This window comes from Triticum urartu, chromosome 1A (genome assembly GCF_056163025.1).
Source record: "Triticum urartu cultivar PI428250 chromosome 1A, HENAU_Tu73, whole genome shotgun sequence".
NCBI lineage: Eukaryota > Viridiplantae > Streptophyta > Magnoliopsida > Poales > Poaceae > Triticum > Triticum urartu.
Genome location: NC_141873.1, coordinates 463,680,517 through 463,752,605, shown reverse-complemented (window position 1 = coordinate 463,752,605; position 72,089 = coordinate 463,680,517). Strand labels below are relative to the sequence as shown.

The window sequence follows — 72,089 nt, the reverse complement described above, 5'->3', positions numbered from 1 at the left end:
CAACAGCGCGCTCGGATTCCACCAACCCCACTTTGTAGGGTTGGTCTTTAAGCTAGTGCCAGCAGTGGGCGTCCCACTAGATGGTGGTCCTAGATCAGTTGACGACTCAAGCCTCCACGAGCTTGGAGTCCACAAGCACTCAAGCGGGCGCAACTTGGCTCTTCATGAACGCGGCATAATAATGACGCTCCCCGCCCGTAATGACCCACAAGTATAGAGATCAATCGTAGTCCTTTCGATAAGTAAGAGTATCGAATCCAACGAGGAGCAGAAGAAAATAACAAGTAGTTTTCAGTAATGTATTTTCTGCAGACACTGAAATTGTCGGTAATAGATAGTTTGGTAGTAAGATAATTCGTAATGGATAACAAGTAACAAATGTAACAAAGGTGCAGCAAGGTGGCCCAATCCTTTTATAGCAAAGGATAAGTCTGGGCGAACTCTTATATAAAGCAGAGCGCTCCCGAGGACACATGGGAATTATTGTCAAGTTAGTTTTCATCATGCTCATATGATTCGCATTCGTTACTTTGATAATTTGATATATGAGTAGACCAGTGCTTGGGTGCTGTCCTTACTTGGACAAGCCTCTCACTTATGATTAACCCCTCTCGCAAGCATCCACAGCTGCTAAAGAAGAATTAAGATAAATCTAACCATAGTATAAAACATATGGATCCAAATCAGCCCCTTACGAAGCAACATATAAACTAGGGTTTAAGTTTATGTCACTCTAGCAACCCATCTACTTATTACTTCCCAATGCCTTCCCCTAGGCCCAAATAATGGTGAAGTGTCATGTAGTCAACGTTCACATAACACCACTAGAGGAAAGGCAACATATATCTCATCAAAATATCAAACGAATACCAAATTCACATGATTACTTATAATAAGACTTCTCCCATGTCCTCAGGAACAAACGTAACTACTCAAAAAGCATTGTGCATGTACAGGATCAGATGGGTAATAAATATCATTAAGGATCTGAACATATGATCTTACACCAAATAAACCAATTAGCATCAACTATAAGGAGTCATCAACACTACTAGCAACCCACAGGTACCAATCTAAGGTTTGAGAGGAGATGGTGTTGGTGAAGATGTTGATGAAGATTGCCCCTCATTTGATGAAAGGATCGTTGGTGATGATGATTGTAGCGACCAGACCTCACACAGTCTGATCTCTGTGCATCAGTGTCATCCCTGGAATGGTAATGCTAACACGCACAGTACTTGAGGATTTATAACAGAGTAGCAATCACACACTTATTACATCGAATGTCTCAAAAGATAACTTATTACAATAATATATGGCTTAAGGCCATCTAACACGATAACAGCAGAAGGCTTGGAAGATAAAGTGAGTCCATCAACTCCAACGGCATCACTGAGTGAAAGACCACGACCTAAGGCTCCTTACTCTTCGTCTGAAAAGTCTGCAACATGATACGTTGCAGCCCGAAACGGGTCAGCACATGGAATATGCTGGCAAGGCAACACAAAAGAGTAATGAACAGAATAATGCTATCACTACATGCATATATGGCTGGTGGAGGCTGTATGGTTAGTATGTTTTGCGGAAAGCCAATTTTTCCCTACAACAAAGGAATAAATTTTATTTAACTATCATGGTGGTTGTTAAACATTGAGAAGGTTCACCCAACTCAATCACAATTAAGCATCATCATTAAACCCAATCAAATTATATTAAGAGTGATGACATCCACATGATAATCCAAGAACTAGATACTCAAGATGTCCATAACCGAGGACACGGCTAACCATGATTAGTTTGTACACTCTGCAGAGGTTTGTGCACTTTTTCCCACAAGACTCGATCTCCTCCGTTGGATTTCTCGCACTATATAATGTTTGAGAAACGGATGACCGAGACACAGTCTTTCCGAAGAGGTCCCTTAATCGATAGATAGGCCGGTACACCTACAATCCCCTACATCTGCTAGCCCATCATGGAAAGGTTTTCCACAACTTACTCAACTATGCCAGAGCCCATAATGGCATGTGGCTGCACACGAAAGTTTCTAGCATGAATAATCTTATGATCCCTTTGAGCATGGGTGGCAGTCCATAGGAGAATCACACAGTACCCCAGGATTTCCAAAAAAATACAAGCAACACTGGCTTCCACAGGTGCCTCAATCCACCCAGATGTGTATTAAAGTTGCCACCTTAAGTTAACCATTAAGTAAAAACTCACATCTGTCATGGATACACTCACCCAATCCACGTCTACAAGCAAAGCATAGCAATATAAGCAACGTGGAAGTAACTCCCATAGGTTTGATAATAAACAGGTGAATAGGTACTACCTCATCTACTTTCCAACCCACAATTTAATCAGATCTGAATCATGCAATTGTTTGAGGATTGATCTAATGCAATAAAACTGGGTAGTAAAGGCGTATGATCAGAGTGTTACTTGTCTTGCTGATGATCCGTGAAACCTAGAGACTCGTAGTAGCACGCTTCGCACTCCGGTTACTCTATCGCAAACAAACAAGCATACAATAAGCAATCAAGCATAGATGCACGGATAAAACTCAAATAAGAAGATCTAACCAGAAAGTTCAACTTGAGAATTCCGATTTGCAAAAAGAATCAAATCAAACAAAACAACGAAACTCAAACTGCGAAAGAAACAAGCTTTGATTACTAATCTGGACTAAAGTCAAATTTTACAGTATCAAAAACTTGTTTAAGTTGATTAAACAGAAAGAGGGCTTCGAGACGAAACTCCAGGCGCTTGAATCACCTGATTCCGATAAACGAGCGAAAAGTTAAACTAAAACGAAAATTAGATCAGAAATCGCGATCAAAAATAATCACGAAAAAATCCGAGAAAAAGAAAAGTGACGAACAGATTAACGAACGAACGTTCGCTGTCTGCGGTTAAACGGTGAAAACCGTTCGTTAAAACGAACGTATGGACGAACGTCCGCTATATAACTAAACCAGAAAAAAATAAAACGATCTAATAAAAAACGCATCTAGGTTTTTACCGAAAAACCGAACCGGTCAAAGGAAACCGGCGGCGGCGGCGAACTCCGGCAGCTCCGGCAAACTCCGGCGACGGCGGCGAGGTGGCGAGGCGGCGACGCGGCAGCGGGCGGCGTCGGCGGGCTGGCGCGGCTAGGGTTTCAGCGGGGCGGGCTGGTGGGTTGCGGGGCTGCGGCCTCGGCGGCTTATAAAGCTCCCCCCCCCCCGGGTGGAGTCCCGGGCGGGTACGGCCTAAAGTCGGTTTCCTCTCTCTCTCTCTCTCTCTCTTAAAAAAAAATATTCTGCGCAGAAAAATGAATAAAAGAAATACTAAACAGACTTCAAAAATCCTGAAATAAAATTTCCCCATCCTCTAAAAATCTACCGGACAAGGTGAACATTTATTTGGGACTCTAATGCAATTTTGAAAAATGCATATTTTTCCTAATTCAAATAAAATAGCAATAAAAATCCGAATAAAACTCTTATTTGATTTTAACATTAAATCTTCAATATTTCTTTATTTGGAGGAAGTCATTTTATCCCTTCTCTTTTATTTTCATAAAAGAAATATTCAAAGAGAAAATAATTAAAATCAAATGATCCTATTTTCAAAATTCGAGAAAACTCAAATATGAAAATAATGAAATCCCCAACTCTCTCTGTGGGTCCTTGAGTTGCGTAAAATTTATAGGATCAAGCCAAAATGCAATAAAATATGATATGCAATGATGACCTAATGTATAACATTCCAAATTGAAAATTTGGGATGTTACAAACCTACCCCCCTTAAGATGAATCTCGCCCTCGAGATTCGGGTTGGCTAGAAAATAGGTGAGGGTGATCTTTTCGTAGGTCTTCCTCTCGTTCCCAGGTGGCTTCATCTTTAGTATGGTGGCTCCACTGAACTTTACAGAACTTGATAACTTTGCTGCGTGTAACTCGGCTGGCAAACTCGAGAATCTTGACTGGCTTCTCCTCGTAGGTCAAGTCGCTGTCCAACTGTATCGCTTCCAGTGGCACTGTATCTCTCAGAGGTATATCAGCCATCTCTGCGTGGCACTTCTTCAACTGAGAAACATGGAACACATCGTGAACTCCTGACAATCCTTCGGACAATTCCAACTTGTAAGCAACTTCTCCCATATGTTCTAAAACTTTGTATGGTCCCACAAAACGTGGTGCTAACTTTCCCTTAACTCCAAAGCGCTTCACTCCTCGAAGGGGTGATACACGAAGATACACTATGTCTTTGACTTCGTAAACTGTCTCCTTGCGTTTAGAATCCGCATAGCTCTTTTGCCTGGACTGGGCTACCTTGAGTCTATCGTGAATCAGCTTAACCTTCTCTTCAGACTTTTTAATCAAATCTGGTCCAAACAACTGTCGGTCTCCAACTTCATCCTACAACAACGGTGTCCTGCACCTCCTTCCGTACAATGCTTCAAAAGGGGCCATCTTCAAGTTGGCTTGATAGCTTTTGTTGTAAGAGAACTCTGCGTAAGGCAAATTGTCGTCCCAACTAGATCCATAGTATAGCACATAAGCTCTCAACATGTCCTCCAAAATCTGATTGACTCTCTCAGTCTGTCCATCTGTCTGCGGGTGAAAAGTTGTACTGAACTCTAGCCTGGTTCCTAAAATTTCATGCAACTGATTCCAAAACTTTGAGGTAAACGGGGTTTCTCTATCTGATGCAATGGTCTTCGGAACTCCATACAAACATACGATCCTGATCATGTATATATTTGCTAACTTAGCACTGGTGTAAGTGGTCTTCACTGGGATGAAATGAGCTACTTTCGTCAAACGATCGACTGCAGCCCATATCGAGTCATAGCCTGAACGAGTCCTGGGCAATCCCGTGATAAAATCCATAGCTAGCTTGTCCCACTTCCATTCAGGTATCGGCAATGGTTGTAGCAATCATGTTGGCTTCTGATGCTCTGCCTTCACTCCCTGACATACATCACAAATTGCTACATACTCCGCAATATCCTTCTTCATTCTGGTCCACCAGAAACTATCCTTCAAATCCAGGTACATTTTAGTATTTCCTGGGTGAATCGAATATGGCGAATCATGGGTGTGGGAGTCCTGGATTAGGGGGTCTCCGGACAGCCGGACTATCTCCATTGGCCGGACTGTTAGACTATGAAGCTACAGGATTGAAGACTTCGTCTCGTGTCCAGATGGGACTCTACTTGGCGTGGAAGGCAAGCTAGGCAATACGGATATGTGTATCTCCTCCTTTGTAACCGACCTTGTGTAACCCTAACCTCTCCGGTGTCTATATAAACCGGAGGGTTTTAGTCCGTAGGACAACATACAATCATACCATAGGCTAGCTTCTAGGGTTTAGCCTCTCTGATCTCGTGGTAGATCTACTCTTGTACTACCCATATCATCAATATTAATCAAGCAGGACGTAGGGTTTTACCTCCATCAAGAGGGCCCGAACCTGGGTAAAACATTGTGTCCCCTGCCTCCTGTTATCATCCGCCTTAGACGCACAGTTCGGGACCCCCTACCCGAGATCCGCCGGTTTTGACACCGACATTGGTGCTTTCATTGAGAGTTCCTCTGTGTCGTCGCCGTTAGGCTTGATGGCTCCTACTATCATCGATAGCGATGCAGTCCAGGGTGAGACTTTTCTCCCCGGACAGATCTTCGTGTTCGGCGGCTTTGCACTGCGGGCCAATTCGCTTGGCCATCTGGAGCAGATTGAAAGTTACGCCCCTGGCCACCAGGTCAGGTTTGGAAGCTTAAACTACACGGCCGATATCCGTGGAGACTTGATCTTCGACGGATTCGAGCCTCTGCCTTGTGCGTCACGCGGTCACGATGAGTACGATTTAGCTCTACCATCGGACAGTGTTCAGGAGATCGCACAGGCAGCCACTCCGACCCTCAATTTGGAGCCAGTTGCCTCGTCCATGGACGGGTGGATGGACCCCGCCACGGAGGCTTTACCCTCAGCGGTGATCGAGCCAAACATCGACCTTACCTTGCACGAGAGCCGTGTTGTTAAACTATCGGATCCTTCTCCGGCCAAGGACTCCGAGCCGCCTGCGCCCGTTCCTATCGAATCCGATTGGGCGCCGATCATGGAGTTTACCTCCGCGGATATTTTTCAGCACTCGCCCATTGGCGACATACTGAACTCATTAAGGTCTCTCTCCTTGTCAGGAGGATCCTGGCCGAACTATGTCCGGCAGGACTGGGATGCGGACAACGAAAAAATTCGCGGCCCACCCACCACCCACTTAGTAGCCACTGTCGATGACTTAACCGACATGCTTGACTTCGACTCCGAAGACATCGACGGTATGGACGACGATGCGGGAGACGAAGAGGAACCACTGCCCACAGGGCACTGGACAGCCACCTCATCATACGATATATACATGGCGGATACACCCAAAGAAGGCAATGGCGACGAGATAGCGGAGGATGACCCCTCCAAGAAGCAACCCAAGCGCCGACGTCAACGGCGCCGCTCTAAGTCCCGCCAAAGCAAAAGTGGTGATACCGGCACAGGAGATAATAACACTCCGGATAATGCCGAAGACAACAACAATCCCCTCCAGCAAGATTTAGAGCAGGAGGATGGAAGAGCCAGCCCTCCTGAGAGAGCGGTAGATGGAGAGGCGGAGGATGATAATTACATGCCCCCCTCCGAAGACGAGGCAAGCCTCGGCGATGACGAATTCGCCGTGCCAGAGGATCCCGTCGAACAAGAGCGCTTCAAACGTCGGCTTATAGCCATGGCAAATAGCCTTAAGAAAAAGCAGCAGCAGCTTCAAGCTGGTCAAGATCTGCTAGCTGACAAATGGACTGAAGTCCTCGCGGTCGAAGAATATAAACTCGAGCGCCCCTCCAAGAGTTATCCAAAATGCAGGTTGCTACCCCGACTGGAGGAAGAAGCATATGACGCGGCTGATCGGCCACCTCGTGGCCGCGATAGAGAGGCATTCCAGCCAAAAACTTAGCCTGCACCCCGACGCCATTCAAATAAAAAGGCATGGGAGGATACGCCAGACCTGCGAGACATATTGGAGGACAAAGCAAAGTATGCAAGATCGATCTACGGATCACGAGGGCGCGCCACTATGCGAGACGATAAACGTCACGCTGGATACAGTAAAAGTAAATTCGGCCGGGCCGGACACAGCGGGCAAGACCCATTCGAGCTGCGTCGCAATATAGCCCAATACAGAGGCGCCGCACACCCCTTATGCTTCACAGACGAAGTAATGGATCATCAAATCCCAGAAGGTTTCAAACCTGTGAATATTGAATCATACGACGGCACAACAGATCCCACGGTATGGATCGAGGATTTCCTCCTCCACATCCACATGGCCCGCGGTGATGACTTACACGCCATCAAATACCTCCCACTAAAGCTCAAGGGACCAGCGCGGCATTGGCTTAACAGCTTGCCAGCAGAGTCCATTAGCTGTTGGGAAGATCTGGAAGCCGTATTCCTCGACAACTTTCAGGGCACTTATGTGCGGCCACAAGATGCCGATGACTTGAGCCACATAATTTAGCAGCCAGAAGAATCGGCCAGGCAATTCTCGACTCGGTTCCTAACAAAGAAAAATCAAATCGTCGACTGTCCGTATGCAGAGGCCCTAGCGGCTTTCAAACACAACATCCGCGACGAATGGCTAGCCCGGCACCTTGGTCAGGAAAAGCCGAAATCTATGGCAGCCCTCACGACACTCATGACCCGCTTTTGTGCAGGAGAAGACAGCTAGCTGGCTCACAGTAATAACATACCAAAGAACCATGTTACTTCGGATACCAAAGACGGCAATAGCAGGTCACGTCGCAACAAACATAAGCGCTACATTAACAGCGATAATATCGAGGATATGGCAGTCAATGCCAGATTCAAAGGCTCTAAACCCGGTCAGCAGAAAAAGCCATTCAAACAAAGTACGCCGGGTCCGTCCAGCTTGGACCGTATACTCAATCGCTCGTGTCAAATACACGGCACCCCAGAAAAGCCAGGCAATCACACCAACAGGGATTGTTGGGTGTTCAAGCAGGCCGGCAAGTTAATTGCCGAAAACAAGGACAAGGGGCCACATAGCGATGACGAGGAGGAGCCCCGGCAGCCACACACCGGAGGACAGAAGAGGTTTCCCCCACAAGTGCGGACGGTGAACATGATATACACAACCCACATCCCCAAGAGGGAGCGGAAGCGTGCGCTCAGGGACGTATATGCGTTGGAGCCAGACGCCCCAAAGTTCAACCCATGGTCCTCCTATCCGATCACTTTCGATCGCACGGACCATCCCACTAGTATCCGTCATGGCGGATTCGCCGCACTGGTTCTGGACCCAATCATTGACGGATTTCACCTCACTCGAGTCCTTATGGATGGCGGCAGCAGTCTAAACCTGCTTTATCAGGAAACAGTGCACAAAATGGGTATAGACCCCTCAAGGATCAAACCCACAAAAACGACCTTTAAGGGCGTCATTCCAGGCGTAGAGGCCCATTTCACATGCTCAATTACACTGGAAGTGGTCTTCGGATCCCCGGATAACTTCCGAAGCAAAGAGTTAATCTTCGATATAGTCCCGTTCCGTAGTGGTTATCATGCACTGCTCGGGCGAACCGCATTTGCGAGATTCAATGCGGTACCGCATTATGCATACCTCAAGCTCAAGATGCTAGGATCTCGTGGGGTTATTACAGTCAATGGAAACACAGAGCGCTCCCTCCGAACGGAGGAGCACACCGCGGCCCTCGCAGCAGAAGCGCAAAGCAGCCTCTCAAGGCAATCCACCAGTTCGGTGTTTCAAGACCCGGACACCTTCAAGCGCGCTCGGAGCAATCGGCAACTAGACCGCCTGGCGCGATTTGAGCTCGCGTAGCAATGCAGCCCCACCCCAGTCCCAGCCAAACGGCGAAACTCGTGCCACACGTACATAATTACACATTAAAAATACCATGGGCATAGGTGGGGAGGGGGCACAACTGTGGCATGCCCCAATGGCGCGGCTTAAACCGCACTAGGGGCTTCTTGTTTGGTTATTTTTCTCTTTTTCAGGACCTTAATCTCTGGAAACCCTGTCCGGCAGCACTACTGCCGAACACATGATGCAACAACCAAGGAGGCAGAAAGCTACGTCACACCACGGAATTCCCAGGTGGATTACAATAATGAGCGAAATATTTGATTTAATACTATTCCTCAGCTTGCCCTTGGAAGGGACATAGTCCTACTCTTTGCTAATCGCACCATCTGTATCATTTTGCTTTAACGCCCCTTTTTGAATAAACAATGCATAACATTACGACTATTATTGCATTCTTGTTATATATGTGTGTGTTCATTAATGACGCCTTGCAACCGTACACTTTGGTACGGCCAATACACCAGGGGCTTACGTACCCCACAATATGGTGTGAAAAGTCCGAACACTTTCACAAGTGCGGCACCCCGAACTTATAGCATTATATGCATCAGCTCTGAATCATGTCTTTGGTCAAATGTTGGGTTTGCCCGGCTCCTATGTTTTGGTACCTTACGTTCTGCTCTATTGGCTAAGGTAGCGCTAGGAGAACTACTGCGATTGTGCCCCGGTTCTGCTGGGCTAAAGCACCTCAGTAGAGAAAGCTAAAACTGACTGTCATGATAAGGCGAGAGACTGGTCGCTGTTCGGCGAGGTTTTCGAGTCCCTAAAGACTTATGCCGCTTAGAGCGAGGGGTCGGCCCTGTCCGGCTAAAAGGCGTGTATCACACCCCGAATTCGGCCTTCCGAATACCATGGGCTTCGCCGAAATTTAAAATTATAGAATTCTATGGCTAAGTGAGAGTGATAAAGCATTATTAGTCTGGTTGCCTTGTTCGTTGTGCCGAGCACCTCCCTCGAAGGACCCAAACATGGGAACAAGAGTGCTCAGGTTTATCCCAAACACCCCAGCACTCGTGGCATGGGGGCAGAAGCCGAGGACTAGCCATCTCTCAGATTGGATAAACAGCCAAATAGAAGGTAATATTTTAAATTCACACAAGCGTTGCATAGCGCATATGAAACAAGTTTTCATCATACAGGATCACACGAGCAAGTTTACTCAAATATTACATCCTTTGAACATTCGTCCGCTATAAGACGGGCACCCTTCAGGACACCCTCATAATAAATTTTGGGGGTGCGATGCTCCTTGCCCTGCGGCGGCCCTTCCTTGATCAGCTTCACGGCGTCTAGCTTGGCCCACTGCACCTTCACACGGGCGAAAGCCCGACGTGCACCTTCGATGCAGACGGGCCGCTTGACGACCTCCAGCCGTGGGCAGGCATCCACAAGCCGCCCCACCAGGCCGAAGTAGCTGTTCGGAAGGGCGTCGCCAGGCCACAGCCGGACTATAAGGCCCTTCATGGCCTGTTCGGCCGCCTTGTGCAGCTCGAACAACTGCTTTAGCTGGTCGCTCAGAGGCATCGGGTGTTCGGTCCTAGTATACTGAGACCGGAACAGCTTCTCCGTTGAGCTTCCCTCCTCGGCCTGGTAAAATTGAGCGGCATCCGACACGCTGCGGGGCAGATCTGCGAATGCTCCTGGAGAGCTCCGAATTCGGGTAAGTAACCGGTAATTTACTTTTACATGCTTGCTCTGCATTTAGAATGCCTTACCCGCCGCTATCTTCTTCATTGCGTCGATCTCCTGGAGGGCCTTTTGGGCTTCGGCCTTGGCACTTTTTGCGCTCATGAGGGCCGCGGCAAGCTCAGACTCTCGCGTCTTCGAGTCAAGCTCCAACGCCTCGTGCTTCGTCACGAGAGCCTAGAGCTCTTGCTGCACCTCGCCCACACGAGCCTCTTGCTTTTACCGCTCGGTGCGCTCCTTGGCCGCTTTATCTTCGGCCTTGATTAGTGCTTGCTTTAGGGTTGCCACCTCGGTCGTGGCCCCTGGCAAATATATGATGATCCTATCATTTTGCAATCGCGTCTTCTTTTATATATACATATCTATAGACAGGGTATTACTTACCCTTGTTCTCCTCGAGCTGCCTCTTGGCAAGGACGAGCTCTTTCTTGGACCCCTCGAGGTCCTGCTTCAGTACGGCGACCTCTGCAGTCAGTGCGGCGGACGCTAGCAACGAAGCCTGCATACACATATTGACATACTCATATTAGACTCCTGCGATATTGTTTGATCCTCTGTTCGGCTTTTCTTTGTGAACACGAACAGAGCATCAGGGGCTACTGTCTATGCGGTAATTTTTTCCTATATTTCAAACACTTACCTCAAATCCTGTTAGAAGGCTGGCATAGGCTTCAGTCAATCCGCTCTTGGCGGACTGAACCTTCTGGATCACCGCACTCATGATAGTGCGGTGCTCCTCGTCGATGGAAGCGCTGTGAAGCGCTTCCAACAGATTATCCGGCACCTCTGGATGGACAGAGGTCACCGGTACAGGCGTCTCGCCCCTCTTAGAAGGAGGCCGCCTGCCCGAGCCCAGAACCGCTGGAGGTTCCGGCGCGGTGTTCGGCTGAGGGTCGAACTCGGAGCTCTCAGGGGCCTTGTCCCCTCGGCTCCCGGAGTCCGGGAGGCCGCCTTGAGGCGCCTCCGGGACTGTCTCCCCTCGACCCGGTGCCTCGTGAGACAGCACCTCGGCATCGTCAGCAGGATGAGGGGAGGTGGCGGTCGGGACCGGATCGCTATCCATGTCCGACGAGCCCAGGGAGCCGTCCGATGATACATCGATACTGGCTCGTGGCGGCCTGCATAATCATGTTCGGCGTTAGGGAAAGCAGTGCGACAAAGGAATGCTATGAGTTACTCTGGTATCCGAATACTTACGATCTCCCCAGGGGCTTGGCCCTGGGCAGCCACTCGTCTTCGCCTTCATCGGCAGCGGTGAAACTGTCCGGAAGGAGAGTCCTTCCCTTCTTGGACCCTTCGGCCCCCCAGTTGGGGCGGCCTTTCTTTTCTTGTCTCCCCCAACTGAAGGGGGAGCATCTTTTTCTTCCTCATCGTTCTCAGGGGAGGAGTGTGCCGCAGAGTCATCGGACAATGAGTCCGATAGCACCTAGCGTCAGGAACTCTTTCGGGTTCCCTTGGCCTTCTTGGTCTTCTCTGGCACCTTGTAAGGAGACGGAGTCAACATCTCCGTCAGGAGAGCGTTTGCTGGGCCTTCGAGCAAGGGAGCCGGACAGTTCAACTGTCCGGCCATTCCCTGCCAGTCCTGTCAAAGGAACGGGAGCTTAGATCCCGCATAGAGTCGAACTATGAAAAACAAGTATCCTGTAAGAGGTAAAACAGCTTACCGCGTTGGCTTGGCGCTTCGCGCAGAATCCGCGATCCTCGGTAGTAGGAGGAGGAACCTCGGCTCCCTTTAATAGCACCTTCCAGGCATCCTCGTGTGTTGTATCGAAGAGCCTGTTCAGAGTTTGGTGATGGGCCGGGTCGAACTCCCACAAGTTGAAGGCCCGTTGTTGACACGGGAGGATCTAGCGGATGAGCATGACCTGAACTACGTCGACGAGCTTGAGATTCTTATTCACCATGTTTTGAATAGATGTTTGGAGTCCGGTCAGCTCTTCCGAACTACCCCAGGATAGGCCCTTCTCTTTCCAGGAGGTGAGCCGCGTGGGGATGCCAGATCGGAACTCGGGGGCTGCTGCCCATGCAGGGTCACGCGGCTCGGTGATGTAGAACCACCCCGATTGCCACCCCTTTATGGTCTCCACGAAGGAGCCCTCGAGCCATGTAGTGTTGGGCATCTTGCCCACCATGGCGCCTCCGCACTCCGCCTGGCGGCCGCCCACTACCTTCGGCTTGACATTGAAGGTCTTCAGCCATAAGACGAAGTGGGGCTTCATGCGGAGGAAGGCCTCGCACACGACGATAAACGCCGAGATGTTGAGGATGAAGTACGGGGCCAGATCATGGAAATCCAGGCCGTAGTAGAACATGAGCCCCCAGACGAATGAGTGGAGTGGGAATCCCAGTCCGCGGAGGAAATGGGTAAGGAACACTACCCTCTCATGGGGCCCGGGGGTGGGGATGAGCTGCCCCTCATCTGGGAGCCGGTGCACGATGTCGTCGGGCAGGTATCCGGCTCTCCTCAGCTTCTTGATGTGTCCCTCCGTGACGGAGGAGACCATCCACCTGCCTCCCGCTCCGGACATGGTTCGAGAAGGTTGAGGTGGGAAGTGCGAAATTGGGCGCTGGAGCTCGAGTGCGTGGAAATGGATGAGCAAAGGAGGAAGAAGGCATGGATGAAAAGGTGAATCCTTATCCCTTTATATGGGCGGACGAAACTAAGCGTCCCCACTAGCCTGGTAAAACTTGCTTATCCCCCAAGCGCTGTAATCGATGGCGCGGTTGGGTTACCCACACCCGTATTGATGAGAATCCCGTGATAAGGGGACACGAACTCTGCTTTGACAAGACCTGTCAAAAAAACTGCCTCGCGTCATGTGCGGGGCTAGTTAAAGGAAACGGTTCGATTAATCGCCGGTCCGTGACATAATGTCGTGTTGCCAAAACAAGTCAGCAAATTGGATTTGTGGAAATATTATTCTCTCTATGGTGGTATGTGGAACTTATTTTGCAGGGTCGGACACTATCCTTATATTCAAATTCTTCCATGGTATATTCGGAGGAGGAACCCGCCTTGCAATGCCGAAGACAATACTGCGCGCCGGACTCGTCGTCATTGAAAGCCTAGTTCAGGGGCTACTGTGGGAGTCCTGGATTAGGGGGTCTCCGGACAGCCGGACTATCTCCATTGGTCGGAGTGTTAGACTATGAAGCTACAGGATTGAAGACTTCGTCTCGTGTCCAGATGGGACTCTACTTGGCGTGGAAGGCAAGCTAGGCAATACGGATATGTGTATCTCCTCCTATGTAACCGACCTTGTGTAACCCTAACCTCTTCGGTGTCTATATAAACCGGAGGGTTTTAGTCCATAGGACAACATACAATCATACCATAGGCTAGCTTCTAGGGTTTAGCCTCTCTGATCTTGTGGTAGATCTACTCTTGTACTACCCATATCATCAATATTAATCAAGCAGGACGTAGGGTTTTACCTCCATCAAGAGGGCCCGAACCTGGGTAAAACATTGTGTCCCCTGCCTCCTGTTACCATCCGCCTTAGACGCACAGTTCGGGACCGCCTACCCGAGATCCGCCGGTTTTGACACCGACAATGGGCCTCCTACAAAATCAGCTTCCTGATCTCCTGATCATTTGGCACATATACGCGGTCCTCGAACCATAAGGTATCGTGCTCATCCTCATGAAATCCTTTAGCCTTTCCTTTGCTCATCCTTTCCTTTATCTCGGCAATCTCCTTGTCCGTCTTCTGAGCTTCTCTGATCTTATCCATCAAAGTAGACTGAATCTCCAATGCTGCTACATAACCTCTCGGAACTATCTCCAAATATGGCTCACGAAGATTCTCTGCTAACTCCTTGGGTAACTCTCCGGTCATGAGTGTATTGACATGACTCTTGCGGCTCAACGCATCGGCTACTATGTTAGCCTTTCCAGGATGATAGTGCAACTTCATGTCATAATCCTTAATGAGTTCCAACCATCTCCTCTGCCTGAGATTAATTCAACTCCTTCTGCGTGAAGATGTATTTCAAACTCTTGTGATCCGTGTATACCTCACAATGGTTTCCGATGAGAAAATGTCTCCAAGTCTTCAACGCGTGCACTACGGCTGCTAACTCCAAATCATGCGTAGCATAATTTAACTCATGGGGTTTAAGTTGTGTGAGGCATATGAAACAACTCTTCCTTCCTACATAAGCACTGCTCCAAGTCCTCGACGAGAAGCGTCGCAATACACTTCATAATCCTTGCGTTGATCTGGCAGAATCAACACTGGTGATGCAACCAAGTGTTTCTTCAACTCCTGAAAACTGGCCTCACATTACTTAGTCCATTTGAACTTGGTGTCCTTTTTAACAACTCCATCATAGGCTTTGCAATCTTCGAGAAATTCTCAATGAACCTCCGATAGTATCCTGCGAGTCCAAGAAAACTCCGGATCTCTCCAACTGATGTGGGTGCCTTCCAATTTTTCACAGTGACAACTTTGGCGGGGTCTACCGCTATTCCTTCTCCGGATATAACATGTCCAAGGAATCCAACTTCCTTCCACCAAAACTCACACTTGCTGAACTTGGCGTATAGCTGATGTTCTCTAAGCTTCCCAAGTACTAATCGCAAATGCTCTTTATGCTCCTCTTCATTCTTCGAGTAGACCAGAATATCATCAATGAAGACCACTACGAACTTATCCAAAAACTCCATAAACACCTTGTTCATCATGTTCATAAAATAGGCAGGTGCGTTAGTCAGGCCAAATGACATAACGGTATACTCATATAGCTCGTACCTCGTGGTAAAAGCTGCCTTAGGTATGTCATGCTCTCGAATCTTCAGCTGGTGGTACCCTGATCGCAGATCGATCTTGGAAAACACCTTAGCTCCTTGCAGCTGATCAAACAAATCATTGATCATTGGTAGTGGGTACTTGTTCTTGATCGTCACCTAATTCGATCCTCGATAATCAACAACCATCCTCAACGGTCCATCCTTCTTCTCCACTAGAAGTACTGGTGATCCCCAAGGTGACGAGCTTGGGCGAATATATCATTTATCCAGTAACTCCTTAATCTGCTTCTTGATTTCCTCTAAATCCTGTGCGGGCATCCTGTACGGTCTCTTAGATATTGGCCTTGTACCTGGCAAAAGCTCAATCAAAAACTCGATGTCTCTATCTGGTGGCATGCCTGGCAACTCTTCCGGAAATACATCCGGGAAATCCCTCACCACTGCTACTTCCTCATGTACAACTCCTGATAAGGAATTTACTTGAGTCCTAATCGGCACATGCCGGGATACATACTTGATCCTTCTTCCTTCTGGGGTGGTGAGCAAGATCGACTTACTGGCGCAATTGATGTTTCCTCCATACATCGATAGCCAATCCATACCCAGAATCACATCCAAACCTTGTGACTCCAAAATTATCAGATCTGAGGGGAAAACATGCCTACCTATGGTCAATGGTATCTGAAAACATCCTTGGCTTGCCATATACTCTGCTCCTGGCGAGCTCACTAACATAGGTGTACTAAGAACTTTGGTGGGCAGCTTATACTTATCCACAAATCCCCTTGATATGTATGAATGCGATGCACTAGTATCAAAAAGAATGACTGCAGTAAATGACTTAACCAAAAACTTACCTATTACTGCATCTGGCTGGGCTTCAATCTCCTCCACGTTAACGTGGTTCACTTGTTCCCTGTTGAAAGGGTTGGGCTTCTTCCCAGAACTTCCATTCCCGTTTCCATTCTTAGCTTCAGGACATTCATTGGCATAATGTCCGGTCTTCTGGCACTTGTAGCAAGTAATGTGGCTTAGATCTTTCTTGGCGGGGGTTGATGGGTTGGAACGGTTCTGTCCGTTGCTTCCTTCATTACCATTTCCGTTCTTGGAGCCACTATGGTTGTGCGAACTTCCTCCAGTGTGATTGTGACCTCCATAGTTATGTTGTAGGGGTCCTCCCGAGTTTCGGGTGAAACGGGGTCTCTGCCGAGCTCCAGAATTATACTTCCCTTGTCCATACTTCCTCTTGCGGTTGTCAATCTACTGTTGCTTCCCTTCAAGCATGAGAGCTCTATCTACCAACTGTTGGTAGTTATTAAAGGTTGCTACCATCAACTGCATGCTCAGCTCATCATTCAGTCCTTCCAAAAACTTCTCCTGCTTAGCTGCATCCGTAGCAACGTCATCTGGGGCACAACATGCTAGCTTGCTAAATTCATCAACATACTGGCCAACTGTGCGTCCTCCTTGGCGTAAGTTGCGGAACTCATGCTTCTTCATGGCCATAGCTCCTGCTGATACATGGGCAGTGCGAAAAGCCTGCTAGAACTGGTCCCATGTAACATTGGCTATAGGATAGGTGACAGTGTAATTCTCCCACCATGAGGCTGCTGGTCCATCCAATTGGTGCACGGAAAAACGCACCTTCTCAGCATCTGTGCATCCTGCAGTGGTTAAATCCCTTCCAATCCTACGGAGCCAATCATCTGCCACTATCGGCTCGGTGCTACTGGAAAACACCGGCGGCTGCAACCTCAGAAAATGGGCTAAGTTGTCAACTGGGGGTGGTGGTGGGTTGTTGATGATGATGATGATGATGATGTTGTTGCCTTGGTTCTGAACTAACAACTGCATCAATGTATTCTGCTGCTGGATCAACCGAGTGAGCTCCGGTGGAAAAGTAAATCCGGGGTCACGTCTCGGAGGCATCTGAGGGTTTAGAGGGAATAGAATATAATAGAATGAGGTCTAGTGAGAAAACACTACCCATATGCACATGAGACAAACATAATCATATCACTCACTCAATCAAGCAAGGGCATACAATCGGTCTAGAACTATCGTTACAAAAGTGCTTGGACTATACTATATACATGGTGGAATACTACTACTGATATGGTGGTCGACTAGAAAAATTGATCGGTGGAAGACTCCATAATATCCGCTCCAGCTTCATCAACATAGTCATCATCGCTATCGTCGGGGTCTGAGTCGGTGTCGTCGATGATGATGTAGTTCTCCGGGCAAGTAGAATCGTCGTCTTCTCCTCCTGGCGCGGGGTCTCCCATGAATACTCCTAGCTTCCTTGTCAGATCATCATTCATCTCCACTAGTATCGTCATTTCCTCCTCGTATCTATCGCGTGTAGACTTGAGTTCTTCCTCCAGCTCCGTGATCCTGGTCATCGCCTTCTTCAGATCTATCATGCATGCGCACATCTGGGTCTCCTGGCGACGAATGTGCTGGTTTAACTCCTGGATGAAAGCTGCAATGGATCTACCCTTCCTGGTGCTAATCATCTCCCATTGCTCATCTCGGTGCCCACAAATCTGGTAGATAGTATCCTTGAGATCCTTGTGGTAAACTTCTCCAATGCGTCCCATGGTGATGTGGGCTGCCATACTCTTTCCTAGACTCCAGGTTGGTGCATCAAAGGAAAACTCTATGGGCTCAGTGACTGGCGTGATTGTCCTTCCTAGAAATTGAACTTGAATCATCCAGCGCTCCTCTTCTGGTAAAGTGGCGTTGTAAGTCCCGGTGAAGTTTAATATTCCAATGTTCAGGTACCTAGTGACTTCCTTCAAGTAGCATCCAAAAGGTGTGTCTTCATCTGGTTGTGCAAACTTGTTCCTTGCGTCTGCCATCCTAAAGAGTAGAAAATGGAGAGGATTCAGAAATGAGAAGAGAGTAGTGATCTAGGGCTTTAGCTTAGTGGTCGTGTCCTACAGTCAGTGTGTGCTCTGATACCATCTTGTAGCGACCAGACCTCAGACAGTCTAATCTCTATGCATCAGTGTCATCCCTGGATCGGTAATGCTGACACACACAGTACTTGAGGATTTATAACAGAGTAGCAATCACACACTTATTACATCGAATGTCTCAAAAGATAACTTATTACAATAAATATGGCTTAAGGCCATCTAACACGATAACAGCGGAAGGCTTGAAAGATAAAGTGAGTCCATCAACTCCAACGGCATCACTGAGTGAAAGACCATGACCTAAGGCTCCTTACTCGTCGTCTGAAAAGTCTGCAACATGATACGTTGCAGGCCGAAACGGGTCAGCACATGGAATATGCTGGCAAGGCAACACAAAAGAGTAATGAACAGAATAATGCTATCACTACATGCATATATGGCTGGTGGAGGCTGTATGGTTAATATGTTTTGCGGAAAGCCAATTTTTTCCTACAACAAAGGAATAAATTTTATTTAACTATCATGTGGTTGTTAAACATTGAGAAGGTTCACCCAACTCAATCACAATTAAGGATCATCATTAAACCCAATCAAATTATATTAAGAGTGATGAGATCCACATGATAATCCAAGAACTAGATACTCAAGATGTCCATAACCGAGGACACGGGCTAACCATGATTAGTTTGTACACTTTGCAGAGGTTTGTGCACTTTTCCCCACAAGACTCGATCTCCTCCGTTGGATTTCTCGCACTACATAATGTTTGAGAAATGGATGACCGAGACACAGTCTTTCCGAAGAGGTCCCCTTAACCGATAGATAGGCCAGTACACCTACAATCCCCTACATCTGCTAGCCCATCATGGAAAGGTTTCCCACAACTTACTCAACTATGCCAGAGCCCATAATGGCATGTGGCTGCACACAGAAATTTCTAGCATGAATAATATTATGATCCCTTTGAGCCTGGGTGGCAGTCCATAGGAGAATCACACAGTACCCCAGGATTTCCAAAAAAATACAGGCAACACTAGGTTCCCCAGGTGCCTCAATCCACCCAGATGTGTATTAAAGTTGCCACCTTAAGTTAACCATTAATTAATAACTCACATCTGTCATGGATACACTCACCCAATCCACGTCTACAAGCATAGCATAGCACTATAAGCAACGTGGAAGTAACTCCCATAGGTTTGATAATAAACGTGTGAATAGGTACTACCTCATCTACTTCCCAACCCATAATTTAATCAGATCTGAATCATGCAATTGTTTGAGAATTGATCTAATGCAATAAAACTGGGTAGTAAAGGGGTACGATCAAAGTGTTACTTGCCTTGTTGATGATCCGTGAAACCTAGAGACTCGTAGTAGCACGCTTCACACTCCGGGTACTCAATCACAAACAAACAAGCATACAATAAGCAATCAAGCAAAGATGCACGGATAAAACTCAAATAAGAAGATCTAACCAGAAAATTCAACTTAAGAACTCCGGTTTGCAAAAAGAATCAAATCAAACGGAACAACGAAACTAAAACTGCGAAAGAAACAAGCTTCGATTACTAATATGGACTAAAGTCAAATTTTACAGTAGCAAAAACTTGTTTAAGTTGATTAAACAGAAAAAGGGCTTCGAGACGAAACTCTAGGCGCTTGAATCGCCTGATTCCGATAAACGAGTGAAAAGTAAAACTAAAACAAAAATCGGATCAGAAATCACGATCGAAAATAATCGCGAAAAAATCCGAGAAAAAGAAAACTGATGAACAGACTAACGAACGAGCGTTCGCTGTCTGCGGTTAAACGGTGAAAGCCGTTTGTTAAAACGAACGTACGGACGAACGTCCGCTATATAACTAAACCAGAAAAAACCGATCTAATAAAAAACGCATCTAGGTTTTTACCAAAAACCGAACCGGTCAAAGGAAACCGGCGGCAGCGGCTCCGGCGAACTCCGACGACGGTGGTGAGGTGGCGAGGCGGCGGCGGCGGCGGGCTGGCCCGGCTAGGGTTTCAGCGGGGCGGGCTGCGGGGCTGCGGCCTCGGCGGCTTATAAAGCCCCCCCCCCCCGGACGGAGTCCCGGGCGGGTACGGCCCAAAGTCGGTTTCCTCTCTTTAAAAAAAAAATTCCGCGCAGAAAAATGAATGAAAGAAATACTAAATGGACTCCAAAAATCCTAAAATAAATTTTCCATGTCCTCTAAAAATCTACCGGACAAGGTGAACATTTATTTGGGACTCTAATGCAATTTTCAAAAACGCATATTTTTCCTAATTCAAATAAAATAGCAATAAAAATCCGAATAAAACTCTTATTTGATTTTAACATTAAATCTCCAATATTTCTTTATTTTGAGAAAGTAATTTTATCCCCTCTCTTTTATTTTCATAAAAGCAATATTCGAAGAGAAAAAAATTAAAATCAAACGATCCTTTTTTCAAAATTCGAGAAAACTCAAATATGAAAATAACGAAATCCCCAACTCTCTCCGTGGGTCCTTGAGTTGCGTAGAATTTATAGGATCAAGCCAAAATGCATTAAAATATGATATGCAATGATGACCTAATGTATGACATTCCAAATTGAAAATTTGGGATGTTACAATGATGGCTTCGATTTTCCCCTCCCGGACGAAAGTTTCCCTGGTAGAATCGCTCCGCCGGAGCCCTAAATTGCTTCTGCCCAGGTTCCGTCTCGAGACGGCGGCGCTTCGTCCCAAAAGCTTCCTTTTGATTTTTTTTCTCGGTCAAAACCTCTCATGTAGCAGAAGATGGACACCGGGGGCTGTCCAGGGGGGCCACAAGCTCAAGGGGCGCGCCCTGGGGGTAGGGCGAGCCCCCCAGGCTTGTGGCAACCTGGTGGGTCCCCTTTTATTGTTTCTTCGTCCAATATTTTTTATATATTCCAAAATAATTCATTGTAAAGTTTCAAGACATTTGGAGTTGTGCAGAATAGGTATCTCAGATTTGCTCCTTCCCGGTTCTGAATTCCAGCTGCCAGCATTCTCCCTCTTCATATAAATCATGTAAAATAAGAGAGAAAAGACATGAGTATTGTACCATAATGTGAAATAACAGTCCATAATGCAATAAATATGAACATAAAAACATTATGCAAAATGAATGTATCAGCGCGCCACCTCCGCCACGGACTTTCTCTTGGACGACGAGGCGCTAACGCCTTTGAGGTAGTAGTGGACGCACGGCTGGTGATGGGGCGCGGACATGGGCTCCTCCTTCCTGGTGGCTGGGAGGACCGGGCGCAACTTGGCTCTTCACGAACGCGACATTATGACGCTCCCGACGCGCCACCTCCGCCACGGTCGTTCTCTTGGACGACGAGGCGCTGACGCCTTTGAGGTAGTAGTGGACGTGCGGCTAGTGATGGGGCACGGACGTGGGCTCCTCCTTCCTGGTGGCTGGGAGGACCGGGCGCCACTTGCGACGCATCGAGGATGGAAGCTCCTCCTTCACGTGGGGTCTGGTCTGGATGCCATGGGTGCGCAGCGGCAAGGACGGCTCGACCTTCACGCGACGTCCAGTTTGGATGTCACTGTAGCGGGAAGAGGACGGCGGCACCAGACCATGGTCGATCATAGACCACTGCAGCATTATCTCCATCTGTCGTGCGAACTCCTCGTCTGTCGTGGCCGCCTCCGCCAGGAAGGGCAGCTTCTGCTCCTCCTCGTCGATTGAGATCGGCTACACCTTGACGTCGGACAGAACCGTGGAGGACGATGACCCCGGTGACTGTGGGAGGCGGCGCCAGCATGACCTAGAGGCCCCCACCCCCAGATACAAAGCCACGGGCCGACCACCAGTTGGAGGCATCAGACTTCTTGTCCATCACGCCGGCTGGTCCTGGAGGTGTACTAGTGTGCGGTGACGGTGGGATAGGAAAGAAGAAAGAGGAGGAGGAGGAAGATAGGGTTTGCGTCCACGCCTGACCGGCTTTAATAGTCGGGGCAGGCCTAGCGAATCTTCAATTCGGTAGAGTAGGCTTCTCAGTCGCTGTGCCGGTGTGAATGTCGGGAGGTCAGCCGGCGGCCTAGCGAAGCTTCAATTCGGTAGAGTGGGCTTCTCGGTCGCCATGCCGGTGTGAACGTCGGGAGGTCAGCCGGCATGCGGGTAGGTGGTCGTCCGGTCTATCCGCTCTAACCGGCATGAATGTGGCGAGGGTTCCTTAGCAAGCGGGCGTGGGCGAGGGTTTTTGGTTGGGTCCAAGGCGTCGGAACCGACATCGCGAACTTCCAGACTTCCCCAACCACCCCCTCTAGTTTGGTGTAGTTTGTAGGATTTTGGACATCCGAACCGGTCTGGACAATTTAAATGACCGACATTGGATGGTTAAAAGTGTCTAGACCGTCCAGTCTGAACATTTCCGACCGATTTGGTGATCCATGTTAGAGTTGCCCTTGAGATGTCGTTAGGGAGAGACACCTCAAATCATGTCCGCGGATGCTTAGACGTTTTTGTGGAAGAACGAGCGGGCGTCGGCCATTCCAACCTATGCCTTAAATTTTCCATTTCAAAATTCGAAGCTCCATTAGACTAGCTTGATATACTACATACAATTTTGGCAAAATTTAACTAGTTTGATGACTATATCCGTATTGCGGAAGATTCAATCCTATATACACAGAACCATGATTGAGATCTATGGACCGGAGTACTTGAGGGCACCCAATGATGAAGGCATCGATACTCTTGGGTTTGAGTTAAAAACGAGGATGACCATGGATGCTCGGATCAATTGAATGCATCACCTGACATGAAAGAATTGTCCCGTGGGATGGAAAGGTCGGTATAAAGGCCATACCAAAAATCAAAACATCATGGTATCTACGGATTTGACATTCATTTTTAAGATTGACTGGCTCTTATAATGACCTGAATGTGCTTTTGAGATCACCATTGTTTGCAAGGCTTTTTGTCGGAGATGCTTCTCCTTGCAACCAAGTTGTCAATGGTCGTGAGTACGAGATGGGCTATTACCTTGCAAATGGCATCTATCCTCCATGTGCCATATTTGTGAATGACAATCTCGTGTCCTTAAGGTAATAAGAGATTCCACTTTGCAATATGTTAAGAGTCGACAAGAAATGATGTTGAGAGAGCTTTTAATGTGCTTCAAAAGTGCTTTGCTATTATTCGTGGCCCTGTCGTGTATCGAAACTATTGAAACTCACACGTCTTATGGCAAATAATGATATGGTGCATCACCTTACACAACATGATTATTGGGGATGAGAGAGGCTTGCCAATGACCTTCCGGTACATCAACAATGGGGATCCCGTCGAGCAAAACACGACGAAAACATGATACAGAGTTTCCTCGTTGCGCATCGAAATATCAAGAACTAAGAAGTTCATACCCAACTTCGAGATGATCTACCTGTGGGCACTTCATAGCACATGATTATTGTGCTTCTATCATGCCTTCTATTTACTTCATTTGGATATTTCGTGTGTTTGAATTTGAATAATAATTTTTGTAATGTTTGCGAACTGTGTGAACCTTAATTATTAAGTTTATTAAATTTGTAACTTTCTATTTACTTCACCTTTTTGCCCACTGTTCCCGCACGGTACAGGTTTGGCTTCTTGCCCTTTCATCAAAAGACAAATGGGCATTGCAACTTGAAAGTCTATTCTACTCCAGAACTCAAATGAGCTCGGGATGAACAGTAAATCCGAAAAAAATGAAAACATGTTCAGAAAATTCTGAAATTTTTTGGTGGCAAACATTGACAAATTTTCTGAATGCTTGCAAACTACCAATACCCAGAATCAACCGACAGATCCTTGTTGAAATCCACCAGATATATAGCATTGCAACTTCTTGCCAGTTTCAAGAATGGCAATGGGGGAGCATCACAGAGTCCTCATGATACAATAGTCCTACTACAACATTACATTTCCAGGTTAAGAGTTTATATACACGTCTTCCTCCAGGCCGGGACCAAACCTCCACCCCCACGAGGCACACGGCGTTCGCCGGAATCAAGAGCACGCGCATCCTCAGTACGCATGGCTGGTGGCCTGCAGGGCGCTTCCGGCACGGTGGCGCTGGAGGCCGCAGGCACAGTGGACGTTAGTCAGGCTGAGGCAGCCACTGATGATGAGGGAGTGCCTCTCCGGGCAGGTGTGGAGCGACGGGAAGGAGTCGCACACCGCCTGAACCGCGGGGGGCGTCAGGGCCGTGCACTGGCTGATGTTCAGGTTTGCCAGCCCATCGACGCCCTTCGAGCTGCTGCTGCTGCTCCGCGGGGTGCCCCACCTCCCTCGTTTGCTCTTCACGCAGCTGTTTGCGAGGGAGTACATGGCACGGTCGGTGATGTTCTGGCAGTAGTACAGGCCCAAAGATCGCAGGTACGGGCACCCGCTTGCTAGAGCAATAACACTCTCGTCTGCAGTGAAAGATCGGGTACAATTAGTGCTTGTCTAAGTTCTGAAAGAGTGACACAAAACATCATCATCTTAGCTCCTATTGGTTTTACAGTGGCTTTCGAAAAGCAAATATTAACAGTTGGTTGAAAGCATCTCAAAATCATGTTGGTTGAAAAGCAAATATCTAGCACTAAAATGAGTCTAGATACATCCATATCTAGACAAATCCAAGACAAGTAATTCAGAACGGAGGGAGTACATCATAGCAACCCAGGTGCCTCTGGGTGCTATTTTCATATCCAGAAGTACTCCCTCCGTCCTTAAAAGCTTGTCCCTCAAATGGGTGTATCTAGCACCAAGTTAGTGCTAGATATACATCCATTTGAGGCATCCATTTGAGGGACAAGTTTGGGACAAGCTTTTTCAGACGGAGGGAGTACAACCTAGAAGATTACCAATAATAGAAACAAACGTACCAGCAGCTTTGCTTCTCACCAATCAATGAAAAGCAATAGGTTATCCAAAGAACTAGTCAATGGAGAGCAATAGGTTATCGAAAGAACAAATCGTATATGTGGTAATTACCTGTTATAAGAACACATCCACACAAATCCAGGGCCCTGAGATCAGGGCAACCTGATGCCAAGCTGGTAACCCCTTCATCTGTGACATTGTCACACCAACCTAGGTTTAAAGTTTGCAGGTGCCCACAGTTTTGGGCTATGGCCTGCATCAAGATTTTCAGAGATTATTAAACAGAAGTTCATGAATACATGCTAAGAAAATCCTGGGCTAAGCGAAATACCTGCAAGGATTCATCAGTGGCTGCCTTTCCACATCCACAAAGATTCAAGCTCTTCAGGTTTTTACAGTGGCAACTAAGGTAGATTAAGGCACTGTCACTGAAACTGGAACACCCACTGATGTTCAGTTTTGTAAGCCGAGGACATCCGTTGGCCAGTGCATACAATGAACGGTCACTAAGCCGGAAACTTCGGCTGAGGTCTAACTCACGTAGATCATAACAGTAGTTGGCAACAGCCTCTACTGCACTGTCTTCAAGCTGAGGTTTGATTTGGCGAAGAGTGAGAACCTGAAGCTTTGTGAACTTGTGAGCAAATGATATTGTTAAGTTATTCATGTTCTGCTGGCACCTGCAGATGGTACAGATTTAGGTTCGACCAACAAATTCCAAAAGTACAGACCATCAACACCAATTATAAGACCATTAAAAGAACATGAATATACACTGGTAATGCTTGGTTGTGTACATGTGAGTTTAAAATGAAGAGAGAGAATACCAGAAGAGTTGTTATATTTGAAACGATATCACTTAAACCAATAGACAAGGAAGGATGGACGCAAATAACATAGGAGTGGTATTTCTTCACAGGAAACATCAAAGTGACGCATTAATTAATTAATTAGGAATTAAAATGAGAAAAAAAGGTCACATTGTTGGTGCCCCTCAGGGAAAATATGACATCCTTCTAAATTTACTGACCGGTTTGTCATGAGCATCATCCAACTGATAGAGCACCAACAAATGTGACCTTTTTCCATACTCTATTAATGAGAAGTTTCAAGAATCAAGGTAGTGGGTGGAAGGTTTCTCAGATTGTGACGCATACGCATGAACCCATGTTAGAAAGTGATAACTTCCATAAACATTAATTTTAGTTGTTGACTCATACTACAACATAATCGGCGTCTTGTTTTCAGAACCGAAAAAAGGGGTAAGGTGAAGACTGCAGCACCATTTAGGGCGGGTGGAGAACGAGTTGATGCCCATGGGTTTGGTTACTTTTCCTATGAAGGAGCATATGAATGGGTAATAGGAGACCGGATTTAAGAGCATGTCAGAGGACTAGAGAAAACAATCTAGTAAGAGCGACATGGTGTCATATCCGAATTTCTCAGTTCACGAGCTACCCCACCACCGTTTAATAATTAAAGCCAGGTTGAAGTATTCCAACAAATCTACATAATAAGGGCTCCCTTTACCTAAAGTGTGCAAATGCAATGTTGAGCAAAATTCTGCCCTCTTCACACGAACAGAACAAAACACCTGCTGCTCTGAAGAACTAGACTGAGAGATACGAAGTTACTCACCATGAGAGGGAAAGATTAGTGACCCCCCATCCTAACGCGTCGCGCCAGCCAGTGCAAACACCGGATGCCACAACGACAATTCGATCATCTCCAGCAACTGATATGATCCGCATAAGCAGCTCCATTGGAAGGTCCTTCCATCCTGACAACATAGGCATAGCGCCACCAGTTTCAGCCTGCCCCCTTCCACCACCGCTAGACACCATGAGGTTGCTGAAGCACGCATCCAACTGCCTGTCTACTGACCTCGCACTGACCATTTTCAATATTACTGCTTCAAGTATCAATGTACCCCTGCAATTACAATTACAGGCAATCCAATCAATAAAAGCAATCCAAGATAAAATGGCATAATATAGCAAACTATTCGACCTCTGCTTCCTGAAAACTAAGATAGGTGATAACAGCTGCATTCAGAGACGGCATAGCAATCAAGAAAAAAGTGCAAGGACACTGCTAACAATACAGATTTATTGAAAATGCATATAACAGCATAAGATTAAACACAGGTAGGCAGGACGGCACCAAGGTGGGTTAAACAGAAATAATTTATACAAAAATTGTTTAAGCACACCAAGTTCTTTATACTTGTCGAACTGAAATAGCCAATTAGGGGTAACGAACAGTCAGATGGGCAAGAATAAATTTGAGAATGTGAGGCTAATTATGTACCTATGAATAATTGGAAAAGAAATAACAGATGAGGACCTGAATGGGGATCCAGAACAAAGGTACAGCGCGACCACGGATACTGTGGATCAATGCTGTTTTCGTCGCATGGCAGGGAAATCTACGAGATGGAGAAGCTGGAAAGAATGTATCAAGAATCCACAGATGGAGAAGTGCGTACTTATAGAACTCTACCAACATGGCACCTTTCCGGCTTGGATTGGGCGAGGGACTTGCCAGTCACAATCAGACAGCAAGTCACATCCTTAAAATAAGGCGAGGGAAACATTGCGGAGGCTTCTAGGGATCAAGGTCTCGATTTCCTCTGACTTTTGATCAGCAAAGCAATAAAGCCGTCGAGCTCGCTAATCTAGGCTTACAGTACATCGGAAAAGCCGATTAATCGGGGTACAATCGAGACGAAGCCCGAAACTTGAGGAATAAATCGGGCAAAGAGGTCTGCTGAGAAATGCAAACAGACCCGGTGGTGCTAGCAAGGGACGAATGATCCTCCGGAGCACTCAATCCCGAGGAAAAAATAATCCGACAATCTGCAAGAAAAGATGAAGGAAAGATTGCGACTCACCTCGAGGACCTCGACCGGCCCGGAGCCAGAGACGGGACGCGGGTAGGGCGGTTGAACAGGGACGCCTGTGGCGACCTTGCACAGGGCCGAGACGGAGGAGGCCTTGAGGTGGCGAGGAGGAAGAAGCCAGGGGAGGGGAGGGGGGCGGACGCTGAGGAAGCTGGCGTGGCGCGCGCGTGCAGGGAAAGGGTGGCTATATCCGGCCGGCCGACTTTAGTAGGCGGCGCCGATGGCTGTGGCTTGCCGACACGCGAGGTGCCCGGCGGATGCGGGAGATTTTTCTTCCCTCCTCGCGCTCGGGGCGCGGGCGGGGGTGCGCGTTGGCCGGAGGGACGGACACGAAAGGGCCGCCTGGGGCGGCACGGAGGGGCCGGCGCTTTTTTTAACGTCGACAAAAAGAGGTTCCTTTCTTCCTTCCTCGGCCCGAGGGGCGCGGAAGGAATCGTTCGCAACGGAATAGGCCACGAGTTTCGTCGCCGTCGTTTTCGCTTCCGTGTTCCGGCGGAGTACTCCTCCGTTCCTCCCTTCCGCGTGTGCGTGCGTGCGTCACGACCTTGATCATCGGTTCCGGTGTCTCCGGCCGAGGAGATATGTATGCGTCCGCGAGTCCAGTAGGCTGCATCGTGTCTTTGTCGTCGGATCGCATCGCATGGCTCCGTGGCCAGCGGTGTGCCCATCCTATATAATTTGACGTGTACATGCCTACAAGGCACGGCGCTGCACCGAGCTTTCAAGTCCCACAACTGGCTTATCTCCGTGCAAGTGCAATGCAGCCGTAACGATCCGATCACGTTTGAATGGACTGCAGGTGGCCATGAGCAGCCTCTCAGCTTGCACACACACATTTTCGCGAGGACCTGCAGTGCTCTTCCATGACTTTTACTTAGAGCCCACCTCCGTGCTTGCTTAATGTTACTACTTAGGTAGTAAAACAATCCGGTGCTAAGCTCGATAGCGGCAACCCAAAGTGTGCGTGTGTGCGTTCATAAAGATGAGTATATGCACGTATATATATGAGCGTTTGCGTCTGTACTGTGTTAAAAAAAACTTCAAAATTTTCCCGTCAAGAAAAGGAACTTGGGAATTTTATCTGAACTCGTTGTCTAGTTTTGGCGCTACGTGGAGCAAATATACCGCCTTCTTCCATTATTTCACCATCGCGATGAGCCGATGAGCCGCTGGTCGCTTTTCACTTGCCGGTGTCTGCCGTCATCCGGATGATGACAAGTGATAATTCTGTGTGTGCATCTGTTAGCTGTGGCGTGTGGGCCGTAATACTCCACATCCGCATGCAAAAACAATCACACACTGCCCCGTCCTACCATGTCAGCTCGTGCGTGGCTGTTCGATCCGAACGCATCCATCAGAATTCATTTCGCACATCGCCTTTGTTACGGTTTTCTTAGCTCTTGTACGTCGACGTGCGGAAGAAGTCTATAGAAATGGAGCACCTTCCCTCGGAAGCTAGCTCGGATACAGCGAGCGAACCGGGTGTAATTCAGATGGTTAGGTTTCATGTGATGGAATCATTTGTTAGAGTTCAAGTTCTAGAATTGATGTTGGTGCTTGTAATTTTTTAGATTTATTTCAGGCTCTTCGATGATGTTTATTCAGTGGGAGGAAATGTTTATGTGGACGCCCGTGATGACTTCATCAATCTTAAGATGTGATGCTAGCTCGGTATCTCGGATGTGCCCATAAAGGTAGGGTGTGCGTGCATGCATTCCTATGAATGAGTGTATGCGTGTATGTGAACATCAGAAAAAACTTGTATAGAATCTTGGAAATTTATGGCAAATCTGGATTTAGGAAATTGTACAGCATCGCTACTCTTATTAAAAAAGATGTCACAGGCTTAATCTATTAACTAAAAGAAGAAATTGTTTCATTCAACCAATGAAAAACCAGACAAAGATGGCACATCATGCCTATGAGAGAGGGCATCCGGCCGAAACTGTTACCCACACAAACCTGCATACACAGCCTAAGAGAGGAACATTGTCGAAGCTATTGCTCGAGTCGATTCCGACACATCTTGACGTAGGGCTCATCATCTAGTCGTTTTGAAACGATGACAATATGGGTAATCGGTCAAGAAATATATTTTTAAACCAATTGGAAAAACATGGACCCACAGATTTTATACAAAGATATTACCCTAGGTTCTAATTTTGATTGTATTGGTATGAGGTGTAGTACAAACTACAGAGTATATGTATCTAACATGAGATTGTTGTGTAAGATTATAATCATCTATCGACTAGTCTGACCTCGATTTATATAATGTACCGAAGACCTGGCCTAGGATTTATTAGAGTCCTCTTCTTGCGCTTCAAATCTTGTGGAATCTTCCTTGTATACGTCATGGCCATCCGAAGAGGTCCGGTAATTAACCGCCACGGGGTCATCGGCCCGACCCTCCTGGCCGGGAGACGACATGGTAAGTACCCCTAGTCCAGAACAGGTGTCAGCAAACTTCATTGTCATCACTTCTTCGCGAGCAAGCCATTTCCAACTTCATCGGGACGACCAACCAAAAATCCGCACTGCATGCAATGCATGAGAACCCTGTTAGCCTATGTCAAACAATCAACCATAGACATTGTGGACTAGGCAACTCCGACTTATGTGAAGAGTATCATGGGACAAAGAAGCGTGCCTTGCACAAGCATATCCTAACCTGCCCCATCGCATGGCACCATTATTGTCGCGTCGCCCGCCGCCGCTACAACTCCAACTTCACGCTCAAGGACACGTCGAACTGTCAATGATGAAGGACATGTCATGCCCCTACTCCTCTTGCCATCACCATAGTGGTCACACGAATCACAACACCACCTTAACCTCTAACATAGTCGGTCAGGCACAAGCCGGCCACGATGTCGTGCACGCGCAACTTTAGGAAAGCACGAACGAGACCATGGTCTTGAAGACAGCACCCTGAAGAGGGAAAACTATGGTGAACCGACACTATCACCCTAAGAGCATGACCCAGGGGTGGGGCGCAATGATCCTCGACGACACCTCCAAGGAGGAAAGCGACGCCCACGGACGTCATCACCCGCCGGTCCTCAAGTGCCAGCAAAGCCTTCGCCCGAAGCCTCTGCACCATCTGATGCCCCCATGTAGCCGTCAACAATCTTTGTCGTGCCAATCCGCTAAGCCATCCACCATCCATGTAGCCACCACGCCATGTCGCACCGAAGCCACTGCATCCCTCGTCTCCAACAACCACCGAAGGGTCAAATCTGGATGAGCCAACTCAGATCGGGTGACCACCCTGCCTGCACCGCACGAGGCAATGCCCATTGCACTAAACCTTGTGGTGGAACCAATCCACCCGGGATCAAGCTCCATACTTGACGTAGGAGCTCGCATATTTTTCTGAGTTTATTTGGATGATATTCTTTCAGATGACGGGGAGACGATTTGTGGCACACAGGGGTGGGGCACGCATGCGTGTAGTCACATGATAATGCCAAGATTTGAAAAGTGGTTTTGTGACAATAGCTTAATTGTTGCATGCATACATGCATCTTTTGGTACAACATTTGGGAGGGAGTCCACCATACCACCTGTCCTTTTCCTTTTGACTTATAAATTTGAATCTATTATATCTTTTAAATCGAAAGACCAATTTATATTTTGTTTGCATATTCGTGTTCCTTGTAACAAGAGCTTTGAAACACGCCCACTTTTGAATACATTTTGACGAGTTTTAAAACCTTTAACAAGTTTCAGTTAGTAAAACATAATAGAATGGATGAATTTAGCAAGTTCAAAAACCAAACTTACCTAAGCCCTAACCCTAAACCGTAAAACCCTAAAAACAAATGAAATTTGGTGAAGCTTTGTAAAACTTAATATTATGACTATCAAGTTTTTATATTTGAAACTTGATAAATTTTTAAAAAGGTGTCTAAATGTATTCAAAACTAGTCATGTTCGAAAGTACTTGTGGCAACGAACACGGATATGCAAAACGAAACCTGATCTGAACTTTGGGTTCAAAAGATACAATAGATTAAAAATTTGAGATAAAATGAGAAGGCATGGAAGGTGGGTTGGATGATGACGGTGTCCCGGCAAAGGGGCCTCTCATCACATCGACTCCAGGCCTGGTGGGCGGGGCTGAGGAGCCCTTGTCTATTTCGTTCCGGGCCACTTTGGACAGCCCATGGAGTATTACATGAAGTTTCCAGAAGACTTGACGTGCTAAAACAAGAAGATGGGGTTATGGAGGATTCTACCTCCCCATACGTAGCCGCTCCATGTACCCTGGGTTCCCCGGTATGCTATATAAACTGGGATCCGGGCTCGTAGATAGAAAACTTATAATTTTTTCATAATTTATAATCTTGATACACCCTGGCGCAATAAAAGAAGAGTAGGACGTAGGATATTATCTCTTCTAAAGAGCCCGAACCTGGATAAAATCACATATCCTCTCTCAAAACTAGGAATTATTAAATCTGAAAATGAGGTCAGTTTTTGAATATCTCCGGTCACAAGTAGAGTGTGGTCAGACTTTTCGCTGACCATAGTAGAAACTTTAGTCAGTGGATAGTCTTCCTCCCAATCCACACAACATAGCACTCTATCCAATTTTCCATAAGTGAGATTAGTCAAATTATTACCCCATGTATATTGTCTCCCATGCACTTCAAGCTCCCTCACCCATGTCTACTATAAGATGTCATTGTAGAGAAAGCTCCAATGTTCAAGAGAGCAACATAACCGAAAGTGCTTTGTGAGTTCGAGCTCACATGATCCCAAGGAACAGTAAAATCAAAATAAAAAATAAAAATGATTTTTTTGGCAAGTGACATTGATGTCTCTTCTATATGCATGCCAATTTTTGTGATGGAATCACATTTGTGCAGGTGAGACCAAAAAACTGAATTGATACTCTAAAATGCTTCTAAAGACACTCTTTTCGGGGCAATGATTTTGTTTTTCCCCACATCTCCACAAGTGTGATTCCATCATAAAATTTTGCATGCATGTAGAGAAAAAATCAAAAAAAATTGAACTTTTTTACTAACTGTTTGGATTTTACTATTCACCTGAGCTCATGTGAGCTCGAGCTCACAAAATCCACGTCCCAACATAACACAAGAAAGTAACTAGTAAAAGCAACTCTAGCAGATACGCTAAAACCTCGCCGACCCTTATAATTCCGACTGTTTTACAGTTTTTGCTCTTTTCCAGGCTCGAACATATCCGCTAAAAATGGTCCGGTCCGTAAATTGTTACAAGGGGCCTGCATATAGCCCCTTCCGCCGCTATATCTGCGGGACGAACCGCGTTTTAGGGTTCGCTTCTTCCATATCCTCCGCCCTCCGCCGCAATCCTCCCCATTCTGTCGTCTCCTTTGCTCTCTCCCGCGAGAGATTCCTCCCCATCCTGTATAATTCTCGAAGATCCATCGACGGACGCGGTGGCGGGCGTGGTGGCCGAGGAGGATCGCCGCCACGCAAGCGCGCCCGTCACAACGCGAAGGCCGGTAGCTCCAGCCGGCCTGCCGTCGAGCTGCAACGCTCGAAGCAGGCACATGAACGCGACAGGCTTTCCCGCAGTGGCAGCCAGGCGTCTGGGCTCACTTCTTCGAGCTCCGCGACGCGCTTTGGCCAACCACCAAGCGGTGTGGCGAGACGTAGGATGAGCTATTGCCGCCGCAAAGGACGCGGGGGCGGCCGGTGAAGATGGCGCTGTTGAACGGCTCGAGGCAGTGAAAGAAGAGTAAAATTTCGCCAACGTTCTCCAGAGGTGTCGGCTGAGGAGTACTCGATGGCGGCTCCAGGAAATGAAGGCTGTGTATTCACCCAATTGTTTTTTTGCTCTAAATATAGTATATGAACTAAACAACAAACCACAAGCAATATATGAACCAAACAACACTAGAACAATGGTAGTAGCAATATTTCAATGTATCATACCATAACGACATAATACATAAGTACCTTTTGATTGATAAAGTGATGATATCCTTCTTACAATATAACTTTGCGGTCGCCTTTCTGGAAGAGATTGATGGCATCTTCATCCTTCACTTGATTGAAAAATTCTCTCTCAACAAATGTAACCAAACAATTGTTCAAATATTCATCACCCATTTTGTTCCTTAGCTTATTCTTCACATAGCTCATTGAAGAGAATACCCTTTCAACACTAGCAGTAGCTACTGGGAGAATCAATACCAACTTAAGAAGCTTGTAAACAATATGATATAGTTCATGCTTGTTTGTCTCCACAAGCATAACTGAATGCTGGCACAGATTTTTCAGGTTTTGAAACCTTTCATCTCTACGCACATTAGTAACATATATGTTTAGTTGCCATAGAAGTCTTGCCAGTTCATCACTTGTAAAATCGGAAGCATAAAACTTTGTAGCGAGCCTAACCAACTTCTCTTGGTCATAAGCAGCAAATAGATGAAGTGGACAAAATGCTGCTGAGGGAGTCCTGGATTAGGGGGTGTCCGGATAGCCGGACTATACCTTCGGCCGGACTCCTAGACTATGAAGGTACAAGATTGAAGACTTCGTCCCGTGTCCGGAAGGGACTTTCCTTGGCGTGGAAGGCAAGCTTGGCGATACGGATATGTAGATCTCCTACCATTGTAACCGACTCTGTGTAACCCTAACCCTCTCCAGTGTCTATATAAACCGAAGGGTTTTAGTCCATAGGGACAACAATCATACCATAGTCTAGCTTCTAGGGTTTAGCCTCTCTGATCTCGCGGTAGATCTACTCTTGTACTACCCATATCATCAATATTAATCAAGCAAGACGTAGGGTTTTACCTCCATCAAGAGGGCCCGAACCTTGGTAAAACATCGTGTCCCCTGCCTCCTGTTACCATCCGCCTAGACGCACAGTTCGGGACCCCCTACCCGAGATCTGCCGGTTTTGACACCGACATTGGTGCTTTCATTGAGAGTTCCTCTGTGTCATCACTTTTAGGCCCGATGGCTCCCCCGATCATCAACGATGATGCCATCCAGGGTGAGACTTTTCTCCCCGGACAGATCTTCGTATTTGGCGGCTTTGCACTGCGGGCCAATTCGCTTGGCCATCTGGAGCAGATTGAAAGCTACGCCCCTGGCCGTCAGGTCAGATTTGGAAGTTTAAACTACACAGCGGACCTCCACGGAGACTTGATCTTCGACGGATTCGAGCCGTAGCCGAGAGCGCCGCACTGTCACGATGGGCATGATCTAGCTCTGCCGCCGAACAGTGCCCTGGAGGCCGCACCCGCATCAGCTCCGACCCTTAATTCGGAGCCAACTGCGCCAATCGAGGATGGGTGGTTGGACACCGCCTCGGGGGCTGCAATCTCTACGGCGATCGAGCCGAACACCAGCCCTATTCTCTGCGAAGCCCGTGACTCCAAGGAGCTGGACTCCTCTCCAGACTCCGAGCCCTCCGTGCCCCTACCGATCGAACCCGATTGGGCGCCGATCATGGATTTCACCGCCGCGGACATCTTTCAGCACTTGCCCTTTGGCGATATTCTAAATTCACTAAAGTCTCTCTCCTTATCAAGAGAGCCCTAGCCGGACTATGGTCAACAAGGTTGGGATGCGGATGATGAAGAAATTCAAAGCCCACCCACCACCCACTTCGTAGCCACTGTCGATAATTTAAACGACGTGCTCGACTTCGACTCCGAAGACATCGACGGTATGGACGACGATGTAGGAGATGAACATGAACCAACGCCTATAAGGCACTGGACAGCCACCTCATCTCATGATGTATACATGGTGGACACACCCAAAGGAAGCGACGACGAGGAACACAGGGATGCAACGAGGGATTGTTCACTCGAAAAGCAATCAAAGCGGCGATGTAAGCGCTGCTCCAAGCCCCGCCTCGACAGAGACAACAGCCATACAGACCCAGCCATAGAGCAGGACAAGCCGGTGGACGATGAACATGCCTTCGAGCAACCGTCCGAACAGGGCAACTTGGCTAAACAAACCGAACACCCCATCCCCGGCGAAAACAACAGTCCGGACGACCTTACGCCGGATAGGCTCATGGAGCAGAAGAACCTCCACAAAAGGCTCGTCGCCACTGCGCGTAGCCTGAAAAAGCAGAAGCGGAAGCTCAAAACTGCGGAAGATGCACTCAGCATCAGATGGAGCAAAGTACGCAACACCACAGACAAATATGGCGGCAGTCGCCGCACAAAAAGCTATCCAAAGCGAAAGCTACTGCCTGAATTTGACGAGGAGGCCTTAGAGCCCCCGCAGTCAAAAAATAGGAAAGCCACCCGGGCGGATAGACGACCGCATGGCCAGCATGGAGCGGCAAGCGGCGCTGCACACAAGCCGGCACACGATCCACCAAAGGATCCGCATCAAAAAGATGGCTCAGCCAGATCTATCTATGGGCCAAGAAAGCAAGTTCTAGTAAGCAATGCAACACAACAAATATCCGAACATCACGGCACACCCAAATACAGGGGTGCCGCACACCCCCTATGTTTCACCGATGAGGTACTGGACCATGAATTTCCAGCGGGATTCAAGCCCGTAAACATAGAGGCGTACGACGGAACAACAGACCCTGGGGTCTGGATCGAGGATTATATCCTCCACATACACATGGCCAGAGGAGATGACCTCCACGCCATAAAATACTTACCCCTCAAACTTAAAGGGCCAGCCCGGCATTGGCTCAAAAGCCTTCCCGAAAACACCATTGGAAGTTGGGAAGAGCTTGAGGATGCTTTCCGGGCAAATTTTCAAGGGACCTATGTCCTCCCTCCGGATGCAGACGATCTCAGTCACATAACTCAACAGCCCGGAGAGTCAACCCGGAAATTCTGGAACAAATCTCTTACTAAAAAGAATCAGATAGTCGACTGTCCGGACGCCGAAGCCCTAGCAACTTTTAAGCATAACGTTCGAGACGAATGGCTCGCCAGACACCTCGGCCAAGAAAAGCCAAGAACAATGGCTGCATTAACAAGCCTCATGACCCGCTTTTGCGCAGGAGAGGACAGCTGGTTGGCAAGATGTAGCACCAGCGACCCAAGTACATCCGAAGTTAGGGATGGAAACGGAAAACCCCAACGCAGCAAGGACCAGCGCCGGAATAAGAGAAACAGCCCAAAGAGCACGGCGGTCAACGCTGGATTCAAAAGCTCGCGGCAGAATCAGAGAAAGACGCCCCTCAAGGATAACAGGGATGAGCTATCCAACTTAAACAAAATCTTGGACAAGATATGTTAAATACACAGTACTCCCGGGAAGCCTGCGAACCATACCCACAGAGATTGTTGGGTTTTCAAGCAATTTGGCAAACTCAACGCCGAACACAAGGGGCTCGACACACCAAGGGAGGACGACGACGAACCCCACAAGCAGAGCACCAGGAAACAAAAGGATTTCCCACAAGAAGTCAAAACAGTAAACTTACTTCACGTGACGAACAGAATGGCGCCAACAGAGATACGCGCCATACGGCCTATCCCAAAGGAGTCTCGCCAATGGTTGTTAAAACCGATCACCTTCGACCATCAGGATTACTCTAGAAGTATCCGGAACGCAGGCCGGACTGCCTTGGTATTAGATCCAATAATCGGCGAACTCCACTTTACAAATGTCCTGATGGACGGCGGCAATGGTCTAAACCCGTTATACCAGGACACAATCCGCAACATGGGGATAGACCCAACAAAAATTCGCCATAGCAAAACCTCCTTTCAAGGGGTAACGCCAGGCCCGGATGCCCGTTGTATGGGTTCTCTCCGGCTAGAAGTTATGTTCGGCTCCCCCGATAACTTCCGTCGCGAACAGCTAACTTTCCACATCGCCCCATTCTCAAGTAGCTATCAAGCACTGTTGGGGCACGAAGCTTTCGCCCGCTTTAACGCAATACCGCATTATGCATCTCTTACGCTTAAGATGCCTGATCCACGAGGCATCATCTCATTAAAGGGAAAACATTGAGTGTTCCTCCCACGTGGAAGACAGTGCGGCTGCCTTGACAGCCCCACAATAAAGCGGCTTCACCAGCCAAAGCACCTAAATAGGTTGTCAAGACCACGGACACGGCTAGACGAGTCCGGCATAAACATACAATTGATAAAGGCTTAATAGCCGTATACCCCTGTACTAGGGGCTCCGCGCATATAAAACAAGAGACAATAAATCTCAATTTTACCCATTTCGATTTATACTTTGTTTATTTAGTATAACTCATGTTTGGCACGATCTTTATTTAACTAAGTTCCTCTCTTTTACAGATGAACACCGTGCTACGCCCGTCCAGGATACGGCACAACGGAGACAGAGGCACAGACGTGCAGCAGGGACCTGTTCCAAGGATTCTTTTCAGATTAAGACCCTGTGTAAATCTTTTTTACTGTCTCTTATTGATACACACCCCCTGGTTTCTTGGTATAACCAAGGAGGAGTCTGGCGTTTTGGCATGTGGCCACGTCAGAGTTTTGCGCGTACCTGGACACTAGGGGCTTATTACTAAGGGTGTTATCCCGCTCGCCCTCATAAAGACCGAATACCTTAGGGAGTGTTCGGCGTCGCGAGTTTGGCCTTATATGCATCAGCTCCGAATCATGTCTTTGGTCAAATGTTGGGTTTGCCCGGCTCCTGTGTTTTGCTACCTTACGTTCCGCTCTATCGGCTAAGGCGGCACCAGGAGAACTACTGCGATTGTGCCCCGGTTCGGCCAGGCGAGCACCTCAGTAGAGAAAGCCGAAAACTGACTGTCATGATATAGCGTGAGACTGGTCAACCACTCGATGACTTACCAGAATCTTTAGGATTCCTCCACATTAACGAAGGGCCGCTTCCCGGCCAGGCACATACACGCCTCGAGTTCGAGCGAGCGCATGCGCCACCAGGGGCTATATAAGTAGCCTCACTGTCAAACTCCTATGGCTAAGTGAAAGTGATAAAGCATCATAGTCTGATTGCCTAGTTCACTGCGCTATCACCTCCTTTGTAGGACCAAGACGTTGGATCAAGTGTGAAAATGCGCCTTCTGCGAACACCCCTGCATTATGTGCGTGGGGGCTGAAGCCGACAACTGCCATCTTTCAGATTATATATACATATATGTTAAACGGCCGCACATGAGGTATTATAATACTTGCAGGCACAAGTATAAAAAGCTTCTACAATTTATCAAAATATCGTTTTACAATAATATATGCTATTCGAATATAGTATCCTTCGAGCACTGCGTCTCTATTAAACGAGCGCCTTGCAGAACTTCCTGAAAATAGTGCTCGGCAGGTACTCGGCTTCCATCCGAGTCTGGGGATGCAACATCGGTGGCCTCCATTTCCGCCCAGTATGTCTTGACACGGGCAAGAGCCATCCGCGCACCCTCTATGCACGCTGACCTCTTCATCGCATTGATATGCGGCGCCGCACCAAGGAACTGCTGCACCAAGTTGAAATAACTTTTCGGCTCTGGCCTCTCTGGCCACAGATGACTCATGACATACTTCCTGGCGAGTCCGGACAACCTATTTAGCTTGGCCCATTCGGCCAAACGATCGGCTAATGACAGCGGACGCTCCGGATTGGGGAACTGCGTGTTGGGGAACGTAGTAATTTCAAAATTTTCCTACGCACACGCAAGATCATGGTGATGTATAGCAACGAGAGGGAAGAGTGTTGTCTATGTACCCTCGTAGACCGACAGCGGAAGCGTTATGACAACGCGGTTGATGTAGTCGTACGTCTTCATGGCCCGACCGATCAAGCACCGAAACTACGACACCTCCGAGTTCTAGCACACGTTCAGCTCGATGACGATCCCCGGACTCCGATCCAGCAAAGTGTCGGGGAAGAGTTCCGTCAGCACGACGGTGTGGTGACGATCTTGATGTTCTACTGTCGCAGGGCTTCGCCTAAGCACCACTACAATATTATCGAGGACTATGGTGGAGGGGGGCACCGCACACGGCTAAGAGAACGATCTTGAAGATCAACTTGTGTGTCTAGAGGTGCCCGCTGCCCCCGTATATAAAGGAGCAAGGGGGGGGGGTGCGGCCGGCCCTAGGAGGAGGTGCGCAGGAGGAGTCCTACTCCTACCTCCCCCTTTCCCTAGTTGGATTAGGACTTGGGGGGGGGGAGGAGGAGAGGGAAGAAAGGAAAGGGGGGACGCCGTCCCCCCTCCTTGTCCAATTCGGACTTGGGGGGAAGGGGCGCGCGGCAGCCCCTAGGCCTCCTCTCCTCTTCCTCCACTAGGCCCATTAAGGCCCATTAGGTTACCGGGGGGGTTCCGGTAACCTCCCGGTACTCCGGTAAAATGCCGATTTCACCCGGAACACTTCCGATGTCCAAACATAGGCTTCCAATATATCAATCTTTATGTCTCGACTATTTTGAGACTCCTCGTCATGTCCGTGATCACATCCGGGACTCCGAACAAACTTCGGTACATCAAAATATATAAACTCATAATGAAACTGTCATCGTAACGTTAAGCGTGCGGACCCTACGGGTTCGAGAACAATGTAGACATGACCGAGACATGTCTCCAGTCAATAACCAATAGCGGAACCTGGATGCTCATATTGGCTCCTACATATTCTATGAAGATCTTTATCGGTCAGACCGCATAACAACATATGTTGTTCCCTTTGTCATCGGTATGTTACTTGCCCGAGATTCGATCGTCGGTATCTCAATACCTAGTTCAATCTCGTTACCGGCAAGTCTCTTTACTCGTTTCGTAATACATCATCTCACAACTAACTCATTAGTTGCAATGCTTGCAAGGCTTATGTGATGTGCATTACCGAGAGGGCCCAGAGATACCTCTCCGACAATCGGAGTGACAAATCCTAATCTCGAAATATGCCAACCCAACATGTACCTTTGGAGACACCTATAGAGCTCCTTTATAATCACCCAGTTACGTTGTGACGTTTGGTAGCACACAAAGTGTTCCTCCGGCAAATGGGAGTTGCATAATCTCATAGTCATATGAACATGTATAAGTCATGAAGAAAGCAATAGCAACATACTAAACGATCGGGTGCTAAGCTAATGGAATGGGTCATGTCAATCACATCATTCTCCTAATGATGTGATCCCGTTAATCAAATGACAACACATGTCTATGGTTAGGAAACATAACCATCTTTGATTAACTAGCTAGTCAAGTAGAGGCACACTAGTGACGTTTAGTTTGTCTATGTATTCACACAAGTATTATGTTTCCGGATAATACAATTCTAGCATTAATAATAAACATTTATCATGATATAAGGAAATAAATAATAACTTTATTATTGCCTCTAGGGCATATTTCCTTTAGTCTCCCACTTGCACTAGAGTCAATAATCTAGATTACACAGTAATGATTCTAACACCCATGGAGCTTTGGTGTTGATCATGTTTTGCTCGTGGAAGAGGCTTAGTCAACGGGTCTGCTACATTCAGATCCGTATGTATCTTGCAAATCTCTATGTCTCCCACCTGGACTAGATCCCGGATGGAATTGAAGTGTCTCTTGATGTGCTTGGTTCTCTTATGAAATCTGGATTCCTTTGCCAAGGCAATTGCACCAGTATTGTCACAAAAGATTTTCATTGGACCCGATGCACTAGGTATGACACCTAGATCGGATATGAACTCCTTCATCCAGACTCCTTCGTTTGCTGCTTCCGAAGCAGCTATGTACTCTGCTTCACATGTAGATCCCGCCACAACGCTTTGTTTACAACTGCACCAACTGACAGCTCCACCGTTTAATGTAAACACGTATCCGGTTTGCGATTTAGAATCGTCCAGATCAGTGTCAAAGCTTGCATCAACGTAACCATTTATGATGAGCTCTTTGTCACCTCCATATACGAGAAAGATATCCTTAGTCCTTTTCAGGTATTTCAGGATGTTCTTGACCGCTGTCCAGTGATCCACTCCTGGATTACTTTGGTACCTCCCTGCTAGACTTATAGCAAGACATACATCAGGTCTGGTACACATTGCATACATGATAGAGCCTATGGCTGAAGCATAGGGAACATCTTTCATTTTCTCTCTATCTTCTGCAGTGGTCGGGCATTGAGTCTTACTCAATTTCACACCTTGTAACACAGGCAAGAATCCTTTCTTTGCTTGATCCATTTTGAACTTCTTCAAAACTTTGCCAAGGTATGTGCTTTGTGAAAGTCCAATTAAGCGTCTTGATCTATCTCTATAGATCTTAATGCCCAATATGTAAGCAGCTTCACCGAGGTCTTTCATTGAAAAACTCTTATTCAAGTATCCCTTTATGCTATCCAGAAATTCTATATCATTTGCGATTAGTAATATGTCGTCTACATATAATATCAGAAATGCTACAGAGCTCCTACTCACTTTCTTGTAAATACAGGCTTCTCCAAAAGTCTGTACAAAACCAAATGCTTTGATCACATTATCAAAGCGTTTATTCCAACTCCGAGAGGCTTGCACCAGTCCATAAATGGATCGCTGGAGCTTGCACACTTTGTTAGCTCCCTTTGGATTGACAAAACCTTCTGGTTGCATCATATACAACTCTTCTTCCAGAAATCCATTCAGGAATGCAGTTTTGACATCCATCTGCCAAATTTCATAATCATAAAATGCGGCAATTGCTAACATGATTCAGACAGACTTAAGCATCGCTACGGGTGAGAAGGTCTCATCATAGTCAATCCCTTGAACTTGTCGAAAACCTTTTGCGACAAGTCGAGCTTTGTAGACAGTAACATTACTGTCAGCGTCAGTCTTCTTCTTGAAGATCCATTTATTCTCAATTGCTTGCCGATCATTGGGCAAATCAACCAAAGTCCACACTTTGTTCTCATACATGGATCCCATCTCAGATTTCATGGCTTCAAGCCATTTTGCGGAATCTGGGCTCACCATCGCTTCTCCATAGTTCGTAGGTTCATCATGATCTAGTAGCATGACTTCCAGAACAGGATTACCGTACCACTCTGGTGTAGATCTTACTCTGGTTGATCTACGAGGTTCAGTAGTATCTTGTTCTAAAGTTTCATGATCATCATCATTAGCTTCCTCACTAATTGGTGTAGGTGTCACAGAAACTGGTTTCTGTGATGTACTACTTTCCAATAAGGGAGCAGGTACAGTTACCTCATCAAGTTCTACTTTCCTCCCACTCACTTCTTTCGAGAGAAACTCCTTCTCTAGAAAGTTTCCGAATTTAGCAACTAAAGTCTTGCCTTCGGATCTGTGATAGAAGGTGTATCCAATAGTTTCCTTTGGATATCCTATGAAGACACATTTCTCCGATTTGGGTTCGAGCTTATCAGGTTGAAGTTTTTTCACATAAGCATCGCAGCCCCAAACTTTCAGAAACGACAACTTTGGTTTCTTGCGAAACCACAGTTCATAAGGCGTCGTCTCAACGGATTTTGATGGTGCCCTATTTAACGTGAATGCGGCCGTCTCTAAAGCATAACCCCAAAACGATAGCGGTAAATCAGTAAGAGACATCATAGATCGCACCATATCTAGTAAAGTACGATTACGACGTTCGGACACACCATTACGCTATGGTGTTTCGGGTGGCGTGAGTTGCGAAACTATTCCGCATTGTTTCAAATGTACACCAAACTCGTAACTCAAATATTCTCCTCCACGATCAGATCGTAGGAATTTTATTTTCTTGTTACGATGATTTTCAACTTCACTCTGAAATTCTTTGAACTTTTCAAATGTTTCAGATTTATGTTTCATTAAGTAGATATACCCATATCTGCTTAAGTCATCTGTGAAGGTGAGAAAATAATGATATCCGCCACGAGCCTCAACATTCATCGGGCCACATACATCTGTATGTATGATTTCCAACAAATCTGTTGCTCTCTCCATAGTACCGGAGAACGGTGTTTTGGTCATCTTGCCCATAAGGCACGGTTCGCAAGTACCAAGTGATTCATAATCAAGTGGTTCCAAAAGTCCATCAGTATGGAGTTTCTTCATGCGCTTTACACCGATATGACCTAAACGGCAGTGCCACAAATAAGTTGCACTATCATTATCAACTCTGCATCTTTTCCCTTCAACATTATGAATATGTGTGTCACTACTATCGAGATTTAATAAGAATAGACCACTCTTCAAGGGTGCATGACCATAAAAGATATTACTCATATAAATAGAACAACCATTATTCTCTGATTTAAATGAATAACCGTCTCGCATCAAACAAGATCCAGATATAATGTTCATGCTTAACGCTGGCACCAAATAACAATTATTTAGGTCTAATATTAATCCCGAAGGTAGATGTAGAGGTAGCGTGCCGACCGTGATCACATCGACTTTGGAACCATTTCCCACGCGCATCGTCACCTCGTCCTTAGCCAATCTTCGCTTAATCCGTAGTCCCTATTTTGAGTTGCAAATATTAGCAACAGAACCAGTATCAAATACTCAGGTGCTACTGCGAGCATTAGTAAGGTACACATCAATAACATGTATATCACATATACCTTTGTTCACCTTGTCATCCTTCTTATCCGCCAAATACTTGGGGCAGTTCGGCTTCCAGTGACCAGTCTGCTTGCAGTAGAAGCACTCAGTTTCAGGCTTAGGTCCAGATTTGGGTTTCTTCTCCTGAGCAGCAACTTGCTTGCTGTTCTTTTTGAAGTTCCCCTTCTTCTTCCCTTTGCCCTTTTTCTTGAAACTAGTGGTCTTGTTGACCATCAACACTTGATGCTGCTTTTTGATTTCTACCTCCGCAGCTTTCAGCATTGCGAAGTGTTGGAAATATGCCCTAGAGGCAATAATAAATTAGTTATTATTATATTTCCTTGTTCATGATAATCGTTTATTATCCATGCTAGAATTGTATTGATAGGAAACTCAGATACATGTGTGGATACATAGACAACACCATGTCCCTAGTAAGCCTCTAGTTGACTAGCTCGTTTATCAATAGATGGTTACGGTTTCCTGACCATGGACATTGGATGTCGTTGATAACGAGATCACATCATTAGGAGAATGATGTGATGGACAAGACCCAATCCTAAGCATAGCACAAGATCGTGTAGTTCGTATGCTAAAGCTTTTCTAATGTCAAGTATCATTTCCTTAGACCATGAGATTGTGCAACTCCCGGATACCGTAGGAGTGCTTTGGGTGTGCCAAACGTCACAACGTAACTGGGTGGCTATAAAGGTACACTACGGGTATCTCCGAAAGTGTCTGTTGGGTTGGCACGAATCGAGACTGAGATTTGTCACTCCGTGTAAACGGAGAGGTATCTCTGGGCCCACTCGGTAGGACATCATCATAATGTGCACAATGTGATCAAGGAGTTGATCACGGGATGATGTGTTACGGAACGAGTAAAAGAGACTTGCCGGTAACGAGATTGAACAAGGTATCAGGATACCGACGATCGAATCTCGGGCAAGTATCGTACCGCTAGACAAAGGGAAATGTATACGGGATTGATTAAGTCCTTGACATCGTGGTTCATCCAATGAGATCATCGTGGAACATGTGGGAGCCAACATGGGTATCCAGATCCCGCTGTTGGTTATTGACCGGAGTCGTCTCGGTCATGTCTACATGTCTCCCGAACCCGTAGGGTCTACACATTTAAGGTTCGGTGACGCTAGGGTTATAGAGATATTAGTATGCGGTAACCTGAAAATTGTTCGGAGTCCCGGATGAGATCCCGGACGTCACAAGGAGTTCTGGAATGGTCCGGAGGTAAAGAATTATATATAGGAAGTGCTATTTCGGCCATCGGGACAAGTTTCGGGGTCACCGGTATTGTACCGGGACCACCGGAAGGGTCCCGGGGGTCCACCGGGTGGGGCCACCTGCCCCGGGGGGCCACATGGGCTGTAGGGGGTGTGCCTTGGCCTATATGGGCCAAGGGCACCAGCCCCAAGAGGCCCATGCGCCAAGAATCAAGGGAGAGGAAGAGTCCTAAAGGGGGAAGGCACCTCCGAGGTGCCTTGGGGAGGAGGGACTCCTCCCCTGGCCGCACCCTTCCTTGGAGGAAGGGCCAAGGCTGCGCTCCCCCTCTCCCTTGGCCCTATATATAGTGGGGGGAAGGGAGGGCAGCAATAACCAAGCCCTGGCGCCTCCCTCTCCCTCCCATGGCACATCTCCCTCCTCCTGCAGCGCTTGGCGAAGCCCTGTTGGAATCCCGCTACTTCCACCACCACGCCGTCGTGCTGTTGGATCTCCATCAACCTCTCCTCCCCCCTTGCTGGATCAAGAAGGAGGAGACGTTGCTGCTCCGTACGTGTGTTGAACGCGGAGGTGCCGTCCGTTCGGCGCTAGGATCATCGGTGATTTGGATCACGACGAGTACGACTCCATCAACCCCGTTCTCTTGAACGCTTGCGCGCGCGATCTACAAGGGTATGTAGATCCACTCCTCCCTCGTTGCTAGATGACTCCATAGATAGATCTTGGTGACACGTAGGAAAATTTTGAATTTATGCTACGTTCCCCAACAGTGGCATCATGAGCTAGGTCTATGCGTAGTTTCTATGCACGAGTAGAACACAAAGTAGTTGTGGGCGTTGATTTTGTTCAATATGCTTGCCATTACTAGTCTTATCTTGATTTGGCGGCATCGTGGGATGAAGCGGCCCGGACCGACCTTACACGTACTCTTACGTGAGACTGGTTCCACCGACTGACATGCACTAGTTGCATAAGGTGGCTAGCGGGTGTTTGTCTCTCCTACTTTAGTCGGATCGGATTCGATGAAAAGGGTCCTTATGAAGGGTAAATAGCAATTGGCATATCACATTGTGGTTTTTGCGTAGGTAAGAAACGTTCTTGCTAGAAACTCATAGCAGCCACGTAAAACATGCAAACAACAATTAGAGGACGTCTAACTTGTTTTTGCAGGGTATGCTATGTGATGTGATATGGCCAAAAGGACGTGATGAATGATATATGTGATATATGAGATTGATCATGTTCTTGTAATAGGAATCACGACTTGCATGTCGATGAGTATGACAACCGGTAGGAGCCATAGGAGTTGTCTTAATTTATTTATGACCTGCGTGTCAACATAAACGTCATGTAATTACTTTACTTTGTTGCTAACCGTTAGCTGTAGTAGTAGAAGTAATAGATGACGTGACAACTTCATGGAGACACGATGATGGAGATCATGATGATGGAGATCATGGTGTCATGCCGGTGACAAGATGATCATGGAGCCCCAAGATGGAGATCAAAGGAGCTATATGATATTGGCCATATCATGTCACTATTATTTGATTGCATGTGATGTTTATCATGTTTATGCATCTTGTTTACTTAGAACGATGGTAGTAAATAAGATGATCCCTCATAATAATTTCAAGAAGGTGTTCCCCCTAACTGTGCATCGTTGCGACAGTTCGTTGTTTCGAAGCACCACGTGATGATCGGGTGTGATAGATTCTAACGTTCACATACAACGGGTGTAAGACAGATTTACACACGCGAAACACTTAGGTTGACTTGACGAGCCTAGCATGTGTACAGACATGGCCTCAGAACACAAGAGACCGAAAGGTCGAGCATGAGTCGTATAGAAGATACGATCAACATGAAGATGTTCACCGATGTTGACTAGTCCATCTCACGTGATGATCGGACACGGCCTAGTTGACTCGGATCATGTAATCACTTAGATGACTAGAGGGATGTCTATCTAAGTGGGAGTTCATAAGATGAACTTAATTATCCTGAACATAGTCAAAAGGTCTTCGCAAATTATGTCGTAGCTCGCGCTTCAGTTCTACTGTTTAGTTATGTTCCTAGAGAAAATTTAGTTGAAAGTTGATAGTAGCAATTATGCGGACTAGGTCCGTAAACTGAGGATTGTCCTCATTGCTTCATAGAAGGCTTATGTCCTTAATGCACCGCTCAGTGTGCTGAACCTCAAACGTTGTCTATGGATGTTGCGAACATCTGACATACGCATTTTGATAACTACGTGATAGTTCAGTTAAACGGTTTAGAGTTGAGGCACCGAAGATGTTTTGAAACGTCGCGAAACATATGCGATGTTTCGAGGGCTGAAATTGGGATTTCGGGCTCGTGCCCACGTCAAGAGGTATAAGACCTCCGATGATTTTCTTAGCCTACAGACTAAGGAGAAAAGCTCAATTGTTGTGCTTGTGCTCAGATTGTCTGAGTACAACAATCGCTTGAATCGAGTGGGAGTTGATCTTCCAGATGAAATAGTGATGGTTCTCCGAAGTCATTACCACCAAGCTGCTAGAGCTTCGTGATGAACTATGATATATCAGGGACATATATGATGATCCTTGAGATATTCGCGATGTTTGACACCGCGAAAGTAGAAATCAAGAAGGAGCATCAATTGTTGATGGTTGGTGAAACCACTAGTTTCAAGAAGGGCAAGGGAACAAAGAGATACTTCATGAAACGGCAATTCAGCTGTTGATCTAGTGAAGAAACCCAAAGTTGAACCCAAACCCGAGACTAAGTGCTTCTGTAATAAGGGGAACATCCACTGGAGCAGAATTACCCTAGATACTTGGTAGATGAGAAGGCTGGCAAGGTCAATAGAAGTATATTGGATATACATTGTGTTGATGTGTACTTTACTAGTACTCCTAGTAGCACCAGGGTATTAGATACTGGTTCAGTTGCTAAGTGTTAGTAACTCGAAATAAAAGCTACGGAATAAACGGAGACTAGCTAAAGGTGAGCTGACGATATGTGTTGGAAGTGTTTCCAATGTTGATATGATCAAGCATCGTACGCTCCCTCTACCATCGAGATTGGTGTTTGCGTTGAGCATAGACATGATTGGATTATGTCTATCACAATACGGTTATTCATTTAAGGAGAATAACGGTTACTCTGTTTATTTGAATAATACCTTCAATGGTCTTGCACCTAAAATGAATGGTTTATTGAATCTCGATCGTAGTGATACACATGTTCATGCCAAAAGATAGTAATGATAGTACCACCTACTTGTGGCACTGCCACGTAAGTCATATCGGTATAAAACGCATGAAGAAGCTCCATGTTGATGGATCTTTGGGCTCACTCGTTTTTGAAAAGTTTGAGGCATGCGAACCATGTCTATTGGTGTATATGCATGAAGAAACTCCATGCAAATGGACCGTTTGGACTCACTTGATTTTGAATCACTTGAGACATGCAAATCATACCACATGGGCAAGATGACTGAAAGCCTCGTTTTCAGTAAAATGGAACTAGAAAGCAACTTGTTGGAAGTAATACATTTTGATGTGTGCAATCCAATGAGTGCTGAGGCATGTAGTGGATATCGTTATGTTCTTACTTCACAGATCATTTGAGTAGATGTTGAGTATACTTACTTGATGAATCACGAGTCTGAATTATTGAAAGGTTCAAATAATTTCAGGGTGAAGTTGAAAGATCGTCGTGACAAGAGGATAAAAGATCTATGATATGATCATAGAGATGAATATCTGAATTACGAGTTTGGCACAGAATTAAGACATTGTGGAAATTGTTTCACAACTGATACAGCCTGGAACACCATAGTGTGATGGTGTGTCCGAACATCATAACTGCACCCTATTGGATATGATGCATACCATGATGTCTCTTATCGAATTACCACGATAGTTTATGGGTTAGGCATTGGAGACAACCACATTCACTTTAAATAGGGCACCACGTAATTCCGATGAGATGACACCATATGAACTATGGTATAGAGAAACCTAAGCTGTCATTTCTTAAAAGTTTGGGGCTGCGACGCTTATGTGAAAAAGTTTCAGGCTGATAAGCTCGAACCCAAAGCGGATAAATGCATCTTCATAGGACACCCAAAACAGTTGGGTATACCTCCTGTCTCAGATCCGAAAGAAATAAGGGATTGTTTCTAGAATCGGGTCCTTTCTCGAGGAAAAGTTTCTCTCGAAATAATTGAGCGGGAGGATGGTGGAGACTTGATGAGGTTATTGAACCGTCTCTTCAACTAGTGTGTGGCAGGGCACAGGAAGTTGTTCCTGTGGCACCTACACCAATTGAAGTGGAAGCTTATGATAGTGATCATGAAACTTCAGATCAAGTCACTACCAAACCTCATGGGATGACAAGGATGCGTACTACTTCAGAGTGGTACGTAATCCTGTCTTGGAAGTCATGTTGCTAGACAACAATGAACCTACGAGCTATGGAAAAGCGATGGTGGGCCCGGATTCCGATAAATGGCTCGAGGCCATAAAATCCAAGAGAGGATCCATGTATGAAAACAAAGTGTAGACTTTGGAAGAACTACTTGATGGTCGTAAGGCTATTAGGTACATATGGATTTTAAAAGGAAGACGGACAATGATGGTAAATGTCACCATTAAGAAAGCTCGACTTGTCGTTAAGATGTTTTCCGACAAGTTCAAGGAGTTGACTGCGATGAGACTTTCTCACTCGTAGCGATGCTAAGAGTCTGTTGGAATTATATTAGCGATTACTGCATTATTTATGAAATCTTGCAGATAGGATGCCAAGAACCATTGTTTCCTCGACGATTTTTGAGGAAAGGTTGTATGTGATACAACCGGAAGGTTTTGTTAATCCTAAAAGATGCTAATAAGTATGCAAAGCTCCAGCAATCCTTCTAAGGACTGGAGTAAGCATCTCGGAGTTGGAATGTATGCTTTGATAAGATGATCAAAGTTTTGGGTGTATACAAAGTTTATGAGAAACTTGTATTTCCAAAGAAGTGAGTGGGAGCACTATAGCATTTCTGATGAATATATGTTGTTGACATGTTGTTAATCAGAAATGACGTAGAATTTCTGGAAAGCATATAGGGTTATTTGGAAAGTGTTTTTCAATGGAAAGCCCGGATTAAGCTACTTGAACATTGAGCATCAAGATCTATAAGAATAGATCAAAACGCTTAATGGTACTTTCAAATGAGCACATACCTTGACATGATCTTGAAGGTGTTCAAGATGGATCAGTCAAAGAAGGAGTTCTTGCCTGAGTTGTAAGGTATGAAGTTAAGACTTAAAGCTCGACCACGGCAGAATAGAGAGAATGGACGAAGGTCGTTCCCTATGCTTAAGACATAGGCTCTACAGTATGCTATGCTGTGTACCGCACCTGAAATGTGCCTTGCCATGAGTCAGTCAAGGGGTACAAGAGTGATCTAAGTATGGATCACAGGACAGCGGTCAAAGTTATCCTTAGTAACTAGTGGAATAAGGAATTTTCTCGATTATGGAGGTGGTAAAAGAGTTCGTCGTAAAGGGTTACGTCGATGCAAGCTTAACACCTATCCGGATAGCTCTGAGTAGAGATACCGGATACGTATAATGGAGCAACAATTTAGAATAGCTCCAAGTAGAATAGTTATTTGAAATGGCTCCAAATATAGCGTAGTAGCTGCATCTACAAAATGACATAGAGATTTGCGAAGTGCATACGGATCTGAATGTTGCAGACCCGTTGACTAAAACCTCTCTCACAAGCAAAACATGATCAAACCCAGAACTCATTGAGTCTTAATCACATGATGATGTGAACTAGTTTAGTGACACTAGTAAACTCTTTGGATGTTAGTCACATGGCGATGTGACCTGTGAGTGTTAATCACATGGCAATGTGAACTAGATTATTGACTCTAGTGCAAGTGGGAGACTGTTGGAAATATGCCCTAGAGGCAATAATAAATTAGTTATTATTATATTTCCTTGTTCATGATAATCGTTTATTATCCATGCTAGAATTGTATTGATAGGAAACTCAGATACATGTGTGGATACATAGACAACACCATGTCCCTAGTAAGCCTCTAGTTGACTAGCTCGTTGATCAATAGATGGTTACGGTTTCCTGACCATGGACATTGGATGTCGTTGATAATGGGATCACATCATTAGGAGAATGATGTGATGGACAAGACCCAATCCTAAGCATAGCACAAGATCGTGTAGTTCGTATGCTAAAGCTTTTCTAATGTAAAGTATCATTTCCTTAGACCATGAGATTGTGCAACTCCCGGATACCGTAGGAGTGCTTTGGGTGTGCCAAACGTCACAACGTAACTGGGTGGCTATAAAGGTACACTACGGGTATCTCCGAAAGTGTCTGTTGGGTTGGCACGAATCGAGACTGGGATTTGTCACTCCGTGTAAACGGAGAGGTATCTCTGGGCCCACTCGGTAGGACATCATCATAATGTGCACAATGTGATCAAGGAGTTGATCACGGGATGATGTGTTACGGAACGAGTAAAAGAGACTTGCCGGTAACGAGATTGAACAAGGTATCGGGATACCGACGATCGAATCTCGGGCAAGTATCGCACCGCTAGACAAAGGGAATTGTATACAGGATTGATTAAGTCCTTGACATCGTGGTTCATCCGATGAGATCATCGTGGAACATGTGGGAGCCAACATGGGTATCCAGATCCCACTGTTGGTTATTGACCGGAGAGTCGTCTCGGTCATGTCTACATGTCTCCCGAACCGGTAGGGTCTACACATTTAAGGTTCGGTGACGCTAGGGTTATAGAGATATTAGTATGCGGTAACCTGAAAGTTGTTCGGAGTCCCGGATGAGATCCCGGACGTCACGAGGAGTTCCGGAATGGTCCGGAGGTAAAGAATTATATATAGGAAGTGCTATTTCGTCCATCGGGACAAGTTTTGGGGTCACCGGTATTGTACCGGGACCACCGGAAGGGTCCCGGGGGTCCACCGGGTGGGGCCACCTGCCCCAGGGGGCCACATGGGCTGTAGGGGGTGCGCCTTGGCCTATATGGGCCAAGGGCACCAGCCCCAAGAGGCCCATGCGCCAAGAATCAAGGGAGAGGAAGAGTCCTAAAGGGGGAAGGCACCTCCGAGGTGCCTTGGGGAGGAGGGACTCCTCCCCTGGCCGCACCCTTCCTTGGAGGAAGGGCCAAGGCTGCGCCCCCCCCTCTCCCTTGGCCCTATATATAGTGGGGGGAAGGGAGGGCAGCAATAACCAAGCCCTGGCGCCTCCCTCTCCCTCCCATGGCACATCTCCCTCCTCCTGCAGCGCTTGGCGAAGCCCTGTTGGAATCCCGCTACTTCCACCACCACGCCGTCGTGCTGTTGGATCTCCATCAACCTCTCCTCCCCCTTGCTGGATCAAGAAGGAGGAGACGTCGCTGCTCCGTACGTGTGTTGAACGCGGAGGTGCCGTCCGTTCGGCGCTAGGATCATCGGTGATTTGGATCACGACGAGTACGACTCCATCAACCCCGTTCTCTTGAACGCTTGCGCGCGCGATCTACAAGGGTATGTAGATCCACTCCTCCCTCGTTGCTAGATGACTCCATAGATAGATCTTGGTGACACGTAGGAAAATTTTGAATTTATGCTACGTTCCCCAACACGAAGAGCTCGGGAATTGTCTTATTCATCCCTTGCATATTATAGTTCATCACGAAGCTCTTGTAGCTAGGTGGAAGTGATTGGAGAATTCTGTCAATGACGCAATCATCTGGAAGATTAACTCCCAATTGAATCAAGTGATTATTATACCCAGACATTTTGAGTATATGCTCACTGACAGAACTGTTCTCCTCCATCTTGTAGCTATAGAACTTATTGGAGACTTCATATCTCTCAATCCGGGCATTTGCTTAATATTAACTTCAACTCCTGGAACATCTCATATGCTCCATGATGTTCAAAACGTCGTTGAAGTCCCGATTCTAAGCCATAAAGCATGGCACACTAAACTATCGAGTAGTCATCAACTTTGCTCTGCCAGGCGTTCATAACATCTGGTGTTGCTCCAGCAGCAGGCCTGGCACCCAGCGGGGCTTCCAGGACGTGATTCTTCTGTGCAGCAATAAGGATAATCCTCAAGTTACGGACCCAGTCCGTGTAATTGCTACCATCATCTTTCAACTTTGCTTTCTCGAGGAACGCATTAAAATTCAACGGAACAACAACATGGGCCATCTATCTACAATCAAACATAAACAAGCAAGATACTATCAGGTACTAAGTTCATGATAAATTTAAGTTCAATTAATCATATTACTAAAGAACTCCCACTTAGATAGACATCCCTCTAATCCTCTAAGTGATCACGTGATCCAAATCAACTAAACCATGTCCGATCATCATGTGAGATGGAGTAGTTTCATTGGTGAACATCGCTATGTTGATCATATCTACTATATGATTCACGCTCGACCTTTCGGTCTCCGTGTTCCGAGGCCATATCTGTATATGCTTGGCTCGTCAAGTATAACCTGAGTATTCCACGTGTGCAACTGTTTTGCACCCGTTGTATTTGAACGTAGAGCCTATCACACCCGATCATCACATGGTGTCTCAGCACGAAGAACTTTCGCAACGGTCCATACTCAGGGAGAACACTTCTTGATAATTAGTGAGAGATCATCTTAAAATGCTACCGTCAATCAAAGCAATATAAGATGCATAAAAGATAAACATCACATGCAATCAATATAAGTGATATGATATGACCATCATCATCTTGTGCTTTTGATCTCCATCTTCGAAGCACCGTCATGATCACCATCGTCACCGGCGCGACACCTTGATCACCATCGTAGCATCATTGTCGTCTCGCCAATCTTATGCTTCCACGACTATTGCTACCGCTTAGTGATAATGTAAAGCATTACAGCGCAATTGCATTGCATACAATAAAGCGACAGCCATATGGCTCCTGCCAGTTGCCGATAACTCGGTTACAAAACATGATCATCTCAACAATAAAATTTAGCATCATGTCTTGACCATATCACATCACAACATGCCCTGCAAAAACAAGTTAGACGTCCTCTACTTTGTTGTTGCAAGTTTTACGTGGCTGCTACGGGCTTAAGCAAGAATCAATCTTACCTACACATCAAAACCACAACGATAGTTTGTCAAGTTGGTGCTGTTTTAACCTTCACAAGGACCGGGCATAGCCACACTTGGTTCAACTAAAGTTGGAGAAACTGACACCCGCCAGCCACCTGTGTGCAAAGCACGTCGGTAGAACCAGTCTCGCGTAAGCGTATGCGTAATGTCGGTCCGGGCCGCTTCATCCAACAATACCGCCGAACCAAAGTATGACATGCTGGTAAGCAGTATGACTTATATCGCCCACAACTCACTTGTGTTCTACTCGTGCATATAACATCAACACATAAAACCCAGACTCTGATGCCACTGTTGGGGAACGTAGTAATTTCAAAATTTTCCTACGCACACGCAAGATCATGGTGATGTATAGCAACAAGAGGGGAGAGTGTTGTCTACGTACCCTCATAGACCGACAGCGGAAGCGTTATGACAACGCAGTTGATGTAGTCGTACGTCTTCACGGACCGACCGATCAAGCACCGAAACTACGACACCTCCGAGTTCTAGCACACGTTCAGCTCGATGACGATCCCCGGACTTCGATCCAGCAAAGTGTCGGGGAAGAGTTCCGTCAGCACGACAGCGTGGTGACGATCTTGATGTTCTACTGTCGCAGGGCTTCGCCTAAGCACCACTACAATATTATCGAGGACTATGGTGGAGGGGGGCACCGCACACGGCTAAGAGAACGATCTTGAAGATCAACTTGTGTGTCTAGAGGTGCCCCCTGCCCCCGTATATAAAGGAGCAAGGGGGGGTGCGGCCGGCCCTAGGAGGAGGAGCGCAGGAGGAGTCCTACTCCTACCGGGAGTAGGACTCCCCCCTTTCCCTAGTTGGATTAGGACTAGGGGGAAGGAGGAGAGGGAAGAAAGGAAAGGGGGGACGCCGCCCCCTCCTTGTCTAATTCGGACTTGGGGGGGGGGGGAAGGGGCGTGCGGCAGCCCCTAGGCCTCCTCTCCTCTTCCTCCACTAGGCCCATTAGGTTACCGGGGGGGGTCCGGTAACCTCCCGGTACTCCGGTAAAATGCCGATTTCACCCGGAACACTTCCGATGTCCAAACATAGGCTTCCAATATATCAATCTTTATGTCTCGACCATTTCGAGACTCCTCGTCATGTCCGTGATCACATCCGGGACTCCGAACAAACTTCGGTACATCAAAATATATAAACTCATAATGAAACTGTCATCGTAACGTAAAGCGTGCGGACCCTACGGGTTCGAGAACAATGTAGACATGACCGAGACATGTCTCCGGTAAATAACCAATAGAGGAACCTGGATGCTCATATTGGCTCCTACATATTCTACGAAGATCTTTATCGGTCAGACTGCATAACAACATACGTTGTTCCCTTTGTCATCGGTATGTTACTTGCCCGAGATTCGATCGTCGGTATCTCAATACCTAGTTCAATCTCGTTACCGACAAGTCTCTTTACTCGTTTCGTAATACATCATCTCGCAACTAACTCATTAGTTGCAATGCTTGCAAGGCTTATGTGATGTGCATTACCGAGAGGGCCCAGAGATACCTCTCCGACAATCAGAGTGACAAATCCTAATCTTGAAATACGCCAACCCAACATGTACCTTTGGAGACACCTGTAGAGCTCCTTTATAATCACCCAGTTACGTTGTGACGTTTGGTAGCACACAAAGTGTTCCTCCGGCAAACGGGAGTTGCATAATCTTATAGTCATATGAACATGTATAAGTCATGAAGAAAGCAATAGCAACATACTAAACGATCGGGTGCTAAGCTAATGGAATGGGTCATGTCAATCACATCATTCTCCTAATGATGTGATCCCGTTAATCAAATGACAACACATGTCTATGGTTAGGAAACATAACCATCTTTGATTAACGAGCTAGTCAAGTAGAGGCACACTAGTGACGTTTAGTTTGTCTATGTATTCACACAAGTATTATGTTTCCGGATAATACAATTCTAGCATGAATAATAAACATTTATCATGATATAAGGAAATAAATAATAACTTTATTATTGCCTCTAGGGCATATTTCCTTCACTACGACCAAAAGAGCTTTTCCACTTCGCGATCTTCTTGATCTCGGAAGTGTTCGGCCGCATCTGCGGCACTCGCTGCCAAATCCAGATAGGTGTCCGCCGTACTCCACATCCGGTCTAACGGAGCATGTTTAGGATCACAGAACTTCCTCCACAGCATAAAGGGCTTTCCAGCTGCGATCTCTCCGGCCTGATGCAGCTCCTCCTTCATAGCTCTCATCGCAGAGCAAGCATCCTTGGCATCGGCAACGGCCTTCTCCAGGTTCGTCTGTTCCGCCCGATCTTCTTTTTCAAGAAGCTTGCAACGGTCAGCAGCGTTCTTCAGCTTCACGGCCATCTCGGCCATTTCCTTCTTGCTTCGGCAGTGAGCAGCCTGTTCGGCTTTCAGCTCTTCAATTGCCTTTCCGGCAGCCGCATCACTTTTCCTGGCTTGCTCCTTGGCTCGGGCAAGTTCCGCCCGAAGATTCTCCATGGCAGCAGCACCATCTGCATCAAGCGCACACATTGTAAGATACTGGCATAAAGCTCCTCTTACCAGGTGCCGCCGGAGGAATTACATACCTTGTGCCTCGTCAAGCCGCTTGTTGACAAGCGCGATGTCGGCATCTGCCACGTCAAGTTGCCGCTTTAGCTCGACAAATTCATCAGTCCGGCTTGCCACCGGACACTTCGCCACCTACGTATGAAGGCGGCATATTAGACCTGGGATTATGATCCTCTGCGCCGTCACTTTTGACAATGCACAGAGTCTCAGGGGCTACTATCTACACAGGGCACATCTTATTTATGCGCAACTGTCCAAAAAGGGTACATTATTTCGCGTACCTCAAAACATGTCAGTAAACTCCTGACGGCCTCGTGCAATCCGCTCTCTGTGGATGAAATCCTCTCAATCACCGCACCCATCAATGCACGGTGCTCCCCTGAGATAGATGCTCGCCCTAGCAGATCCTTCAGCTCCTCCGACCGCGCACCAGACGATGCCGGACTCGTCCGATGGCCCTCTTCGAAGGCCGGACACGGAGGGCCTTGGGGGGCCATATGACTACCTTCCGTCCCTGCCGGATTCGGAGAAACTCTCCGCGACGATACCTCAGGGTCGCCCGCCTTGCAAGGCGGTACGGCAGGGGGAGGCGTTCCGCTCTCCATCATCTCCGGAAGAAGATCCCCCGAAGACGAGCTCTGCTGAGAAGGGCTAAGGTCCGAGCTACAAGGTAAATTTTCGATTACTCTTCTCAGATATAACGCAAGGATTTCTCTCATTTCTTAAAAAGAAAAACTCCTCTCTACTTACGGCTCGGTGGAGGGCTGATCCCCTTAAGGGCATAATTCGGCCGAAGTATCCCCCGGCGCAGGATCCTCTGACGAAGATTTCTTCCCCTGCTTTGAGGCCATGGTCTCCGGGTCGTCAGAGGTGGTCCTCTTCTTCCCCTGAGGAGAGGAATTTTCGATTCCTCCCTTCCGTACAACCTTCTTCGAGGAGGCTGTAGCTTCCTTGTCCCCTCCCTCGCTTTCCTCTGAAGGCACAACCTCCAACATCCTGACTAGCACGGGAACCGGCGTGGTCTCGGGGAGGGGGGCCGGACACCTGATTAGCTTTGCTTTTGCTATCCACTCCTGTTTAAAGGACAGCTCTTTTAGGGGCAATTTTATGATAAATATACGGATAGCGAGTCCGGGCACAAGGCTACTTACTTGAGTATTCGGGCGATTGCAGCTCAGGCCTGCGTCCTCGGTCAAGTTCGGACACATTGCTTGTGATCCGAAGAACAATTTGTACATCTCCACGGGCGTCATGCCAAGAAAATGTTGGAGAACTCATGGTCCCTCCGGGTTGAACTCCCACAGGTGTAGGGGGTGACGTTTGCATGGCAGAACTCGGTGAATTAACATAACCTGCGTCACCACGACCAGACTGATGTCTCTTTCTAGGAGATCTCAGATGCGGCCCTGCAACAGGGGCACGTCCTTTGCCGACCCCCAGTCCAGCCCCTTATTGACCCATGACGCCAGTCGTGGCGGGGGACCCGAGCGGAAAGCAGGCAGCGCCACCCACTTGGTGCTCCTGGGAGCTGTGATATAAAACCACTCTCGTTGCCATAAGCTGGACTCCCCTTGAAAAGAGCCCTCGGGCCATGGAGCACCAACATTCTTGCTTATAAAAGCACCTCCACACTCCGCGTGCCATCCCTCGATCATCTTCGGCTCTACTTTGAAGGTCTTGAGCCATAGTCCGAAGTGAGGAGTAATACGGAGGAAGGCTTCACACACGATGATGAATGAGGAAATATGGAGGATGGACTCCGGAGCTAAGTCGTGAAATTTCAGCCCAAAATAAAACATGAGCCCCCTCAAGAAGGGATCCGTCGGGAAGCCTAGCCCCTGAAGGAAGTGAGACATGAACACCACACTCTCACCAGGCTTGGGAGTGGGAATGACCTGCCATTGAGCAGGCAGCCTATGCCAGATTTCGCCGGTCAAGAACCTGGCCTCTCTCAACTTCAGCACGTCCTCCTCCGTGACGGAGGAGGGCATCCATCGGCCTTGAAGGTCGGAACCGGACATTGTCGAAGGTCTGAAGCGCCTGAAATCTGGAGCCTTGGGTGTTGGAACTCGAGGCGAAGGGCGAACTCGTTTGAGTTTGAAAGAAAGGAGTAAGGCCTTGGTCTCTTTATAAGAGGTTGAATACCAAGGGTCCTCCCCGCGACCGTTTGGGACTCGCCTTTGATCGAGAAAACATACCAATGGGTACGGTTGGGTTACCCACGCCCGTATTGATGAGAATCCCGGAATAAGGGGACACGATCTCTGCTTTGACAAGACGTGCCAAGGAAACCGCCTCGCTAAAACGCGCTGAGGTGGGACAGTAAAACGATTCGAATAAAGACTTGGCCATGGTGTGACGTCATGCTACGGAATACGTCAGCAGATTAGATTTGTGTAAATATTATTCTGTCTATGGCAATATGCGGAAACTTATTTTGCAGAGCCGGACACTACCTTTGTGTTCAAAATCTTCTATGAAGTACTTGGAGGAGGAACCCGCCTTGCAATGCCGAAGACAATCTGCGTGCCAGACTCGTCGTCATTGAAGCCTGGTTCAGGGGCTACTGAGGGAGTCCTGGATTAGGGGGTGTCCGGATAGCCGGACTATACCTTCGGCCGGACTCCTGGACTATGAAGATACAAGATTGAAGACTTCGTCCCGTGTCGGGAAGGGACTTTCCTTGGTGTGGAAGGAAAACTTGGCGATACGGATATGTAGATCTCCTACCATTGTAACCGACTCTGTGTAACCCTAACCCTCTCCGGTGTCTATATAAACTGAAGGGTTTTAGTCCATAGGGACAACAATCATACCATAGGCTAGCTTCTAGGGTTTAGCCTCTCTGATCTCGCGGTAGATCTACTCTTGTACTACCCATATCATCAATATTAATCAAGGAGGACGTAGGGTTTTACCTCCATCAAGAGGGCCCGAACCTGGGTAAAACATTGTGTCCCCTGCCTCCTGTTACCATCCGCCTAGACGCATAGTTCGGGACCCCCTACCCGAGATCCGCCGGTTTTGACACCGACAGCTGCCATGCAAGAAAGTAGCTCCGTGTTTACCTCATCAAACCTGCCATTCAGCTCACTGATTTGCCTATCAATGACACCCACAAACATATCAACCTTGAAGCGGTGGTAATTGGTCACACCATTACATAAACCCCTTCTAGGCCGGCCAACGGGAAAGTAAGGACCCTCCATATCAACAACTTTGATCTTATGCTTTGTACAAAAAGATGTGACCTTTGTGAGAAAATCATCCCATCCAGCATCAGTCCTTAAAGCCTCCAAGTAATACTTTGTGTCACTAACAAGCTCAATAGCATGAACAATATCTTCGTCTTGCTTTTGCAAAGCTCTACACAACTCATCTGTGTATCCAAATATTTCTTGCATCAAGTGTGCCATGAAAACAAACTCAAATGATCGAAATATTGTCTCTATGGATAGAGCCACTTGTGCCTCCGCACCATGGTACTCGTCTCCAATCTTGCGAAGGACTCGTCGTAGTGCACCATACATAGAGATGACATGGTTCACAGTTTTGAAGTGAGAGCCCCAACGTGTATCACATGGCCTTCCCAAACCCATTTCCCGATTCAGCCCACTCCCTGTTTCTACTTCTTCCAATTCCAGTGCATCAATGAGTTCTTCAGCTTGAGCTATCCGAAGCATTCTCATCTTTTTACAAGACATGCCAAGAGCATTTAACAAGTGTGCAAGCTGCTGAAAGAACCAAATACAATCACCACTCTCCTTAGCAACGGCACAAGAGTTAACTGTAATTGATGGGCAAAACAATGAACATAGTAGGCAGAAGGGGACTCATCCATAATTAGTTTTTTAGGCCATTAGCATTACCTCTCATATTACTAGCTCCATCATATCCTTGCCCACGAACCATTGCAAAGGTCAAATTGTAGTCCATAAGCATTTTCTGAATTGCAGCTTTTAGTGTCAACTGTTCATTCTGATACACACCACTAGACTCATCTGCAAGTATTGCAAAATGACCACCGTCAAGTTCTTCAATGACTAGTTTAGTAGTCTCTTGCGCACAACATTTTATCACCTCTTGATGTATATCATGGTGAGTCATCTTGCAGTTCTGTGGAGCATTCTTGAGAACAACCCTGTCAACCTCTTCAAAGTTTCCTGCTAGCCAATTTAGAAGCTCAAGGAAATTTCCTTTATTTAGTGAGTCTTCACTTTCATCATGCCCCCTAAATGCCAGGCCTTGGCTCAACAGAAGTCTCACACACTTGAGTGTCCATGTCAAACGATGTTTATACAAAGCCTTGGATTGTGAGGTGTTTGAAGCAATAGACTCCCTAATTGATGTTGTAGGTGTAGTGAACATATCATATTTTTCTTGAGCTTCAGCATGAGCACTACTAACAGCTCCAATATGCCTCTTCAATCTTCCTTTCATGTTCCAATTATTAAACCCACCATTCACAAATGCATCTCCTCCGGGACTTTTTGTTTTATCCTTGAACAAGTAGCAAACAAAGCAAAAAAGCAGCCTCTTTTTCCACGCTGTACTCAAGCCATTTATGATCTTTAAACCAAGTAGGGGAAAAGCGACGAAAATGTCCACTAAAATCTCTAATTTCAAACTTATGATCCTTTGGTTGACAAGCTCCCAAGTTAATGTATCTCCTTCTAACTCTATCCTGGCCATTGACATGATATGAAGATATAGGGAGTCGCTTGCCGGGATCACGTTCTAGAGCAGCCAAATCTGCTTCAAATTCGGGAATTGATTCACCATCTTCATCAACCGCTTCATCTTCTATAATTGGGATCGTGGAGCCTCTCTCCCTCTCCGGTTGTGGAGTTTCATCATGTGTTGGTACTAGTGCTAGTTGCAGATTGCTCTTAACCTCCTCAGAAATAGGAGTTGGTGTGGACGTAGAAGTTAACTTTCTTGCCTTTGAAGATTTGTCCCACAGTTCGAATAAGCTAACATCCTTTCTTTTCATCTACATCACAATTACATAAACAGAGTAAAATCAGTGGCAATGTGGCATGGACTGTTGAACATTGAAAACAATTTCAAGTTACATAGTAATCACCAAATGAGTCACATAGTAAATACTAAGTAATTCAATTTCAATTTACAAGCAATCACTGAAAAATCTTCAGATTTGTTTAGAAAAGAGAGGGAAGAATACCTTGGTAGATGGCTGGATGCTAAACTAGATGTGGATGGCACGGACTTGGACTGCCGGAGGGCGCTGCCGCGCTGGGGAGGCCGGACCGCCGGTCGCCGGAGTGCCTGAGCCGCAGTCCGCAGAGGAGGTACTGCGCAGAGGTGAAGGGCAGTGGGCAGAGCTGGGCGGGGGCAGAGGGCCGGAGGGTGAGGGCAGGGGAGGGAGAGGGCCGGCCGAAGGGGCGACGGAGAGGCTTGAGATGCCTTGCCTGGCCGCCGGGCGCAGGGCGCCGGAGCCGGACCTAGACGGAGGTGCAGGAGAGGGCCGGCCGCCTTCAGCAGAGCTAGGTTAGGGGAATTGGGGCAGCGAGGGGATCGATTGAATCTGGGTGCTCGACTGCTCGCGCGCCTAACCAAACGCCCCGGCCCAGTGCGTAACGTGGAGTGTTTGGACTGGGCCAAATCTGTATAATATACATAGTAAAAAAAAAATTAGCCGAAAATCTTGGGTATTCCAGGGAAGTCCCTGGAAGACCCCAGCGCCGCCGCTGGGAGTACTACCTCAATGTCAAGCCATGAGCCGCCGCCACACCGTATGTTTATCTATGTTTTTAGTTTTATGTATGAGCTTCGGTGTGTTATGTTGTAGCGGGAACTATATTTATCTAAGTTTTTAAATATGCAGTATGTTTTTTACGATATCTATTCTGTGGCGGTGCATAACTTCTCATGAAATCATTTTAGGGCGAACCGTAAATCGATTTTGCGGGTCGGATGCAAATCTTTTACAGTTGCTCTAAAACAAGAAAAGAGGAAGGCAGAGGACGCTTTCATGCGGCTGACGCAGTCCGATTCATGCAACGCATTCTAGGTTTGACCAACACTTTTTGCCCCCACGGAAATAACAAATCGTACATGGCTGCTAACGCATAGCACGCACCAGCCAGCTTGCGTTTACCAGTTTAAAAGCCTGATTACTCAAATGCAGTTTCCATTGGCTGCTTGAACGATAACCGCACCCTGCCGCTTGCAAGCAAGAACGAGGAAAAAAGGGTCGGTTTGTCGACTGATGCAGGAAAAAGTTGTCAAACGCCTTCACCCACACAACAGAATAAGGGCATCTCCATTGCTGGGCGCTTAGGGCAGGCGCCAGGTTCATAATCCCGGCAGATTAGCGGTTGCCGGGTGTAATCCTGGTGTCAACCCTGGCATCGACGCAAACCATGCATCCAGCCCTTGGTCATTTTCCTTCTAGTAATTAGCGTCCACGTTGTTTAGTTAATTAGCGTCTAGCGTTGAGGGATGAGGCGCTTAGGTGTGTTTCAGATTTTTATTTATTTATTATTTTTTCCATAAGCGCCTATATAAGCTCCTAGCATTGTAGATGCCCTAAAGAAAAGAAACTTTCCTTGCTTTTTATATAGCAACAGAATAACCTTTCACTCCAAGTGCAAGAATAAACACTTTACTTGCATCGCCTGAATGCAGGGAAGTGCCCCTTGTCATTATCCCATGCTGAGCTCTCTAGCAGACGAACTCCACCGACAGTTATTTTCCGTTGGAAATCTATATGAGGATGAATTGCCAAAGTTTTAATTTACAGTTACACGTACGCAACTCACAAGAGACAATCCTGGTAAATTTGGTCGACAGAAGACTTGGTTAATATATTCAGGCTGAAGCTGTCAAGCATGTCTCCAACGGGAGTGGTGATATACTTTATAGTTCAACTTGAGGTGACAATCTCATCCCTACAAGTAATATTTTTTTTGCTTTCTGAAGAAGCATATCCAATATCCTCTGTTCAGCTGGGCCGGCGGCGAGACCGTAGTCGTTGGTACATGGTCGAGGCAATAATGTAAGACTCATAAACAATTACGGGCGTCTTACGGAGCTCACTTCGAACTAACACCCCCCTCCCTGATTTTCAGGGGGTGCGGGCCCTTCCTACCCCGATCCTTAATTATAATGGTCCATGTCAACCAGTCCGTGAACTCCGTAATAAATTCCTTGTTGATGTAGCATTACTCTGGGTGAGGCAGTGCCCCCCCGAATGGGATTGGATCCCTTCGTTCGTGATGTGGTGCCTCTTTGACAAGTGGTCGTTGCGGTGGCTTTGGCCTCTCTCGCTCATCTATCGTGATGGGGTTTCATGGATGGAGCAAGAGGTGTGTGCTTCCTTTCGTGGTGGGTGGCATTTGCGCGCTTTGACGGCGAAGAGAGGTTCGAGGTATGATGCCAAGGTGACGGCTCCGGATGACGGGCTACCCGCTCGGCTCTTTGGCAAGCTCCGTGGTCGCGGTAGTGCCTACACTCCTTAGTTGCCCCCTCTCTCTCTGTCGCCGTTCCTTCTCTTTTTGTATGGCGTCTCCGATTCAATCGTACACTAATCATACACGCAAACGTGTACGATTAAGATTAGAGACTCATGAGAAGATATCACAACACAACTTTACAAATAAAATAAGTCATACAAGCATCATATTACAAGCCAGGGGCCTCGAGGGCTCGAATACAAGAGCTTGATCATAGACGAGTCAGCGGAAACAACAATATCTGAGTACAGACATAAGTTAAACAAGTTTGCCTTAAGAAGGCTAGCACAAACTGGGATACAGATCGAAAGAGGCGTAGGCCTCCTGTGTCGGGGATATACCCCGCGGTATGACCCGACTGGAGTTGTAAACCGGCTGGGACTTGGTAAACCGACGGATGGTAAACCGGCGGAGAGTTAAGACAGAGAGTCAAGACAGATGGCTAAGACAGACGAGAAACCGGCTGGTGTTAAACCGGCAGACAATGATAAACCGGCTGGTGTTAAACCGGCAGACAATGTTAAACCGGCAGACGTTAAGAAGCCCAGGAAGGGAAGTCAGAATAGTTTAAGTTAAAGTCCGAGTTGGACTCCACATGTAACCCGCCCCTTCAACATATATAAGGAGGGGCAGGGCACCCCGAGAGGGACAAGTTCCACAAGTTGGACAAGTTAGATTTAGACAATAGCTCTCAAGATAGAGCACTCTTGTAACCGTGGTCATCATCATCAATATCAATGAAGCAGGATGTAGGTTTTTATCTCCACCGTGAGGGGCCGAACCTGGGTAAAACATCGTGTCTCTCGTCCCGCTCAACCCCTCTCAAGCTACCACATAGATGCGTTGGTCTCGCGACTAAGTCCTGACACTAAGAACATCTGCCGTGACAATTCCACGACAGTTGGCGCCCACCGTGGGACCCGCGCACGGTGGTGTTGAGTTCTTGAAGAGATCTCTCACAGGGATTGAGAAGTTTGCGATTGATCAGATGAACGAAAGATTGTTTTGTGATCAGAATCATGATTAATTTTGGGGTTTACAACATGAAGTTTGAGATAAAAAGGTTAGGGTTCCTTCGCCTACACCGCCGGACATGACAAGGTGATTCGTTGAAACCGCTTCTACGCCAAATCCGAGGTCGACAAAGAGTTGATATACTGCACGTATGATACAAATCGTTCCAAAGTTACGGCTGGATCCGCCGAGTTCTATAAAGTTGTTGCTGCTGGGTTACAGGCTAAAGTCCCGTGGAGATCAACTACTAAGTACGACTAGTACTTTGCAAAATCAATCAGAGCTGGATCGGAGAAAATATTCAAGAAAGGAAAGTCCTGGGCGAACGATTCGTCAATCGAAAAAAAAATCAAAGCAACCACGACCCGGATTGGATGGGGTCAAGGGCGTGGACTCCCTCCACCGCCACTGCGGCAATCGCTGCACCTCGAGCCGCTTTCGAGCCGCCCTCTGCCGATACCGTGGCCATGGCTGCACCCCGGACCGGACGCGCCTGGCCGGCCGGCCTCTACCGCAAACCGCCTCCGCTGGCCTTGCTCTACGACCGCGGGTCTACAGCAGTCGCCGCTTCGCTCCGCTTCTACTGCCTTCTTTGTCGGTCGCGCCTCGCCTCTTCTGCCGCTATGGCCAAACCGCCAACAGCCGGGCCGCCGTGGACTAACCTCGCCGCAGCCCTCCTCCACGTCGGCCGCGCTGAACCGGCCACGGCCGCGCCTCTTCAACCCGTTGCTGTCGCGGACGCATCACGTCGACCCGTCGGAGTACCCTTGTTGCAACATCCGAGTCGCCAAAACGCTTCTGAGCATCTGCAAGTCGCCATTATGGCCACGTTAAGCTGCCGCCGGCGAGCCGTCGATCGTTTTTTCCACTGCTGTTTGCAAACCGGCTCTCTTTCTTGGGTCATTTCTTCTGCCCCGTTCTAGGCGTCGCCGCGGCCTCACTCACCGCTGCTGCCATGGGTCTCTACTGCGGCTTCAGCCCGGCGGAGTTTTTACCTTGAAAGCACATGGTGTGAATATGGAATCGATGAGCGGCCACCGGTCCTATTTTTCTGTGATTAAAACTGTTGTGAAGTTTTGGCCATATGGATCAAGGATTCAAGTGTTGATCAATGCAAAAAACAAAGTCTGATGGATTCCCCAGCTCCTGCTGCTTCCTATCAATCCAAAGGCGTACTACTACTCTGAAGGATAGTGCTACTACAAAGCCACGCAAAGACAAGTACGTGGAGCTTAAAAAATATATTTAAAAAATTGGGAAACAACCAACTATTCGGAAGACGATTCCGCTATCGAGCCGTCGTTGCTCTGCTGGTTGTCCGCCTTTGCGGCTGGCTTCAGCCGCTACAGCTGAGTCGCCGCTGGTGCCAGAACCGGCCTGCTGCCACCTCCTCGCCCGCTGAACCGCCGCGGCATTTGCCTGTCTTCGAGTCGCCGGCGCCTCGACACCCTCCTCCGACTGCGTCGGCCTCCAAATCGTTGAGTCGCCTTCAAGCTGATTCCGGCAATGGCCTGCCTCTACCCCCGTCCAAGCCGCTGCTCCAATCACGGCCGAAACCTCAAGCTGCTGGCCGCCTCATGAGCTGCATCAACGTTTCAAGTCGCCTCCGCAGAGCCGCCAAGCCGCATCCGAGCCGCCCGCGTTCTGCAGCACCGAGCCGGCCGGACCACGGCCGTCGCTGTGCCGTTCTGCTGCAGCCCGCCCTCGCCGGTCGTCTTCACTCCGAGTCGCCCCAAGCCTCTGTTGCAAGCTGGCCGCGGCCGCTGCCGACAAAGCCTCGTTTTCTGGAGCTGCTGCTGTCGCGCGCTGTGCCTTCTGGAGCTACTAGCACGTTGCGCCTCCAGAGACGCCACTGATTTCGTCGCCATAGCCGCACCAGACCGCCTCGCCTCGAGTTGCTTCTACGGTTCTGGATCAATAGACTACCACTGCGGGCATATATACAAACCTGCGTTTGTTATGAAGTTTTAATCACGTGAGGGAGCAACATGCTGGTTATATATTGCAAGCCGGGATGCAACCTCTTGTGCAGTTAATTATGGACACAAAGCCCGTTTCTTTACTTGAGAGCTAGGCGTCCTACTCACTGCTGCCATCGTTCGGTGTGCAAGGTTATAAAATCCCAGATCAATGAAACATCTGCCAGCCACACAAGGAAATCTAGAAGTACGACAGGGATCAAGCTGGATACACGTACATGCAAGAGGGAGTACTGGTCCATGGAAGAATCAGTCAGCAAATAACCTGTGTTCAAGCCGCCGTTTTCCCTGCTGTGGCTGTAAGACGGCCACACCTCTGCTACTACGGTCAACAGTTGTGCCCCACGACCGTACTTCAACGACCCGCCGGAGCACCCTCGTCAGAACGGACTCACCTCCAAGTCGTTGTGCCTTGAGCCGGACCTTTGCTGCAGCTGGCTTGCGCCATCGCCTCTGAGCCGCCATGTCACGCTTGACCCACACGGCCGGCCTGACTAAGTGCCCAGCCAGGACTGCAAATCAGCACCTTCAAAATATCAAGACAAAAGTATGGAGGAGAAAACATGCAGTACATGTATCAGTTGATGCTGATAGTCTGCGTGTAGATCATCTATCGTCAAAATGAATTAGGTGCTATTTATCCTATTTATTTTTGAGTACATATTAATTCATCCAAACAAAACTATTTTGCCCTGCGGTATTTTATATGCAGGAGAATTATTCATTATAAAGTGGCATTATAACGCAGAGATGGAGGTGCGCCTACATCATTCGGCACAGGAGGTCGTCCTTACTCAACGGACTCCTGCACCGGCTTACAACGCCATGGCCATTTCTCGCGACCGCACCGGTTGAAAATGCCACGGACGACTCGCCTGTCTGCTATCGCGACCGGTTCACACGTCCGCACCGGCTTACAACAAGGAGGACAACTTGCTCGTCCACACCGGCTTATAACACCGCGACCGACTCATCTGTCTGCTCCCGCGGCCGACTCGGCCATGATTGATTTCAGATTCACCATGGTGATCGTCAACTCCGCGGTGATAATTACTGGCCTGACGCATCAGGTGAAATCCATCCATTATATTTTATATTATATATTGCTTTCTTTAAAAGAGAAATTACTCTGGCTTGCAAGTTCTCCAGTGCAGGACAAGTTATATCACTGAGATGCTGAATGGCTCATACCGGTTTATATCACTGTCAAATACGGAGAGACTCAAGCCAACTCCTCGAATAGTCTTAAGACTCGGGGGCTACAATGGCATGACTCGGCAAAATTGGCCAGTATCAATAATCATGAACTCTGGGTCATTGGAGGAAAAAATAACCCGGCCCCGGAGACTACTGCTTTATTGGCGAATATTTAAAGGCCGTCAGAAAATTTCCGGCTTAAAAAGAAGGATTCCGATTTAATATCCGGCTTAAGGGAAAGTTATCTCCCACAAAGCTTTGAAGCTCTAGATAGCCGGTTCAAAATACCGGTTCAAGAAGAATTTATCTCTTGTAAAAAGTTAAAGGTTGCCCAAGAGGACCTGTTGCCCCGACGCACGGTTCAAACATGGGTGTTCTGCCTTATGGGCTCATCTTCATATAATTACTTGGGGGCTTCCTGTTCAAACATAGGTGTATTCACCAAAGAGAACATGGCGTTACTACCCTCTTGATGCGGCTATCAAGACAATATTATCATCAGGGGCCAAAGAGAGTTTGTTGCACACCACAACTCAAACATAGGCACCCGGCGAGCACAGGTCGGAAATATATCACATGGGAGCTTCTGCTTGCAAAGCGAAGTCCTGTCCATTAATCCGGCTATCACGCCACAACAAAGCTTGGGAGCTTCACACCCAAAGGGCCAAAGAGAGTCTTGTTGCTACGCACAACTCAAACATAGGCACCCATTGAGCACAGCTCACAAAGTTACTTGGGGGCTCTTTGTGTAAAGTAACAAAGAGTTTGAAAGGGCCATTGTAATTGGGTATCGACCCAAGGCTTGGAAGCCTGGTGTATTCACCTAAACCCCGGGTTAACCTGCCTTCGTCAAGTAAGCCACTCCTATCCAGGTAATCCTGGCATGACCCGCCGAACGTTTGACAAGTTACTCTTATACAGACCCTGAACTTGTCAAAGTTAAAACAATGATTGGTTAGTTGGAGGCCCATCTTAAAAGGCTTTGTCAAATGGTTTAACTCAGCGGCCTGGCAGCCCATGAAAAGCCTCGAGTTTGGGCCTGGCAGCCCTTGAAAAGCCTCGACTACAAGTTTTTTCATTTGCTTTTTGTCAAAGTTTCTTCTCCTTTGATAAGGTTTTAAGGTAAACTGGCGTCCATTGACCCGGTCAAACTATAAGTCATTTCATCAGTCCGGTATTTCTTAACCAGGCACAAGCTTTCAACTATCAGTTGTTAGTACAAACTCAATTATAAACCGGAGTTTTCTTAGCCCGGTCTGGCGTTGATTATAAGTTGCCAGGATAATTATCCAGTGTTTATTAAACCGGTCTGGCTTTGGACTATAGGTCGCCAGTATATATTTTTGGATTGTGCCATTGGAATCATGTGCTTATAAATCATTGAGTATATTATTCAAATCTTTAAATAGCCAACATGGCTGGATTTTTTATTATGGTTATCAACAGATGAGGTATTCAAAGTCGCTTTGGCTCAATGGCTATTATTTTATCAATGGATAGGAATTATTCTACATTAAAGGAATAGTCCCGAGTCGTTGCAGGTTTACGACCCGGCACTTGGGGGCTACATTATTCAAGTTGGGATTACATCAAATACACAAGTCTCATGTCGCTGCAAGCATGCACCATGATACTTGGGGGCTAATGCAAAATCATTGTTGGCTCACTTATTTGAAGACCCGACTCATCACATCGTAATGAGTCGGCCCTTGGGGGCTACCAATTGCTCCTGTCAACAATTCAAGGTACACGAATTTTCATCTATTATTGAAGGATTCACTGCTCAGTTGGTAAAGCACAAAGCTCTCAACCTTGTGGACGTGGGTTCAAGCCCCATGATGGGGGTTACATCGTATAATGTTATGGAAGAATATATCAAGTCCCATCTCAATCTTATCTTATTGATCCGGCCCTTGGGGGCTACACATTGCTGCTCAAGTTTACATGATCATATTTACAAAATCCCTGCTCATTATTGCATAATAACCCGGCCCTTAGGGGCTACACTAGTTGAAGTTTTTATGAGCATAAGGCAATTTCAAGTCCCAGGTTGCTGCAAGCATGACAACCCGGCACTTGGGGGCTACATATATGGGATACTCAGTTTTGACTGGTGATTGAGACGAACAAACCGGGATTTCTTCAAGCTTGTGACATTCGTATTTGAAGCAAGTCTTAAGCTGTTGCTATGCTACCTTCTTAAGACTTGGGGGCTACAAGTGATAGGCATATCAGAGGTATATTTTCAAGCTTGATATTAACTACAATTATGACCTGGTGCCGTCAATATTTGTAAACCGGTAATGATAAACCGGCAAGTTCAAGTCTTAAACCGGCACAGTTTGACATTCTCAAACCGGCAAGTTCTACATTCTTAAACCGGCTGAAGATCAAATGAGTATTTCAAAGGCCAATATTTTTGTTAAGCATTGGGAGCTGAAGTCAAAGGAGTTATTCTTCACAATATTTCACAATGACAAACCGATGTTAGCAAATTGATTATGAAGCTGGTCTATTGACTCGGATTTTATAGAAGAAGGAAGTGACAAGGACTTAAGGATAATCAAGATCAGTTTAACATGGATAAATCCAAATTAAACTGGGGGCTAATGTCGAGGATATACCCCGTGGTATGACCCGGCTGGAGTTGTAAACCGGCTGGGACTTGGTAAACCGGCGGATGGTAAACCGGCGGAGAGTTAAGACAGAGAGTCAAGACAGATGGCTAAGACAGACGATAAACCGGCTGGTGTTAAACCGGCAGACAATGGTAAACCGGCTGGTGTTAAACCGGCAGACAATGTTAAACCGGCAGACAATGTTAAACCGGTAGACAATGTTAAACCGGCAGACGTTAAGAAGCCCAGGAAGGGAAGTCAGAATAGTTTAAGTTAAAGTCCGAGTT

The 72,089-nt window shown here is 47.1% G+C and overlaps 2 protein-coding genes and 1 pseudogene across 3 annotated transcripts; all 3 read right to left on the bottom strand.

The window, feature by feature from the left end:
* Positions 1 to 24,118: 24,118 nt before the first annotated feature.
* Positions 24,119 to 28,501, bottom strand: LOC125519001 (F-box protein SKP2A). Its single transcript, XM_048683888.2, has 5 exons — positions 28,071 to 28,501; positions 26,816 to 27,109; positions 25,509 to 25,857; positions 25,289 to 25,430; positions 24,119 to 24,723 (listed from the first exon to the last, which is right to left on the bottom strand). Exons 2-5 carry the CDS (start codon positions 27,073 to 27,075, stop codon positions 24,335 to 24,337), a joined length of 1,140 nt encoding a protein of 379 aa, XP_048539845.1. The 5' UTR covers positions 27,076 to 27,109; positions 28,071 to 28,501; the 3' UTR covers positions 24,119 to 24,334.
* Positions 28,502 to 34,063: 5,562 nt separating this feature from the next.
* LOC147991709 (uncharacterized) lies at positions 34,064 to 61,220 on the bottom strand. The gene is made up of 3 exons (XM_087538775.1): positions 60,558 to 61,220; positions 54,119 to 54,122; positions 34,064 to 34,521 (listed from the first exon to the last, which is right to left on the bottom strand). Exons 1-3 carry the CDS (start codon positions 61,218 to 61,220, stop codon positions 34,064 to 34,066), a joined length of 1,125 nt encoding a protein of 374 aa, XP_087394901.1.
* A 139-nt stretch (positions 61,221 to 61,359) lies between these two features.
* LOC125535513 (uncharacterized) lies at positions 61,360 to 63,100 on the bottom strand (annotated as a pseudogene). The gene is made up of 2 exons (XR_007294704.2): positions 62,702 to 63,100; positions 61,360 to 62,509 (listed from the first exon to the last, which is right to left on the bottom strand). The product of XR_007294704.2 is annotated as an uncharacterized LOC125535513 (transcript).
* Positions 63,101 to 72,089: the final 8,989 nt, after the last annotated feature.

Bases quoted from the DNA above. Each gene is read 5' to 3' on its own strand.
- LOC125519001 (XM_048683888.2), bottom strand. From the start codon at position 27,075: ATGGTCAGTGCGAGGTCAGTAGACAGGCAGTTGGATGCGTGCTTCAGC. The intron at 25,431-25,508 runs GTATTTCGCTTA...ATCTTGATGCAG, and splicing joins CCACTGATGAATCCTTGCAG to GCCATAGCCCAAAACTGTGG. The intron at 24,724-25,288 runs GTAATTACCACA...CTTTCACTGCAG, and splicing joins TGGATGTGTTCTTATAACAG to ACGAGAGTGTTATTGCTCTA.
- LOC147991709 (XM_087538775.1), bottom strand. From the start codon at position 61,220: ATGTCTTGTAAAAAGATGAGAATGCTTCGGATAGCTCAAGCTGAAGAA.